We start from the raw sequence: 72,089 nt of genomic DNA, 5'->3' as shown, positions 1-72,089 counted from the left end.
AGTTTTAGAAAGACGCGTGTCGGCGCGACGTCGGTTTCAAGAAAGCGTGCGCTGACGTTTCACTTTTCGAAAAGACGTGCACCAATCACATCTCGACCTTATGGGACGTGCGGTTAGCACAAACGTGGGCCGTTGGATCGTCTTTGATCTGCACGGTCGGTTCTTGGTTACTGTAGCTATAAATAGTGGGGGACCCAGTCGACTTGTCACTTCTGTGGTTTGTCTACTGAGCTCCCACAATTACATGGATGGTTCACCGAATTGGCCTCTCTTCCGGAGGCTGTTGCTGCAACGGCTCGGCAGGTCTGCTGCTAGACTCGGGGGCATCCTTTTCGTGCTCCCCTTGCCGACCTGCCTTACTGTTATTATTGTTGTGCTGTACAAAGTTTCTCAAGTATCCGCGACGGATGAGCCCCTCTATCTCGTCCTGGAGATTATTACACTGCTCGGTACTATGACCATGGTCTCTATGGAAACTTCAATACAAATTCTTATTTCTCTCGTTCGGATTTCCCTTTAGGCGAGGTGGCCACTTCACGTATGGGGTGTCCTTGATCGTCATTAAGATCTCGGTCCGCCTTGTGTTTAACGGTGTGTAATCCGTCCGAACTGCTAGGGGAGCTCGGAATGACTGGTTCAGCTTCGGCTCCCGGGCCGAGTTTTTCCTGTCGACTGGGTTGGAGAGCTCGCCTTCCCTCTTTCTTTTCTCGTTCCCGCCTTCGGTTCGTTGGTTGATTTTTTCCTCTATCCTCATGAACTTGTCCGCGAGCTTGAGGAATTCGGCCACGGTTGCGGGCTGGTTAGCCACCATGTGCCATTTGAATTCTTTGTGCGTTACCCCTCTTTTGGCCGCCGCGAGCTGCACTGCGGGGTCCAACCGCGGTATCTGCAAGCATGCTTCGTTCAATCGCTTGATGTAGCCCCGGATGGATTCTCCTTTCCTTTGGACTACTCCGAAGATACTTTCCTCTGTTCTGGGGCACCGTTGGCTGGTGACAAAGTGTGCAGTGAAGACCTGCACAAGGTGTATCCTGAATTGTTACAAGGCGAAGCCTTGAGTTCGGAGGTATCTATAGGGCAGGTTAGTTCGGCGAGGTGTATCCTGAATTGTTACAAAGCAGGCCAGTTTGGCGAGGTATACCCCGAGCTGTTACAAGGTTGGCCAATTCGGCGAGGTATACCCCGAGCTGTTACAAGGTCGGATAGTTCGGCGAGGTATATCCCGAGCTGTTACGAGGTTGGCTAGTTCGGCGAGGTATATCCCGAGCTGTTACAAGGTTGGCTAGTTCGGCGAGGTGTATCTCGAACTGAAGGTAGGCCAGTTCGGATTACTCTGGTTTTGGGCCAAGGGTGAGTTCGGGCCCCCCGTAGGGAGTTCGGTCCGCTGGTGTCCCCTTGTTCACACCTTAGGCTTGGCCTTTTTGCTGAGCTGTTGCTTTTGCCACGTGTCACATAACTGTGAGGTCAGGCCAAATCTTCCTTCATCAGCTTCAGCTCTGATTGGACTTTGTTGACTGAGCCACATTAAAGAAGCTAGTGAAATTTGGTTTCACCAGAAAGTCGATTTATTAGCCCAATTATTGCATACTATGGCCTTTTGGGGGTTTTCACCAAAGTTGTAAATCTTTAGTTTGAGGGCTACCTTATAAAGCTAGAAGCCGCTGCATGAAAGCCCTACAAACAGGCGCTAATTACCCGTTTGGGAGGGTTCTTTTGTGTTGACTGAATTACTTCGGAGAAGCTACTTGAGATAGCTTCACTGAAAAGTCAATTTTGTGTCTCGTATAAGCTTATTTCCGCTTTCCAGTCTTTTACCAACCATGACTTCAAAACGTAACAGGTTCTCAGCTCATGTAATGCCAGAAGCAACTACATGAAAGCCCTTCCAAACAAGCATTAAATGATCCTAAGCTTTTAGCCAGAACAAGAATCTCTAGAGATGAGAGACTTTGGGCTGGGCTTAAGCTTGAAGCAGCAGGCAGGTCTCCTCTAACAAGCTTATGGCGAGGAGTTCAGGCTAGCCACCAAGGTCACATGTACTGTTCACTTTAGTTCCTATTTTAATGCATCTATGGACACTCTCACGCAGACTCTTTCTTCTACTAGTGTAGCTGTCGTTTTTTAAGGAAATCCATTCAAATTAAAAAAGGGATATTATCTAAAACACGTCATAACTTTTTCACATTTCTTTTAAATTCATAATAACTTTTCCACATTACTCTTAAATTCACCATAATTTTTCAAAATTTCCAAATAACCCGTTGTTAGTGAGTTTTATTGTCTAAAACTCAACATAGATTTTTATTAGATCACCGTTAGTGATTATTAACAAAAATTGTCCACATAAGTATTTTAAATGAGTAAGTTATACCTGAATGGTCACTCATACTTATTTACTTATATTTTTTAGAAGAAGAAAGGGGGGTTATTAATAGAACAAAAAGGAGGGGCATGACACCTTACCCTCTAAACAAAGTGGGAGTTGAAGCTCGAAACAAAGAGAAATAACAAACTAGAGCCAATCATAATAAAGTGTAACACGAATATTCAGGTCATTGGTATGTTAGACAGTGTATGCCCTTAGCTCCAATCAGATTGATGTACATACCTGATGATGTACAATTGGCTCACTCCCTTGTGCCTGATGAGGTGGCTTGAACTGAGTCCAGACCTGTCAATGGTGAGCTATGATGTCAAGATGAGAGATTCTGTAAAGAGAGATAGGTTAGAGTGCCTGGGTATGTTTTACCTAGGAAAACACTCCGATGCTTAAGTCAGAGAAGAGATTTAATGGTAATTTTTGAGAGAGTTCAAGAGCTTTAATACGCATACCTTTCAAAGTGTCCCTGGGTTCTTTTTATAGTTACTAGGTGTTCAAGTGTCACTATCCAACGTCTTTGATTTTTCAGCGGAGTTGTTTCCGCAGTATGGAGGAGTGCTAGGCCATTACTTGCTAAATTCGCGCGGCGATTACAGGTCGCCTGTGGGTCTCGTGGCGCATGGTTTGGCAAGCTGTTCTTGTAGCTTCGGTAATGGTGCTAGATCGGACATGGCGCATGGGATGGTTTTGGGCGAGCTATTGTTGTTGGTGGGCCGAGCTCGCCTCAGCTCAGCTGCATACCTGTTATAAACTGCCACGTGTTGAACTAGCAAGTTGTCTTGCTGAGTTGGACGCTGTGTTGCTGACAGCATCCACGTGTTCACGGCCAAGTGGGTTGACCAAAATGCCCCTCATCGATTGCCCCCCACTCTCGAGCCACTACCTAGTAGGCAAAGAGAGTAGAAGTTTATGGGGCATTTTGGTTCAACTTGCTCTATTCTTAGGTTTAGTTTGCCTTTTTAGCTAGCTTGGTTCAGCTCACCGTTATCGGTTCGGCATGGTTGGTTTTGCTAATCCAGCTTAGCATGGTTGGTGAAATTTGTTGTAATGAAACGACGAGCTTTTCAAAATTCGAAAATGCGCACCCCCTCCTCTTTAAAAATTTTCGAGTTTGGCGCATTGATAGGTTCGGCGCGCGCCTGTCTACAACAGTCAATAGCCTATTATGTGCAGGCGCCACTCGATTGTGGGAGGTGTGCTCTTGTCACATCGTTTCCAAATCTGGGCCGTTGACTTCCTTCCTGCAAGCTTTAAATATGGGGGCCCTCGAGGTCCCCACTTTGTCACTACTCTTTGGACTTTTCTGAGGATGGGTGTGTGACAAGAGTTTTTAGTTTTTTCGGTTGAACTGCTGAGGCAAGCTCTATTCTCCGTGGGCGAGCTATGTTTTCTTCCTTTGCCAAGTTCGGCAGCTGTTGTTTCGAATCCCTCCTAGTGTTTTCTGGTGAGTACTTCATTCTCGACATGTCTCATAGTTCTACTAAGAATAGAGTTCGTTGTAGTGGGTCAGAGAAGGAGTCTAGCTCCTCTGATGAAGAGTCTTTCGAGACCTTCTATGATGGGGCTTTGATAGGCAAGAGGGAAGAAGTTGAGGCTACAACGGGTTTGTTTTGGGGGACCCAGTTGTTAGGGGAAGAGATAGTAGAGCTGTGTCAGAGGTATGAGTGTTAGACAGTTTGTATGCCCTTAGCTTCAATCAAAATTGATGTACTTTATGAGTTTATTGTAAATGAATAAAAGTGCATATTTGATTCATGTTCCCTTGGTATGTTTCTGTGTAATACCCTTAAACTGGACACTTATTGAGACTCGTGTTAGTTTAGAATGTTCACAGCCAGTGGGTCGATCTGGGGAGACCTATCATGACAAGGCTGACACTGTGGTGCCACCAAGTTGGTTGGGGTGGCTTGTCTCAGTTACCGGGGTGAGACCCTAGGCACATACAGTGTGGGATTAATTGAATCTTTGAACTGGACCAGATTTCCAGTATTGCCCTAGACCTTGGAGATTGATGGGCAAAACTGAAAAGTTACACCCGACCCCTAGACTCGATTATGATACTGCACTAGGTGTCGGATCGGGCTGTCTTTGATGTACCAATCAGTGAGATCCTTAGCGGGGGTCAAAACCTGGGTATGTTGGGACAATCCGAGAATTCATCTGAGTAGGTGATCATAGTGACAGGATCAGCCCCTTTGTCAGACAAAGGTAATGATCGGGGATGCACTTTCACTGTTGGAAACCAAGACTGCCGGCAGCCGATTTCAACCGTTGAGATTTGTTTTGCAAAGTATATTTTATATGAGATATAAAAGTATATATATTATGGTTTCTAAAATGTTTGCAAAAGGGTTTTAATTCCCGGGATCCATATAAGTGGAGAGTGCAACACTGTTCCTTGCAGCCGAGGGAGAGGTCCTCTCTTGTCGGGCAGTGTATGATCATTAAGGGCTGAGAGGTTAAGTGTAAGACCATTGAGGATAATACCTGATGGGATAATCTTGCATCTACCCACAGTCCCTGTGTGTTACAAGGTGGCTTGACCCAGGGACCACTCAGGGTAAGTGTTGGGCCCATAGAACCCATTCGATGGGTTTCAGGGGGTGCACTGTCTTTAACAGTGTATTCGACCAGGCTTTGTAACAAAGGCTGGGCCGAACCCATGTGGTTGATGTGTAGATCAATGCTTGGGTCCCACGCCATACAAGGAAGCCCAACTGGACAACAGTTAGGAAGGTTAAGTGAGCACATAAGCTTAATGGGCCTAAAGCCCATTTCGAACTGGGATATTTATTTAATTAATTAAAGGGGCGAATTCTGAGATGGATTAGCAGATAGGATAGGGTCTTAATCCTATCCACTCAGAGAGTCCAGATCTGAATGTGATTCAGATCTAGAAACCTCTTAATGGGATTAGGAGAAAGCTAATCTAATCTACAGATAAGATAAGGGTTTATCCTTATCACTAGAAGAGAATGCTGATCCAAATATGATTTGGATAAGCACCTCCTAATGGGATTAGGAGCTGGTCTTTTAAGTTAACAAAAAGAAGGAGGGGGTGGCAGCCTTTATCAGAGATACATCAGATCCTCTTTAGTGCTGAAATCAAGAAGAGAGAATTCTGCACCCTACGAATACTCTCTTGCCGCCTCCCTGTTCTTGTCGCCCTGTTTGCCAGTTCGATCTCCAGTTGTGAGAGAAGTCAAGGTTGGATCTTGACATCAGTTCTTTGAGAAAGGATTGAGAAGGAAGCTGTGCTCACGTACCATTCTACTGATTCTTGCGAAGGACAGAATTCTTGGGGAAGAACACTACTGATTCTGCTCCATCCTGCACTGCGCCATCTTCAGTGGGAGTAGTCTTTGGATCCTTCCTTGGGCGTGAACACCTTCGTTGGGAGATATTACTTCTCCGTATCAGGTATAATTCTCTCCTATTTCTTTTGGTTCAGATCTAGTTCAGTTTAAGGTTCAAGAATGATCCTTGAAAATATGATTTTCTAAATAGGGAATGTGATTCCCAGTTGAAGGGAGAGAAAAATTTTTGAAATTCGCCCCCTTATTCCACAATCTTTGGCCATCCATGGGATGGATCTCTCATCCCTTCAGTGGTATTAGAGCTATGGTTCAAATCTTGAACCATTCTGTTTCAGATCTGAACCTACACAATTAGGGAGAAGGCGTTCTACCCAATTTGCGTAGATTTGGTTTTGGGGAAATTTGTTCCCAAAACAGATGGGAAAATAATCTGAAATTAATTTTAAATAAATCTGATTATTATTTAGAATTGTTCTTTATAATTTTCCTAATTTATGGGTTGTTCGTACAAGAGGAGATCGAATTCTTGGTTTGCGCAGGGAACCTGCGATTTTGCAGTTCTTGAATTAATTTTGGGTCTGTAAATAATTTTTTTTTATTTTCTAGACTCAATGTATAGGTATTCGATCTGATGTAATTATTAATAGAAATAGGATTTCTATTTATTTTTTATTTTGGATCGAAGTTGGCAGCGCAGAAAAGGAGATGTCGCAGATGAGAGAAATGCTATCTGCGATTTGCAGTTTGTGAAACTGCATTTCTAACCTCTGTTTTGTAGGAAGGATTGTGCGAACAGTCCTGATTGACTGATTCTTGTTTTTCCTTTTATCAGTATTTAATTTCAATTTATTTTCTTGAATTAAGGATTTAATTAAAAATCAAACCCCAGACCCATTTGAACCGAGATTGGTTCAAAACTGTTTGGACCAATTCTAGGGTTTAATCAAGGCTGAAAGTCAGCCCTAATTTCCCACTAATGGGCCTAAGGATTGATATTTAATTAAATGGTTAATTCGGCCCAGCCTATAAAGGCCCAGTTTTAAATAGTTAAAACTACAAAAGCCCATTTTAAAGGATAAAGCTATATGGGCCAAACTGGGTAACCCTAATTCAGCCCATATACCTAGATAATATTAATGGTTAATATTATGGAATTTTAACGGGCTTCCAATGGGCCTTACAGATAATTAATTGATTGGATCAATTTATCCCTGCATGAGATGTATGGATGTGTGATGTGCTGTGTACATGGGCCATAAGTACTTGGCCCATGCTCATTCGACAGTGGCTCTTGCGCACACCATGGTTGAATACACATCATTGCCATGGTGTCCCTTTTGGTCATTGGATGACTTCCTTCAGTGGTGGGCCCCACACCTCATCAAGAGGTTACGTGCGGAACCCTAGCCGATTCAAGGCCCACCGAAATCTGGCTTTATGAAAGTCAGTGGGAGCCACTTTGGTTTGACCTAAATCAAACTAGGGCGTAATTTTGTTCCCTCCAGCTAATATGAGTGCATGTAATAGGGAGATTCATATGATGAACTCTCTAAAGGCCTTCCATCATTAGCATGAGGATGGGTCCTTCAGTAATGAGGAAACACACCAGAAAATGGGCTATCCATTTGCTGTTGGACTTGTCTGAGTGTTTCATGAGATGATAGGGGCGTCATAGACCGATGTGGGAGGGGCTTCACTAGAAAATGGAAACTCTCTCATGGTATCTTGGCATTCACGAATATGATGGGAAAGCACTCACTGGACAGAAAGGTTTACTTGAAAATGGTTCTGAACCTTGTCTGACAGAGGCCAAAGGGAAAACTCATATGATGAGTGGATATGATCCTTCACAGAAAGGTGGTGGGGTTATGCAGCTGAAACAGTTGGCTCCATGCACCCTATGTGATTTCCCACATTTCTAGAGACAACCCGTAGTCTCCGTCACTGAGAAAGGAGGGAAATCTCAGAGACGAATAAATGGAAATGGATCGTAGATTAAAATCCATATCTATGAAATGAACATGAATCAAATTAGGTTGTGGACTGATGTTTGCTCTTTTATCAGAAAATGGCAAACGGATCTTTTGCAAAACTGCTTGATGACAACAAGTTGAAGGGCCCAAACTATGTTGACTGGTACAGGAAACTTATGCTGGTCCTAGCTTCTGAAAAGCTAGACAAAGTGGCAAAGAATCCTGCCCCGGAGCGTCCGGGTGATAGGGCTTCTGAGGCCCGAAGGAGAGACTATCAAGAATGGGAGGAGAAAAACTCCCTTGCCCGGTGTTACATCATTGCCTCCTTGGACAACCCGATACAGAGGCAGTTCAATCAAATCAAACTTTCCAAAGACATATTGGACAGTCTCAGGACAATGTATGAAGAGCAGAATCGTTCTACTCGACAAAAGGTCTTGAAACAGTTCATGACCGCACAAATGTCCAAGGGTCAACAAGTTCACGATCATTGTCTTCGGATGATGGGATACATCAATGAACTGGAGGCTCTTGGATCCGGGCTGGACCTTGCAACCCAGATAGATGCTATCCTTAACTCTTTGCCTCATTCCTTTAATCCGTTCATCATGAACTATAACATGAACAAGCTGAATGTCAACTTACAAGAGCTCAGTAATATGTTGCAAAGAGATGAAGAACTGATTAGAAAGGATGAGCCTGTAGCCATGCTTGTTGAATCTGGCAAGACAGGCAAGAGAAAGAGGAAGGCAAAGAAGCCTCAGAAGAAAGCCACTAAGAGCAAGAAGCAGAAGAAAGACAAAGCATCGGATGCCTGTCACTTCTACAAGAAGACCGACCACTGGAAAAGGAATTGTCTTGCCTACCTGGAATCCAAGAAAGGTAACTTCGAAACTTGTGTTATAGAAACAAATTTGTTGGTAGCTTCTGCGTCCTGGTGTATTGACTCTGGGGCTTCAACTCATGCGTGTAACTCACTGCAGGGGTTCAAGGTAAACAGAAGGCTGAGTGAAGGAGAAGTCACACTCTACTTGGGGACTATTGCAACTGTTGCAGCCGCGGCCATAGGAACCGTGGAGTTAATTTTTAGAGAAGGAACAATTGTACTGAAAGACAGTCTTTATGTGCAAAATTTAAGGAGAAATTTGATTTCTGTCTCAAAACTGTGTGCAGATGGTTATTCTGTCTTCTTTAGTAATACGATTACTATTAAAAGAAACAATAGATTCATCGCATACAGGGAACTGGAGAATGGTCTCTATGTTTTACATCCTTCTCTAGAAACTAACATAACCGAAACTACGTCGGCTGAAATCCCTAAGAAAAGAGCTCGTGATACAGTTAATCCCACATGTCTGTGGCACTATCGACTTGGCCACATCGGTGTTGACCGAATCACAAGGTTGGTAAAGGATGGTCCTTTGGATTTTCTAACTATAGAAGATCTTCCCACTTGTGAGCCTTGCCTGCAAGGCAAGATGACAAAACGGCCATTTAACAGTAAGCCTGAAGGATGTACAAGCACACTTGACCTTGTACATAGTGATGTGTGTGTTCCCCTGAGTGTTAGGCACGAAATCAACACGTGTATTTCATCACCTTCACTGATGATTGTTCACGATATGGTTACGTGTACCTAATGAGACACAAGTCTGAATCCTTTGAAAAGTTCAAAGAGTTCAAACAAGAGGTTGAGAAACAGTTAGGGAGAGAATCTAAAGCCCTTCGATCAGATCGTGGTGGTGAGTATCTCTCTGACGAATTCAAGGACTACTTACAGGGCAATGGGATAGTATCACAATTTGCTCCTCCTGCTACACCACAACTTAACGGTGTTTCGGAGAAGAGGAATAGGACCTTATTGGATATGGTCCGGTCGCTTCTCATACACTCAGAGTTACCCACATCCTTTTGGGGTTACGCATTAGAGACTGCGATTTATGTGCTGAATCGGGTTCCAACCAAATCGGTTCTGAATACTCCATATGAACTTTGGACCGGAAAGAAACCAAGTGTCAGACACTTGAAGATTTGGGGTTGTCCAGCACACGTTAAAAGAACGAGTGCAGACAAGTTGGAATCCAAGACCAGTCGTTGCCTATTTGTAGGCTACCCAAAAGGCTCTGTAGGTTACCTATTCTATGACCCAAGTGAGCAGAAAGTGTTCTGCAGTCGTAATGCGCAATTCTTGGAAACCGACTATATCCTTGACACCCATCGTCAGGAAATTATTCTTGATGAGGAGAGCTCAGGAGCAGTGGGAGATGTCCCACAAGTTCCAGGTAGTGACCAACCTAGAAGATCCACTCGGGTATCCGGGCCACCAGTCCGTTATGGTTATGACTAGGATAGTTACCTGGTGGAAACCTTGACTAGTGAGGAGGATCCCGTGACTTACACGGAAGCTATGTTGGACATAGATTCCCAGAAGTGGGTGGAGGCCATGAGAGCAGAGATGGACTCAATTGAGACCAATGGAGTCTGGACTCTAGTAGATCCGCCCTCCGGGGTAAAAGCAATCGGTTGCAAATGGATTTACAAGAGGAAGAAGGGCCCCTATGGTAAGGTTGAGACCTTCAAGGCTCGTCTAGTGGCAAAAGGGTACACTCAGAAAGAGGGCATCGATTATGAGGAAACCTTTTCGCCTGTGGCCATGCTTAAATCCATTAGAATCCTACTAGCTGTAGCAGCATACCATGATTATGAGATTTGGCAAATGGATGTCAAAACTGCATTCCTGAATGGAGATCTTACTGAAGATATCTATATGCACCTGCCGCAAGGCTTCATTGCTGTAGGTCAAGAAAACATGGTATGTAAACTTAATAGATCCATTTATGGACTTAAGCAAGCTTTTAGAAGTTGGAACATCCATTTTGACTCTGCCATCAAATCGTTTGACTTCGAGCAGAATCCGGATGAACCCTGTGTTTACAGGAAGTACAATGGAGATAAGGTTACCTTCTTGGTTCTGTATGTAGATGACATTCTACTCATTGGGAATGATGTAGGTATGTTAACTACGGTGAAAGTATGGCTATCACAGCAATTCTCCATGAAAGATCTTGGAGAAGCCTCCTATATACTAGGTCTTCGACTCTATAGAGATAGATCGAAGCAGATAATAGGATTACCCCAATCTGCCTACATTGACAAAATAGTCAAAAGATACAGCATTGAAAACTCCAAGAAAGGAAATGTTCCTTTCAGGCACGGAGTCACTTTCTCCAAGAAGATGTCTCCCAAGACTTCTGAGGAGATTGATGGCATGAAAGACGTTCCCTATGCCTCTGCCGTAGGGAGCATCATGTATGCCATGCTGTGCACTCGTCCTGACATAGCTCAGGCAATGAGTGTAGTAAGCAGATTTCAGGCCAAACCAGGGCAGGAGCATTGGACTGTTGGGAAAAACATACTTAAGTACCTTCGAAGGACAAAAGAGTTTTGTCTAGTATTCGACGATAACTCACTACAGATCCAAGGGTATACAGATGTCGATATCTAGTCAGACCCAGATGATAGAAAGTCTACATATGGATATGTTTTCACGATAGGATCATGTGCTGTTTGTTGGAAAAACAGCAAACAGGGGTCCACTACAGACTCCACGACCGAGGCCAAGTACATTGCCGCAAGTGAGGCTGCCAAAGAAGCTGTATGGCTGAAGAAGTTCATTCATGAGTTGGGAGTAGTTTCGTCCGACACATCACCCATCCCATTGTTGTGTGACAACAAAGGAGCCATTGCTCAAGCTAAGGAGCCACGAGCCCACTCGAAGTCGAAGCACATCGAGAGGAAGTACCACGTACTGCGGGAGATTGTTGGTAGAGGGGACGTCCTGATTCAGAAGGTAGCGTCAGCGGAAAATGTAGCAGACCCATTGACAAAGCCACTATCACAGAAAGTGTTTGAGAAACACGTGGAAAGCATGGGACTCCGGCTAGTACCTGATTGGACCTAAGTGCAAGTGGGAGCTATTATACATTTTTGTATACCCTTAGCTTCAATCAAAATTGATGTACTTTATGAGTTTATTGTAAATGAATAAAAGTGCATATTTGATTCATGTTCCCTTGGTATGTTTCTGTGTAATACCCTTAAACTGGACACTTATTGAGACTCGTGTTAGTTTAGAATGTTCACAGCCAGTGGGTCGATCTGGGGAGACCTATCCTAACAAAGCTGACACTATGGTGCCACCAAGTCGGTTGGGGTGGCTTGTCTCAACTATCGGGGTGAGACCCTAGGCACATACAGTGTGGGATTAATTGAATCTTTGAAGTGGACCAGATTTCCAGTATTGCCTTGGACCTTGGAGATTGATGGGCAAAACTGGAAAGTTACACCCGACCCCTAGACTCGATTATGATACTGCACTAGGTGTCGGATCGGGCTGTCTTTGATGTACCAATCAGTGAGATCCTTAGCGGGGGTTAAAACCTGGGTATGTTGGGACAATCCGAGAATTCATCTGAGTGGGTGATCATAGTGACAGGATCAGCCCCTTTGTCGGACAAAGGTAATGATCGGGGATGCACTTTCACTGTTGAAAACCAAGACTGCCGGCAGCCGATTTCAACCATTGAGATTTGTTTTCCAAAGTATATTTTATATGAGATATAAAAGTATATATTATGGTTTCCAAAATGTTTGCAAAAGGGTTTTAATTCCTGGGATCCATATAAGTGGAGAGTGCAACACTGTTTCTTGCAGCCGAGGGAGAGGTCCTCTCTTATCGGGCAGTGTATGATCATTAAGGGCTGAGAGGTTAAGTGTAAGTGTAAGACCATTGAGGATAATACCTGATGGCATAATCTTGCATCTACCCACAGTCCCTGGGTGTTACAAGGTGGCTTGGCCCAGGGACCACTTAGGGTAAATGTTGGGCCCATAGAGCCCATTCGATGGGTTTCAGGGGGTGCACCGTCTTTAACAGTGTATTCGACCAGGCTTTGTAACAAAGGCTGGGCCGAACCCATGTGGCTGATGTGTAGATCAATGCTTGGGTCCCACGCCATACAAGGAAGTCCAACTGGGCAGCAGTTAGGAAGGTTAAGTGAGCACATAAGCTTAATGGGCCTAAATCCCATTTCGAAATGGGATATTTATTTAATTAATTAAAGGGGCGAATTCTGAGATGGATTAGCAGATAGGATAGGGTCTTAATCCTATCCACTCAGAGAGTCCAGATCTGAATGTGATTCAGATCTAGAAACCTCCTAATGGGATTAGGAGAAAGCTAATCTAATCTGCAGATAAGATAAGGGTTTATCCTTATCACTAGAAGAGAAGGCTGATCCAAATATGATTTGGATAAGCACCTCCTAATGGGATTAGGAGCTGATCTTTTAAGTTAACAAAAAGAAGGAGGGGGCGACAGCCTTTATCAGAGATACATCAGATCCTCTTTAGTGCTGAAATCAAGAAGAGAGAATTTTGCACCCTGCGAATACTCTCTTGCCGCCTCCCTGTTCTTGTTGCCCTGTTTGCCAGTTCGATCTCCAGTTGTGAAAGAAGTCAAGATTGGATCTTGACATCAGTTCTTTGAGAAAGGATTGAGAATGAAGCTGTGCTCACGTACCATTTTACTGATTCTTGCGAAGGACAGAGTTCTTGGGGAAGAACACTGCTGATTCTGCTCCATCCTGCACTGCGCCATCTTCAGTGGGAGCAGTCTTTGGATCCTTCCTTGGGCGTGAACACCTTCGTTGGGAGATATTACTTCTCCATATCAGGTATAATTCTCTCCTATTCCTTTTGGTTCAGACCTGGTTCAGTTTAAGGTTCAAGAATGATCCTTGAAAATATGATTTTCTAAATAGGGAATGTGATTCCCAGTTGAAGGGAGAGAAAAATTTTTGAAATTCGCCCCCTTATTCCGCAATCTTTGGGCGTCCATGGGATGGATCTCTCATCCTTTCAATGAGGTCTCAGATGAGTACCAATGGATTGTGCCTAGTCCTAGTAGCTATCCTTGGGAGTATGGCTGCAAGGGGCTATGTGTTTACGAGGAGTACTTTGCGGCTGGTCTTCACTTTCCCCTTCATCCTTTCATTGTTGCAGTCCTAAGGCATTGTCAGGTGTCTTTGGGCTAACTCACCCTTAATGGGGTTAGGACACTGATTAGGTTGATCGGTTTATTCCATCATCGCAACTTTCCTCTAAGCATCAAGGCTTTCTTGACTTTGGTGCACATGAAATGGGTTTCGGGTCCCTTCTGTTTCTATCTTCCCTTTCGTAGTGGGAATTTTTTTTAACTTCCCGAACAAGGTTAGGAATTGGAGGCAGCGATTCTTCTTTCTTGAGAAGGCAGGTGGCTGGGGCAGTGGTACTGCCTGGTATAGCAGTCCTCAAAAGGTTCCTGAGTGCAAGGATGACAAGCTGTGGGCTGCTGTTCAGTAGCTCGTCCGAGAACGTGTTAGAGTTGAGGATTTCCTGGCCAAGCTGATGCTCATGTAGGCGAGCCTGAGCCGGATAGGTGGGTCGGATGTCTGGCCATTTATTGCACATTCAGTTCAGGTCGTCTATCTATTTATTTCTTCCTTTTGATTTAGTTATTGATTCTCTTTGCATCCTATAGGTATGGCAAGATCGGCTTCCATGATGTCTATTGATGCTGAGCGGAGGTCTGCCCGCAAGAAGCATCGAGCTGAGCACAGGATGTCGAGGTTTATAGCTCTCTCTCTTTTTTTTTTTGTTGGTGCCTTACTCCTGTTTTACTTTTTGTAGGCGAACTCTTATGGCCAGGTCTTCCTGGATCACGCTTACTCTAACCAGAAGGAGCGAGCTAGCCTGTAGACCAATATTGGTTTGCTTAATGCCGAGGTGCAGAAACTCGGGTTGAACTCAGAGGGGGAGCGTGTGGAGCATCAGCGTTTGCAGCACGAGCTCTCAGAGGCAAGGTTGAAGTGTTCCTAGAAGGAGTGCCCAGGGGCTGAGCAGGCTAGGGCGGAGGTGGTTGCTTCTTACTTGAAGTCTCCCGCATATGAGAATTAGCGGGCATTGGACGGTATCCCTTTAATTAAGAGGGGTTTCAAGTTGTGTCGCCATTACCTTAAGTCGCTTTTCCCTAACCTCGACGTCAGCTCCGTTACTTCATGAAAGGTGCCGCTCGAGCTTATCGCACAGGTGGACAATGAGCCATTGACCCTGAAAGAGGAGGAGGAAGATGACAAACAGAGGTTTGAAGGGGAAGATAGTGAGGAGGCTCAGGATGATGCTGGCGGTGACAAATAGCCTACTTCTTAGCTCAGCCAAGGAATTTGTGGTGGTCTTTGGTGATTCGTTTAGTTGTTCTGGAGTCTTTATGCTCCTGTTAAGATCTTGGGGCCTGCGTACCCCATATTGTTTGAACTTATGAAACCTTTTTTTTTAGGCGGGCACTTGGCCTGCCTCTTGTAGTGGGGGGGGGGGTCTTCTCTCCGAGTTCGGATCTGCTAATCACAACATATTGTTGCATGTTCATCCAGCTGCACATCTGATGCATCAGTAATATTTTACATCAAGATATTCTCAAAGTGCGGCCCGAATGAGTGTGACCAGCAATATATTGTAATAAGCAGATCCAGAGTTGTTCTCTCCACCCTTGTGGCGAATTATGTGACCCAGGAAAAGTTATACTAAGGAACAAGGATCTGATGCAAATACAAGTTTGTAAATCTGACTACATAATCAATGACAGGCATGCGAGTTAAGCTAAGTAACCAATCACGAAAGTGTAGAACCTGGTGATGTTTGGCATTGATGATGATTATTCCTTACCGATTTTTTAAAAAATTGGTGATTTTTTTTTTTAAATTAGTGTTTTTTAAAAAATCTATAAATTTTGTTATTCGGTATCATTTCTGTCATGTAAGCCAACTTTTAAATCGGCATTGAATCAGTTTAGTACTAAATTCTTAAGGGTCAATTATTTTTGTATTAGAGTGGATGCCATGCCATCTTAAAAAAATCATCGGAATCAGCTAGAAATAAGGAAATCACAAAAAAAGGGTAATCCCTGAAAAATGATGATTTCAAGAATTGATTTTTGGCCAATTTCCTGAAAATCATCAGAATTGGTAAATCAAACAGAAATTTCAACGCTGATATGGCTCCGACATGGCAGTGGTTTTCACATCACCCCCAATATATGTATTTTTCTTTGATTCTAGTATGTTTACATGCGATGAACCTAACAATTGCATAAATTTTCTGTTTACAAAAAGTATTTCTCCATTCCATCATTGAGTGTGACCACATTGTCCCTAAAAATCATATTCCATCCGAATAAGATTGTAAATGGATCGAATTCAACTATATTGCATCCATGTCCAATTATGAAACCTCTAAATCTATACCAATCTTATTGTATATAAAATGATCAAAAAACTAAAAGAAAGTTTTAGAAAAGAAAAATTAGATCCTGTGTGATGTGACGGATTCTGGCCATGTATCATTTTTTTTGGCTAAGTACCTCGTTATCTCGTCTGCTCCTAAGTGGCCAATGACTCAGGGGCTGAACTGGAGATCCCTGCATAGTGCAACCCAGTTGCTCCCGAGCTGAAGGTGATCTGACTACTAGCAACGATGGGAACTAAACCGGCTACTCCCTGCTGGTGATGATCTGCTCATCTTTGTAGGCAGCGGGAGCTGAGGGACCTACATGAAGTGAATCAGAGAACCAGGGGGTGTTTACCCGGTGAGGTCACTCCGATGGCTAAGTCAGTACTTAGTAGTGAGCTAAAAATGATATTAGAGAATGGGAAAGCTAGAGAGCAGGGGTTACCATCCTTCCTCTTGCCCCTGGGGGGTGAGGCCTTTATATACTAGAGTCCTCGTGGGTTTGGTGGAGCAGTTCCTGGATTCCCGTTGTGATGGGACCTGCTTTCATGTTAGGTGGGGATAAAGCCACCAACCGGTAAGGTGGCCCATTTCTGCCTAAATTGGGGAGTGGGTGAGGTAATATAGCCGTTACAAATCATAATCCCGTAAAAAGTGGGGTACGGTGGTGAGCTCCCTGGGGTTGTCACACGGTGGTCGGTCTGACTAGGAGGCGAGCTGCCTAGTGGCGAGCTGCTTGGTGGCGAGCTGCCTGTGGATGTTGCATGGTGGTGAACTGCCTAGTGGCGAGCTGCATGTGCAGTGCCGAGTTGTCTAAGTTGATAGGCTATAAGAGGGTGAGCTACCTATGGTGAGCTGCCTGTGGTGAACTGCTTGTGGCGTGTTGCACGATGGTGAGCTGCCTGTGGGTGTTGCATGGTGGCGAACTGCCTAGTGGCGAGCTGCCTAATGGCGAGCTGCCTTGTGGTAGGCTGCCCGTGGCAAGTTGCTTGTGGTGAACTGCCTAAGGCGAGCTCGAGCGGTCTAGTTGTCAAGAGGTTGCACTTAGTTGGCATGAGGTGTCAGGTGTCATAATGTCATTGGAGGGCCAAATCCGCCCTCATCATTTGCCCCCCACTCCTGAGCTGAAAGTAACTCGGCAAAGGGAGTAGATTTCTCCTTTTGGCCCGTAATTTAATGAGCTCGTAGGCGCTGATTCAGTTTCTTAGGCTCTGGGAGCTGCTTGGAATCGAATTTCCCATGAGGCGCCGAGGTCTCTGCCAGTTTAGTACTTTAGCCCTTAGGCTCTAGGAACGACTTGTAGTCCACTCTCCTGAGCGTTGCCCATGCCGAAGAGGCAACTTGGTCTTATGCAGTATTGTGGCCCTTAGGTTTCAAGGAGCAACTCGTAGTCCACTCCTGAACTTTGTCCATGCCGAAGAGGCGAATGGGTATTATGCAGTAGTGTGGCCCTTAGGCTTCGGGGAGCGACTTGTAGTCCACTCCTGAACTTTGACCATGCCGAAGATGCGAATGGGTCTTATGTAGTAGTGTGGCCCTTAGGCTTCGGGGAGCGACTTGTAGTCCACTCCTAAACTTTGGCAATGTTGAAGAGGCGAATGGGTCTTATGCAAGTGCCGAGGTCAATTGTTAGCTTGGCCTTTGGTCTTTTGGGGGTGAGAAAGTCTTTTATCAGTTCATCAGTTCACGCCTGGGCCAGACCGTCAGGTTGGCGCCCGTGCTAGGTCGCACCAGGTCGGCACGTGTGCCAGGCTACCAGGCCGCCAGGCCGCGTGCAGGCCGTGCTAGGCTGCCGGGTGGGCGCCTTAGAGCTGCTTAGTCTGTTAGCTCCATGCATAGTCTTTGAGTTCATAAAAAAATGGAAACTATAAAGCGAGAACTTCAGTTTCTAAAGAGTGAGGACTTAGCTTTCTGGGAGAAGAGGACTTAGCTTTTTGTAGGATGAGAACTCAGCTCTTTGTAGGATGAGAACTTAGCTTTTTGTAGCGTGTTCCCACAGACGGCGCCAATTGATGTGACGCAATCTGGCTGCTCCTAGCTGGAGGTGATTTGGCTTCCAATAGATGACGGAGTTGTCTGATCTGCACAGAGAGAATCAGAGAACCCAGGGGTACTTACCTGGCGAGGTCTCTCGATAATTAAGTCAACAATTAGTAGCGAGCTAAAAATGATATTAGAGAATGGGAGAGCTAGAGAGCAGAGATTACATGTACCTTTGCCCCTGGAGGGTTGGAGTCTTTATATATTGGAGTCCTCGCGGGTTTTTCGGAGTGGTTCCGGGATTACAGCTATGATGAGGCCCATTTTTGTATTAACAGGAGATAACACTGCTAGCTGATAAGGCTTATCACTGCCGCTCGAATAAGTCGGGGGAGATAAGGCTAGCTGTTACGAGGCATAATCCTGTAAATCATGGAATCTGGGGGCAAGATCTTCGGGGTTGTCGTGGAGAGGTCGCTCAATATTACCCAAGCTAGTGCCCTTAGGATCCGACCTGGTATGAATGTCAAAGTGCCTTGTAACTTAGGTGACCCTGATGTAACTGTGTTCCGAAGTAAACTTGCTTCGAGGTGGACTTGCCCCGAGGTGATTCGATTATTCGAGCTCGGTCCATCGCAGACTTGGTACATTGGGATGAGCTATCGTCCTGTCAGTTAGGTCGTGTCCACGTGTTCCCATATTACTATGTCGGGCCAAATCACCCTACATCAATTGCCCCCCACTCCCTGGGCCAGCGGTCTTGACTTGGTGCGGGGAGTTTATGATGAGCCAAGTGGATTTGGTCCGAGGACCGGGCAGCTAGTCAGATGAATTGTGGGTCAGACTTTGTTCGGTCACTCGGCTCAACCAGGAAAAATCAGGTCGCATTTGGTTTATGTTCGGATGTTACGCGATTTATAAACTCTGCGGACGTCAAAAAATGCACTAAACCGATTTTATCCTCGGGGATTGTGCAACCGGTTTTCCTAGGAGCCGTTGGATTGGTTCGATCTCGACCGTTGGTTCTCGGGCATAGTGGCTATAAATAGGGGGGCCTGTGACTTATTCTTCTAGCAACAAATTCAGTGATTGAGCTCTCCCGAAGTCGCGTTGGAGTCTGCTAACTTGGTCTTCTTTCTATTTTCCACTTCGTTCTTTCTCTTTGGTGAGTCCCCATTCCTTAGCTTTTTATTGCTTTCCGATTATGTCAAGTTCTAGCGTAGGGTGCCTCCCCTCTTCGGTCTTTAGAGGGAACCTCTAACCCTGAAGTCGAGCCATCTCGGCTCGAGGAGACCGAAGCTCAGGAAGAGGGTCCATCCTCCAGATCAGGGGCCCCAACTTCTTCCCGAGGTTGGGATCCCGATGACTTCGGGCCTTCCAAACTGTCTTAAGACAGACTGTTGTACTTAGTGTCCCGCTATCGTCTCCCTGATAGCTTAGTCTTGAGGAGCAGCTCGCGGCAGGGCTGCGCTTTCCAGTTCATCATTTTCTGATAGAAGTAATTAAGTTTTACAACATCACCAATGACCAGCTTCATCCAAACTCTATTCGGAATATTATTGGCACTATTTATCTATTCCACTTCTACGACCGACCTCTAACTCTTGATGTCTTCAGCTCGATCTATCAGATCAAGCGAAACTCAGCCTGTCTACGTGAGGATGTTAGATAGAGCTACTATACCTCTCCCAGGTCCAGATTCAAAATCTTGCACGGTTTTCCAAACAAGGTTCCGACCTGGAAAGGCGATACTTCATCGCTTGTAACCTGGAAGGGTGATCTTTCCCAACCCACTGGAGGGTGGTTACTCAGGACCCCAGGGTGAGCTTGGATGGAAAGACCAGGGCGGTGATCAACTCATGGAGGGACCTTGAGCTTGAAATGAAAAACTTCTTCACCGAGGTCGATGCAAAGGTCGACCTTTGCTTAAAATACCCTTTTTTTTTTTACTAACTGATTGTTTTTATAGTTACAATGCCAGAGGTCGATGCGGAGAGCCTTTTGAGGAGCTCCCAGAATGGGAAAGAAGCGGAAGCCCAGGAAGCCGAGCCTTCAAACTCTGGACCAACCGAGGTCCTGACAGTGGAGCCGATCTCCACCAAGCTCCCTAGGGAGGAGGCCTGAGCTGCACACCCCGAGGTGGCCGTAGAGGAGGGCCGCGAGGAGGAAGCTCGTCCTTAGGAACTAGAGGATGTATCACCACGTGCTCGTGGTGCACAAGAGCCGAGATGTCGTCTTTCCGAGCGAGGACACGCGATGGGCTGACATGCCTCCGAACCTGCATGGTGGTAAGTATTCAGCCTTTAGCTTCACTCTTCTCTCCTTTTTTTTTTACTTACCTCAATTTTCTTTTGATAGGTCAACTCTGCCCTTCATGCATGGGCCAGACAGTCCACGATCCGCACAAAGGAGGCTTAGGACGCCAAGGTGGAGGTACGAAAGCTCCATCGCGAGCTAGACCTAGCTCGGGGCAAGGTAATTCGGGCTAAAAAGGGGACCGAGTGCTAGAAGGAGCTGATCTCAACAATGATCGAGGAGAAGGAATGGCTTCAATGAGAGGTCGAATACCTTGAAGCAATGGTCCAGGAATGAACTCAGATCTTCGAGACCGCCATCCAGGAGGCACGGGAAGAAGAGGGGAACCAGGTCGTGGAGCGCTTCAAGGAGTCCTCGAAGTTCCATGCTCTCCAAGTCAAATATGGCTCAAGCTCCTACTGCTCCGGGTTCAAGTTGTGCATGTATCTGGTCCAAAAAAATTTCCTCGATCTCGACCTCGGTGCCATCACGATGTCAGGCTTAGCCCCTGGAGTGGCCAAGGCAGTGAAGAGGAGCCCGACTCGTCAGAGGAGGAGAGCGATGACGAGATCGAAGTGGTGGACCCCTTGGATAAGGTTGGCAATCCTTCTACGTGATTCTGGCTCTTTCTTCTTTTTTCCCTCTTTTTGAATTATAGATGTACACCCTGAAGCTATTGAATTCGGGCGATAATGAGATCTTTGTACTCAATCTTTTCATCAATGGAATACGAACTTTTTGACTAATCCTTGCGTAAAAATATTCTAAGTGTGAGTGACTCCCGATCTGGGCAGCGAATGTATAGGTTTCCCGAATTGTCGAGCTATCGAGTTGGATCTGGGCTACTCGTTTAGATGTTGGTTGTCGGTTGTCCCTAACGGGCACTCATTTAGATGTCGGTTGTCCCTAACAGGCACAACCTATTGTTATATGCCGAAGTGGGCTAGACATCATAAGGCTTATACCCGAGCTATCTTTTGCCTTAGGCATTGGAGGTACTTTGCCTATGCCGAAGAGGCGATTAGGACTTATATGCCCATGCCGAAGAAGTGACTGGGACTTATAGGGTGACGAGTCTGTCAATTCAATACTTCAGCCCTTAGGCATTGGGGGTGACTTATTGTCCACCCTTCTTGATCCTGCCCATGCCGAGGAGGTGACTGGGGCTTATATAATGCCGATGTCCTTTATTAGCTCGGTACTTTTAGTCCTTAGATTTCTGAGAGTGACTTACAGTCCACTCTCCAGTTAGATGATCACAGGTAGTATCACCTTAGATTATTGACGTTCCACGCTCGAGGCACCAGTTTTCCTTCTAAGGTTTCAAGCTCGTATGTGCCTTCCCCGAGCACCCGCTTTACTCGGTAGGATCCTTCCCAATTTGGTCTGAGCTTACCAACATTGGGCTCAAGCACCATGGCTTTATGAAGAATCAGGTCTCCAACGCGGAAGTTTTGCTTCTTGACTCTGGTGTTATAGTACCGAGCCACTCTCTACTGGCAAGCCGCGGTTCGGATGTATGCGAGGTCCCGTACCTCTTCAACTAGGTCGAGGTTGGTGCGTAACTCATCATTGTTTGCCTCTTCGTTGTATGCCTCCAAGTGTAGCGTAGGCACATCAATCTTGGCTGAGATCACTACCTCCGTGCTGAAGGTGAGTTTAAAGGGGGTCTCACCCATGGCGGTCTTCATGGTGGTTCGATAAGCCCACAGTACACTAGGCAGCTCCTCTACCCATAGTCCTTTAGCTCGGGCTAAGCGTGCTTTCAGTCCATGGAGGATGGCCCTGTTCGTGACTTCCACTTGACCATTTTACTGGGGGTGTGCCACCGAGGTGAAATTCTGTTGTATCCCCATCTGGCTGCACTAGTTCTGAAACTTAATGTTATCAAATTTCTTGTCATTGTTAGAGATAAGCACTCGAGGTAGTCCAAAGTGGCACACTATGCTCCTCCAAAAGAAGTTTTGCATGCTTCATGCTGTGATTGTCGCAAGAGGTTCGGCCTCCACCCACTTTGTGAAGTAGTCCACTACTACCATTAATAATCTCCTATGTCCTGTTGCTGGCGTGAATGGTCCAAGGATGTCGATTCCCCACTACACGAAGGGCCTTGGGCTAGTGAGATACTTCAGGTCAGCAGCGTGCTAGTGGTGGACGTTGGCGTGCCTTTGACACTTGTCGCATCTTTTGACAAGATCAAGTGCATTTTCCTTCATCGTTGGCCAGTAGTGACCTTGTCATAGCGCTTTCTGAGTGAGAGCCCTGCCCCCCAAGTGTCTGCCACACAGACCTTCATGAGTGTCGCGGAGAACGAGCTCGACTTCTGAGGGTCGCAAGCAGCGCAAGTAGGAGAACGTGTAAGATCTTCGGTACAACCGTCTGTCTATCATGACATACTTCGCTGCCTATCGCTCCACCCTTCTAACCGCGTTGCGATCTGCAAGGAGGGTCTCGTGAAGTAGGTAGCTCATGAGTGGATCGATCCAGCTGGACTATGCTTGTACAATAGGAGCAACCTCTTCTGCCCCCCTGAGAATGCTAGGTCGAGGTAGGTTCTCTATGTACACAGTCATCATGGTGTTGTCGCTTGTGCTAGATAACCGGGATAAGGCATTGGCCTCAGTGTTCTTGGATCTCAGGCTCTGCTTGATGAAGTAAGATTGGAAATCATGCAGAGCCTCTCTGACTTTGGCTAAGTAGGTGACTATAGTTGGCTCGCGAGCTTCATATTCACTGGTGACCTGGTTGACCACGAGCTGGGAGTCACTACAGATAACGAGGTACTTGGCTCTTATTTCATTTGCTAGAGCAAGCCTGGCTATCAATGCTTCGTACTCTGCCTTGTTATTGGACGCGATGAAATCAAACTGAAGTGCATACTCCAACTTCACCCTGCTTGGCCCGTACTGAATGATACCAGCTTCGCTACTTTGCTGATTTGATGAGCCACCCTCATGGAGGACCCATGGCTCCTCATCCCAGGTTGGCGTTGCTCTGACTGGGGGAGGTGCCGCACTGGTTGAAGTTTCTCCTTTGTGCTCGGGCTCAATTGATTCAATGATTGTTGTGCTGAAGGTACATTCCGTGATAAGTTAGCTAAGGCTTGGGCCTTGATAGTTGTTCGAGGCACGTACTGGATGTCGTACTCACTGTTCAATGGCCCACTTCGTCAATCTACTGAAGACCTCAGGCTTGAGCAAGACTTGCCTCAGAGATCTATTGGTGAGGACGATGATAGTATGGGCTTCGAAGTACGGTCGAAGCGTCTAAGTTGCGGTGAATAGTGCATACGCCAGCTTTTTGATCTCTGGATACCTTGTTTCTGCATCCTGCAAAACTTTACTAACATAGTAGATGGGTCATTGAACCCGATCTACTTCTTTTATCAGTACCGAGCTGACTATTCGTCACTTGCGGAGAGGTACAAATTCAAAATATCTCCCTCCTCGGGTCGGGTCAGAATCAGGATACTAGTTAGGTACTTTTTGAGCTCATCGAAAGCAAGATAGCACTCTTTGGTCCACTCAAAGTCCTTACTCTTTTTAACTGCCTTAAAAAAAGGTAGACAATGATCTACCAACTTGGACAGGAAGCGGCTCTGCGACCCTTCAACCTCTGAACCTCCTTCAATTTATAGGCGGTCTCATATCTAGGATGGCCTTAATTTTGTCAGGGTTGGCTTCGATGCCATGTCGGTATGTAACCCAAGAATTTACCCGAGGTGACACCGAAGACACATTTATTAGGGCTTAACTTCATGTTGTATTTGCGCAAAATTTCAAAAACACAATGCAAATCTTTTATTAAATTTTTTGAAAATCGAGTCTTGACGACCATTTCGTCTACATAGCATTCTACTTTTTTGCCAACCAGTGGCTCAAAGATTCGGTTTACATGTCTTTGGAATGTTGCTCCGGCATTTTTTGGTCCAAAGGACATGATTTTGTAACATGCCCTGTGGTCGCATCCACCAGACGGTTGATCTTGGGAAGTGGAAAGCAGTCCTTCGGGCAAGCCTGATTTAGGTCAAGTAGTGGACCTCCCTGATGAAATTGGCTGCAAGAAGCTTCCTGACTTCCTCGTCGACTACTCTCCAATGCTTCAGGGCTAAGTTGTGTTTCTTTTGTCTAACGGGCCTAACTACAAGAATAGTGTTCAACTTGTGAGTTATTATTTTAGGATCTATGCCGGGCATCTCTGCCGCGGACACTGCAAACACATTTAAGTTTTCAAGTAAGAAGCTTACCAGTTGAGAATGCAAATGCTCCTCAATCGGTGTGCTGATTTGGAGAGTCCTGGCTGGATCTTCTGTCAAAACGGGTATAAGGACCATCTCTTCTATCGATGAAGCTTGCTCCTCAGTGTACTCCGTAGGTCTCTCTAGCTTGAGGTCATTTGCTACCTTGGTTTTTCCTTTGAGGGCGGCGACATAGCATTTGCGAGACTCGAGTTGGTCGCCTCGTGTTACCCCTACTCTGAAGTCCGTAGGGAACTTCATGGCCAAGTAATAGGAGGACACCACTGCGTGAAGAGCGTGGGTAATGGACTGACCTATAATGACGTTGTACAGAAGGGAGTCCCAATCACTAGAAAAGTGTGGTCGAACCTTGAAATGCTAGGCCACGTACCGACCTCTACAGGTACTAAAATTTGCCCTAGGGGCCTGACTTCCTCTCTGCAGAAGCCTACCAGAGGAGGGTTCGTGGGCTTGATCTCGCTTTCTGGAAGCTGCAACTTGTTGAACGCGTCCTTGAATAGTATGTCTGTTGAGCTTCCTTAATCGACCAGGCGCGCTTCACTTCGAAGTCGTTGATTCTTATTTTTATGATGAGCGTGTTATCATGGGGGTACTGGATCCCGCATGCATCATCTTTGATGAAGAAGAGGGGCTCTTCTAACCTTGGCCGCTTCAGAGGATTCAACTCTTCTCTCTCTAACTCAAGAGTCAATGTCTTCGCCGCGGCTGATGTGCAGGCTGCATCAATTGATCTGCTAGTGATCATATGGATTATTTGTTGAACCGTCCTTTCTTCGGGCAGCTGCCTCTACGGCTGCTCGCTCTGCTTGTTGCTGGATTCGGGAGCATCTCTCCCTTGCTCCCCCTATCAATTTGTTTGAATTTTTTTTTCTTTTAATACAAAATTTTTGAGGTATTACAATTCTCGGTGCTATGATCACGGTCCCTGTGAAAGTGACAATATATATTTCCATTTCTAGTATTTGGATCCCCTCTCATCCGAGGTGGCCACTTCACATAGGAGGCGTCCTTGATCTTCATAAGAATTTCATTTCGCTTTGCATTCAAGGGTGTGAAGTTCGTCCTTTCAACTGGAGGAGTTCGGAAAGGCTGATATGGTTTATTTCCTCCTCTAACTGGTTCATCCTTCTTCCGCTTATTATCCCTGTTGGTTGAGGTTTCACCTTCTCTTTTCCTCTTTTCTGGTGGATTCTCGCTTTTTTGATTCATCTCTTCTTCTGTTCCGATGAACTGGTCAGCGATCTTGGTAAACTCTATGACAGCTTTAGGCTTGTTGGCAACCATGTGCCACTTGAATTCTTTGTGGGTGATGCCTCTTTGTGTGGTTGTGAGTCTCACAACAGGATTTAGGTCGACGATCTGCAAGCACGCGCCATTGAAACACTTGATATAACTCCAGATTGACTCTCCCTCCCTCTGGACTATGCTGAGGAGGCTTTCTTGGGACCTCGGGCACCTCTTGCTAGTGATGAAGTGTGATGTGAAGACCTATACAAACTGCGCCCAACTTTTAATTGTCCCAGGCGCGAGGTTTTTGTACCATGTACGAGCCACTCCCTTAAAAGTTGTGGAGAAGGCAATGCACATGCAGGGTTCATCAGCCCCAACTAGGTGCATGTAGGATTGGAAGGAATCCACATGATCGTTCGGGTCGAATGACCCATCGTACTTGTCCAGGGGAGGCACCTTGAAGTCTTTGGACATTGAGACGGCTAGGAGCTCGAGGGATAAGGGAGATGGCACAGAAAGGAGTGGAGTGGTCTTCACAGTTCCCGAGCTCACCTCTTCTTTGCCTTTAGGCTGTTCAGGCTGACTTTGAACTGCAGCTCGGTGAACCTTATGACACCACTTTTGTTGCTTCTTTACTGGCTCCGCATTATTGTTGTTGGCTTCTGTGTTGTCAGGCACTGTTCTTGTAGGGAGCTGCTCGAAGTGCTGGCGATGGCTACTGTGGACTGAGGGACCTTGCCTAGAGTCCGTGGCTAGAATCCCAAACCTGTTTTCTGCAAGCGGAACTCTGAACTGCGAAGGCCGAGGTGAAGCGGCTCTGGTGGGCTGGGTGTCTCCCCACCTATTCACTTGTTGTGAGACGGGAGGAGTAACCTGTCTCTCCCTCCTGCCACGGGACGAGACCTGGCTCCCAAAAGGGTTCTAGATCTAGGAGGTCTCTCCCCGACGAGGAGGGTGTTCGCTTTGGCAGCGAGGCTTGACTTGCTGTGTCGCTAGATGCCGAGGTGGAACCGACTACTGATTCTGTGGTAGTGGAGGGAACAGCCGCAAGTATTGTTACTAGTAAACATGATGTAGAACTTGCTGCTGGTACAGTTGAAACTACTGGACCTGCTGCATTTGGGCTTGCATAACCCGCTTGCATTGCACCTGGTCGTTAAGTTGATTTTGTCCGACTGTCGGGAGAATAACAAACCCGGCTAACTCCGTGCCAGAAGCCGCGGTAAGATGGGGGGGCAAGTGTTCTTCGGAATGACTGGGCATAGAGGGCACGTAGGCGGTGAATCGGGTTGAAAGTGAAAGTTTCCAATAAATGGCAGAATGCTCTCGAAACAAATTCACTTGAGTGAGACAGGGGAGAGTGGAATTTCGTGTTTAGTGGTGAAATCCGGAGATCTACGAAGAAACGCCAAAAGCGAAGGCAGCTCTCTAGGTCCCTACCGAAGTTGAGGTGCGAAAGCATGGGGAGCGAACAGGATTAGATCAGAAGGTTCGGCGAAGGTTGCACCCATCGTAAGAGGGAGTGGGGCATTCACCGGTGCAATGACCTGAGGCACGTTTAGTGTGGGGACCCCGCCCGCAGAAAGAGGTACGATGAACTATCCAATGCACACTGTTGGGACCTGAAGTTGCCCCCTGGAGACCTTCATGTCAGCGTTCTGTCCGGCGTTACTGGAAGATGCCATAGAAGCTGAATCTAGAATGCTTAGTGGAAAAGGCTTTTTGAAGCGTTTCCCACAGACGGTGCTAAATGATGTGGCAGATTCTGGTCACGTTTCATTTTTTTTAGCTAAGTACCTCGTCATCTTGTCTGCTCCCAAGTGGCCAATGACTCAGGGGCTGAAGTGGAGCTCCCTACATAGTACAACCCAACTGCTCCCGAGCTGAAGGTGATCTAACTACCAGCAACGACGAGAACTGAACCGACTACTCCCTTCTGGTGTTGATCTGCTCATCTTTGTAGGCAGCGGGAGCTGAGGGACCTGCACGAAGTGAATCAGAGAACCCTGGGGTGTTCACCCGACGAGGTCACTCCGATGGCTAAGTCAACACTTAGTAGCGAGCTGAAATTGATATTAGAGAATGGGAGAGCTAGAGAGCAGGGGTTACCATCCTTCCTCTCGCCCCTAGGGGGTGAGGCCTTTATATACTGGAGTCCTCGTGGGTTTGGTGGAGCAGTTCCTGGATTCCCACTGTGATGGGACATGCTTTCGTGTTAGGTGGGGATAAAGCCACCAACCGGTAAGGTGGCCCATTTCCACCTAAATCGGGGAGTGGGTGACCTAATATATCCGTTACAAATCACAATCCCGTAAAAAGTGGGGTATGGTGGTGAGCTCCCCGGGGTTGTCACACGGTGGTCGATCTGACTAGGAGGCTAGTTGCCTAGTGGCGAGCTGCCTAATGGCGAGCTGCCTAGCAGTGCTGAGTTGTCTAAGTTGCCAGGCTATAAGAGGGCGAGCTACCCACGACGAGCTACCCGTGGCAAGCTACCCGTGGCGAATTGCCTGTGGCGAGTTGCTTGTGGCGTATTGCACGATGGCGAGCTGTCTGTGGGTGTTGCATGGTGGTGAACTGCATAGTGGTGAGCAACCTAATGGCGAGCTGCTTGTGGCGAGTTGCTTATGGCATGTTGCACGATGGAGAGCTGCCTAGTGGCGAGCTGCCCTGTGGCGGGCTGCCCATGGCGAGCTACCTGTGGCAAGCTGCCTAAGACGAGCTCGAACTATCTATCTGTCAAGAAGTTGCACTTAATTGGCATGAGGTGCCAGGTGTCATAATGTAATTGGAGGGCCAAATCCGCCGCGATGGGGTTAAATCCGCACGGGAATTCTATTATCCAGATCCGGGCAATCGGATTCGAAGTGGAATAGGATATCGGACTTTAGGAAAACATTAACGGCCTTACATCCGGTCATCCAGCCACGCATGCGCGAACATGTGCACTAACCATTCTCCACGTTGGCTTCAAACACGTGAGTGCCACATGTCATCCAAATTGTGAAGTATCAAAATTAGCCCACCATTCCAAAGTTATTTATTCACGTTTTGAAACTGGGAAAGTTCTCTTCCCCCGCCTACCATCTCTCATCCATGCGGCTCCACGCGGTATTAGGTATCAGTTGTTAATGTTATACAACAAGCCAATCACCCAAACCCAACTCGACGAAGGGAACGAGCTGCTGCAACTCGTCCCACAGATAGTGGTGTGTCAGAAAATCTCTCCCGCTTCAATTATTCTCTCCGTCAATAATGAGATAGATGTATGTGCCTCAGTGACTCATCAGTGAGTCATTCAGTCACCTCAGGACTGTACGCCTTCCCCGTGCTTGATGGAACTCGGTGTTATCACAAACAGGGAAACACTACTTTACATCCCATCCTTTCAAAATAAAAACCACTGGATTGGAATCTTTTCTCTCCAGTGATGCACCGACATTCCACATTCCAATCCAAAGACGCATTCCACTTCTCAGGCTTTCCGCTCAAGAATCTGGATGCGTATAAAGAAAGGGAGGAGGAGAGAAGGAACTAGGAAGAATTCCAGATGAAAAAAGGGTGACAGCTGGCTACGTGAATCGAAAAGCGACAAAGCAGCTCTCGAAGACTGGCTAACTACCCAAACTGCTTCCGTTTATGGGATTAATACGCGATAAACAAGTAAAGGGCCACGAGGGCGGCCAAACCAAAATAGAATATTATGGATAACTTCCATTTTGTTGTTTTCTCGATCAACGTCAAACCCCGTTCAAAATATTCTGAACAAACCGGTAAATGTTTCGTCTCACGTGAGGTTTTCCAGCCTGTCTCTGGGCCCACCAGACGTGGACTGACTCCTATTCTCAGCTCTTTACTCGGGGCGGTTGATTCAACTTTTGAGCCGTTTGTTTCCAGCAGTGAAAACAAAGCTATAGATAGATTTTAAAGCTTAAGCACTATGCACTAACCCCCCTCCCCCCACCAGCTGTAAGCCTGTAACGTCTCCAACGTACGCCCTTTTGAATTAATTAAATTAAATCGCCGTGCTCCCCCTATGCTAATCATATTAGGGTCTAGTCTAGTCTATTTATTAATCTACCTTCAACTGATCTGGTGTTGCGCTTACTACTTCTACTTTACCATTATCCATCTTCAGTCTTCACATCTGACGGCCAACATCAACTTACTCATGGACTAGCGTTTTATTTTATCCATCCAAACGCTAGAAACCGATGGATTAATGGATTAGGGCATAAACATTTAATGGGTTGCGAGTCAAAGTCAATCTTGGCTGATTTGTTGTACTTGTGTGTAACAAACTAAACTAACAAAACATTGAGATTGAGTGTCGATCACGTGGTCGAGATCATCCGAATCGGTTTGAGTTTATCTCTTCGGATGGGACCCGCCGAGTAGTACTCCTTACAGTACTGTTGTAGACCACAGGTTGGGGTTGGAACAACTTTTTCAAAGCCCCACGGTCATAGACCATAGATCAAAGATCAAACCCAACCCCCAGTGAGTCGCGACAACTACGCTCATAGGAATGGAAAGCGTATAAAATAATCGAAAAGAAATTCGGAGAACAGGGTGCGCATTTAACACACCCCGCAGTACTCATAAGAGAGAGGGAGCTCTACACCTACACGAACTCCTCAGTCGGAGTCAGTCCTCACGAAGGGGGGGACCTTCCAGGAAGGGACGATGGAATGAAAAGCCTCTTCCCTTCCTTCCCTGCCCGCCTGCCCGCCTGCCCGCCTGCCCTATATATATACATCAATACTTTACTCAGTCGACTCATTCTATCGAGCGCCGCCTGGTTCGGAGTTCACTCAACCCACACCAACTAACGAAGAGTACTCGAAGAGTCGAAAAGTGTTGGGTTTTTCTCTCTGAAGCCAAGATATGGAAGCATTCAATACTTGCTCATCTTCATCGACGTCGTCGTCGTCCGACTCGTCCTCGTCCGAGTCTTCGCTGCCTGGAAAGAAAGTGAGAGCGATAAGTAAGTCGGAGAGGATCAAAGGACCTTGGAGCACCGAAGAAGACAAAATTCTGACCCGACTCGTCGACCGATACGGCGCCCGAAACTGGTCCCTCATAAGCCGTTACATACCGGGGCGATCCGGTAAATCGTGTCGGCTGCGGTGGTGCAACCAGCTCAGCCCAAATGTCGAGCACCGTCCCTTTTCTCCCGCCGAGGACGAGACCATCTTGGCGGCCCACGCTAGGTATGGCAACAGGTGGGCCACCATCGCTCGCCTCCTTCCTGGTCGAACCGATAATGCCGTGAAGAACCACTGGAACTCTACGCTTAAGAGGAGGCAAAGAGAACATCGACAACCCGTCGGAGATAATAATAAGAAGAATAATGGGGGTCGGAACTTGGAGCTGGGGTCCCCGTCCGAAATGGAATCAGATCCGCAGACCACTCTGACCCTTGCGCCACCTGGGGTCAGTTGTTCCTTGCCGGAGCGGCGAATGGAGAGCTTTCCGGCCGAGTTCTGGGACATGATGAGAGAAGTGATTGCTAGAGAGGTGAAGAATTATGTGTCGTCGTCGGTGGCTGAAACAGTAGGGTTATCAACCATAGAAGGAATTCAGGACGTGTCTCTAATTAATTAGTTGTGAATATTAATTACGAGAAGCAAAACAAGCGTTTCCTTTGAACCCATGATGACGAGGAAGCAATACAATTTCAGGCCTTGGTTTTCTTCTGTAATCTTTTTTATTTTAACATTATGTATAAATCAAGTTTCTTCAATTTCGATTTTTCAAATCAATATTTCTGTTTTATATTACCTGAGCATCAGAGATTTTAGCTTAGATGTGGGGTTTGTTGATCACGGCTAATGTTAGATTAATCTTCTGAATCCTAGTGATATAAAGTTAAGACTGTAGTTTGTTAAATGTTAATCAATTTATTTAGAATTTATGTAGATGTAATTAACTATTGAGATGCAGTTCAACTGGTCTGAACTGGTGAAGGATTAGACCGACCGTAGGTGGGGGTGGGATCGCAGTTTCCTTGGCTAGGTGTAGGGGGGTAGGAGCATGTTTGGCCAGGTTTCCTCGTAGGTAGCCAGCAGGTGTAGTTGGGAAATATAAATTGAATTGTTACAGCTGGGTTGGGCTTGGACTGGCCCACGAGGGGGGGACACTCATTTATTGCTGAGATCCGTCTAAGATCCTCTACATTATTCAGAATCCAGATATATATACTTGGCAAGGTATGAGGCCATGGGCTATGTGACCCACAAGCCAACCTGTCTGGCCTAGTATGTGGTCCCCCCTGGTGACTTCTCAAGCCGCTGGGAATTTGGGATCCACATCCCCCACTAGGGAATCAGGAATCAGGAGATGTCAAAGGGGTTAGCCAAATATTTTCTAATTGCCTCCTCGTTTGCCAAGTATTTGTCCTTTCTGGGCCTTTAGTTTCATCACCCTCTTTCTAAGGAACTCACCAGTCAGTTTCCTTGTGCAGAATCAAATTTACTTCAATTGACTTTTTTTCGTTTATGATTGATTGGTTGCACGCAATGTGAACGAAAATAAATGAGATATGCAAAATGATACTCAGATGTAGGAGATCTTAGGTCTGTTTGGTTTGCATTCAAAATTAGAATTGGAATCGAAACAAAAATTCATTGGAATTTGAATCAAAATGATTTATTTTTTTTATAATAATCAAAATCAGAATCATCTGGAATGAATTCTCATTCATAAGGGAGGGGGAGGGAATGGGCATTCTCTCAAATAGAGGAGGAATGTCATTCTATTAGGAATAGAAATGAGATTCCAGACCGCTATTCTCTTAGAGTTCACATCTGTGCCCCACAAGAGGGCACCCCACAATGTCTCACAGCACATTACTGCCATGTATTGGAAACACCTCCCAATGATACTACCAGACCCGATGATGTTATCATTGGGAGATATTCCCAATACAAAACGGGGATGAATTGTGGGACGTTGTGGGACACCCCCTCATGGGGTGAGATCTGAACTCGTTCCCTTGAACCAAATGAACCCTTTATACTCTTAAGCCAATAATTCTCTACTTCTATTCCTTTTCTTTTTTACTTAGGACAGCGGACATTGGGGTCTGGACTAAGAACTGGAATAATTCAACCATTTGGTTGGGTGGAATTAGAATCTGATTTCTATTCTTGGTGGAATGGAATTCCTCCATTTAAGAGAATGGCTGTTTCCATCTTCCTTGAAAATGAGGACCCCAATCCAACCAATCCAAATTCTTGTCTAAATCAACACAGGCAGGTGAAGGGATCATTCAAAATTCTGATTATAAGATATTTAGGTTCTGATTCAATTCCAATAAGACACCCTTAATTTGTATTTTTACTTTGTGAAAAATAAATAAATAAAAGTGGGGGAAAAGGTTAGGTTCATATCCTATCTACCCCTCCATCATAGACCCCACATTAACTATTGCTGGGGCAAACACAAGATTGCAGCTCCACTCTTTGATATTGCTTGGGTGTTTGGAGAATATAGAAAGTAATTATTGTACCATATTAAAAATCCATGTCACTAATGAATGGATGTGTTCATATCTATCAATATCATTCACGTCATTCATGGGATGGGAATATCATTTTGACCAACATGAAAATAAGCGCAATAAAAGCCCATAGCGTCCAGATACATTCCTCTATTGGGCCATAGAATCCACAAAATCCAATTAAAAGGTCAACAATGGCTAAGCTCCAAAAGAAGCAATAGGACTAACACTCACACTAAAAACAATGAATGGATTGAAGGTTAAGTGATTCATTTTGATTTGACATCTTTGGACATTACATAATTAATGTTTAATATTTATGCAAATACAAGATGAAAATTTCCATAACAACTTCATTTGTGCAACAGTGAAAATCAATAATTAATTCTCACTCTCTCTCTTTCAATTAGATAATGTTTGCGGGTCAAGCCCACTGTGTATGACCAATCAAATGCCAATTTCTAGAACTTTTCTAGGAAAACTTCAGAACTTCTCTCTCTAAAATCAAACTTTAACTTATCAAAATTGTGGGTTTTGCTTGATTTGTCTTACTGGCAATATAGATTTTCTCCCCTTTTAAGTATTGATAACGAAGTAAGAAAAGTAGCAAGACAAAATTGAAGATTATTACCTGAATTTTCGGTTAGTTTCACATTAGTCTTTCAACTTTTAAAAAGTGTCAATTTAATACTTGCCGTTATCAGTCATCACTTATGTGTATCACGTGACATTACATTCTCAACTTAAATATTTACAAAATGAGAAAGCTATCCTTTATAATATTCTGTTGAACCATTATCATTTAAATGTTATAAGTTAGGGTTTGGTATACTTTTGAGGCCATTGTACCTATCATTAATTTCTCTCTCTTATTGAAATTTAAAGGGTATTTATATCTTTTTCATGAAATCTAATTTCAATTAACAGTTTTGTATTAAATTAGCACGTTCAGACATGTTTTAAAGTTTGAGGATCAAAGACAGACTAGATTTAAAGTAAATGATACCAATATGATAATTTCCCAAATAATAAATAATAATTAAATATAAATATGCACACAATAAAAGAAAATGTTATAATGAGATTGCCCTCACAGTGAGATGTATGAGGTGTCCTCCATTCAATCACCATGTTTCTCGTACATTGAGGAATAAAATGAGTCATGCATTTAAGAGAGAGAGAGAGAGATTAAATAAATTCACATAGAATAAAAATGATGCAAGTACAATTTTAATGAAACAACAGAAATTTCTGAATGTTTCTATTTCATCGAGAGGGAGCGACAAAACAACGAAGTTTTGTCCAACTAAAACCTATCATTCTTGATTCCTGTCTAAGGAGATAGAGAGCATACCATCAACCCCACCATATCATATTTAACAAAAATCATGGGAATATCCTTTGGATACATGCATGGAGAGATTGGGTTTGATAAGAATTGGAACTTGGTTCAAACTTCAAACCTAAGCTGGCTTGACCAACCCCCAGCCCGAACTTTACCCATCCCTTTTGAATTGAGTGAGAGTGGCCGTGTCAAGGCACCATATGGGGCATGCCTTATCAGAAGATGAGATCATTTCTGGAAAGTCTTGATCTGTTATTAATTTCTTTAGCTGTATTCTGTACAGTTGTATCTTGTATTTAAAATTCAAATTTTGTATAATATTTGTAATTTAAATACAGATGAATGAAAGTGATTTTTTGAGTTTTTCGATAAAAATAAGAGATGGAAAAAAATATCAAAGGAAAGAAAAATAACAAAAATAATTAAAAAATATTAAAACACTAAATACATATGAAATAGCAAAAAAATAGGGAAAATATTAGAATATTATTATACAAGCATATTAAATGGCACAAAGAGATATTTTCAAATTTTAAAATTGGCTATTCAGCCTTTCAGTTATTTGCAACTTTTTTAGCAGTGAAACGAGAATGGTATATGCCATTGATATCCATCATAACTAAGGTTGTCTTTGGCATCATTATTGTTGTTTCAAAAGTTTGGGCTGCGTTTTGAAACAATGCAAATTGAATGTAAACACCGGTTGAGGGTAAATTTGCACTCTCATTCACTTTTACCAGTGTTTGGCAACATTACATTTATGTATTGACAAATGACAAACCAATGCATATTTACATTGATAATAAGATGTAAGCGTATATCAATAAAAAAGAAGTAAATTTGCATTCAAGTGGGTTTTCGATAAAAAAAAAAAGAACAAATGCTTTATTGGAATTCATTTTTGCATCCATTACAACTAAAAGTCTGTTTGGTAAGAATGTAAATTTGTCGGTGCAAAACTAACCCAATTTTGCATTTTATATAAACCGTTTTACACTCTACATATTTGCATTCCCGAAGTACCCTCTACCTTGAGCCTAGTGCCACTTTGGTCCCCGAACTTTAAAATGCGACAATTTGGTACCCAAAATTTTAAACTATGTCAATCCAGTACTTGTTGTTAACTAGCTATTAAATAGAATGCAGAAAGACACAAATGCCCTTTGGGCATCATCTAATTTTCTTTGTCAGCCATCCAAATGCCCTTCTCAAAACTAAAACACCGCTCACCATCTTCTTCTTCAAAAAGATGAAATAGAGGTATAAATTTTTTATACAATTTTGCAAGGGAATGGTATTGATCCGACTCCTACAAAAGCCGAACGACTCCCCTTAAATCCCCAGGTAACAAATGTGACAAGTGTTGAATCCTCGGTGGGTTTGGGCTTGTTCACCATTGCTTTGGTTCAATCTTGATTCCTGAAGAAGAAGATGATGAACAATGTTTCAAGAGGTAATTTTGACATTTCCAAAAATTTTAAATTGCACATGTCATCATGTGATGCACATAATTGACGAATGATAAATGGTAGGTATTAGATTGGCATATTTTGAAAGTTTGCATGCTGAATTGTCACATTTTAAAGCTCAGGGATCAAGGTAGAAATTTCTAAAAGTTTAGGATACTAATCGAAAATTTTCCCAAAAATTAAGAAGAGAAGGATGATTGTTGCTCTTTAGAGTTAAAATGTGAAATTATGTAAAAATAGCAATTTATATTGATCAACCAAAAATATTTCTGATTATGTGACGCGACAAGTGATAAAGGCAATGGTACCAACCACCAACTAAAACCCTTCATGGGTCAGAATCAAGGTGATGTGCTCTTTTTCCCTCATTAACTCACTTCATTAACATCCAGGGGAGGTATGGTAATGGAGGTTAACCATGGTGGCATCCATCATCTGCACTGTAATTCCAAAATCGAGATAACGGAAATCCCGACCAATGCCATGTGAGGCATGAATTAATACCTATAGCCAAGGCTGTGTTTGGTTGTAAATATCTACATTGCATATTTATTCTCTTTTTAGTTCATGAATGCAAATACAGTTCAGATTTTAAACTGTTTTTGCATTCATCTCGTTTGTTTGAAATGGGTGCTAAGTGTGGGTCCCATCATTAAATCCTCAAATGCCTTAATTTTGGTTAAAAAATGACTATCATAAGAATATAAAATTGTATCCAAAAAATAGGTACATTAATGCTTTTTTTGAGGGTGCAAAAATATCAGAAAATATATTTTTAATCTAATAATCACTATTTTTTTACATATCAAATAAACACTTATATGCAGTATATAAATACCCTAATTCAGCATTTGTATTACAAACAAAGAAAGCCCGAGATTCAAAATATCAATTCAAGCTGATGCATCAGTTGGAACGTATTGAGCCTGTATTTTTGCTTGCTAACCAGGTCACACCCCGAAATACCCTTATAAAGACGTATACTATCGCCCGGCCCGATACGAAATTTTGAAGCTTGCCTATAACGAAATTATAGGAACAAAAATATTCTGTATCACCAACTCTGAGATTTTGAGGGAAACCTTTATTTCGTGCGTCCACACATGCCATGTTCCCCACTGCTCGGTTCAAATACTCAACGCCGAACCCTACTGCTCCGGTCTCCTACGGACCAACCACCCCTAAAATTCAAAAAAGAAGATAAAGCTGTCTGTTGAAAAAAAATATATATATATATATTGCGAGGATGGAGAAAACGACAGCCAACATCTGTCATTGGACCTACCTCCTTCGCTTCAACAAACAGGGAATCCGGAATCCTGTAATGAAATGAAAAGTCAATGAGATAATCTGATTGCACAGTGCATGATCGGAGGTAGGCTTCCCACGAGGCCTACACTCATAATTCCATTCAAATTGATGACTCACAATGTAACCACGTGTTTGGTTTTTCTTTTATTTTTTTTTTTATTTTTCCCAGAATAGCTTCAACCATACAATTACTACAATGGAATGAAGGGAGTCAGAGAGAACAGGGAGTTAACTATAAAAGACGTCCATCGACATACTTTCTCCTGCACCTGAAGGTACGTGGAGGCCCATTACCTGCGCTTCACAGTTGGTGCATTTTCTGATAATCCCTTCTGATCTTTTTCCACTTTTCTTTCTTCCTAGACCTCCCTTCTTTCTTCTGCTTCTGGGCCCTTGGAAGAAAAAAGAAAAAAAAAAAAAAAACCAGGGAGGGAGAGGCAGAGAAAACAAAGAGATAGAAAGAAAAGAGATGGGCAAATACGGTGAGATGTTAGATACAGGAGTGAGGATCGTGGCTCGATTTCACTCGCACTGTCCTCAAACGGCTCGAATGTATTACAAGCCACCAGAGCCGGAGGAGGGGAAGGGGCCTAATGACGGCCACCTTGGCAGGATTTCCACCGCACTCGGAGTTAGTGCCACCGCTCCTCTTACACCTCGTACTAAAGGTTATTCTCTACTCTGTCGTATGAGGAAACACCCATCCTGATTCCTGAGGCTGAGGGCTATTTTTTTTTTTTTTTTCGGAGTAGAGGGAATCAGGGAATTTTATCTAACGTTCAATTTTGACATTCTTTTTATAATTTTCCTGTTTGACATTTATTATATCATACTTGTACCATTGACACATTGTAATAACACCCACGATCTAAGAGAAATACCAATTTCCTTCGGAAATTTCTGTTCAGTTCTCACTACATATTTCGACTTCGACCACCCAAAACAAAATAAGCTCCAAGGACTAGTAGGAAACCAATAAGTTTTGAAGATGGAATCGCTTTGGGTTGAGGTGCACCTTAAGGGAATGTTTGGTTTGAAAAACAAGGTAGGGAAGGGCAGAGAAACGTAGGGAAATTTGTACCAGGTTTCCCTGCCTTTCCCTTTTGTTTCAAACCAAACACAGCTCAAAGATGATGACTTGATTCAGGCTTAAAATGTATTTGGGTTGCACAAACGTCATGAAATTGAAACCTGGTGAGATTAGATAGATTTGGCATGCTAACAAGATAAGCTCAACCCAACCCATGACACCTCTAAGCTTCGAAAACAATTCTGCCTACCAATACTAAAAGAAAAATTGGGAAAAGGAAAAAATAAGAGCATTTTAAAGATGAATAGAGAAAAGAGAACATGAGAAAAAATAAACCTAAAATCTCCATAAACAAACAAGAAAAAAGTAAACTACATAAATGGCCAACCTATGAGTCTGCCTACTTCCAGCACTCGCTAACCGTCAATCTGGTGCCAGAGTAAATGATGCCAGCATTGTGTGGGGTAAGGTGTTAAATGGATTTCAACACAACCTTGTCAAATCTGGGCAAGAAAACACAGAAAGAAAGAAAACCTACAGGAACAGCATCTGCCGAAACAAAAAATTTCTTTTATGTCGTTGGTGGGGTGGGGGCCCCAGCATTCTGGGGACTGGGGACAAAATGACAAATGCAAGAAAGAGTTGTGCAACAACAACAACAGCAAATAGGACAATATCATTCTTCAAATTACGCCCACAGTTTTAATAATGACAATTAAATAGCTGTCAGGGCGTGGGCATCAGCATGGAAGGTTCAAGGGTGTCGCCAGATTGATTTTGAGAAATGACCAGTGAAAACGGCAACCAACCTGTTCAGAAGACAAACAAACCAACAAGCTTATTTGAGAAAATAGAAAATACAGCCAAGCAGTCTTATCTGAATTCTAACATTTTGCTAAGCATGTTATCCTTAATTTGTGAAATTATCAGGTTATGCTTTCATAAAATTAGCTTGCTGTGAATCTTAAAGTAGCTCTGTGTGTGAGAGAGAGAGAGATGACAAGACAAGAAAAGAAAAGATACTATATTAACAAAAAATTATGCATGGACATCATCCTTTGGATTGCCACCCCAATGTTTCACACAATCTATTTCAGCTATCCCCACGCCGAGAGGACCAACCCAAATTCATCTTTGCCCATGTTAGCTTCTTTAGCAAGCTACATTTCATAAACTATTCCATTAATTCTACATAATGACAGTCATTTCTAATTCCCATGACATTAGCAAGGGGGTTGCAAAATGTATAACCAAAAGTGTCATGTTATGTAACTCATTATCAAAGTATCAACAACCTAATTTTCCATCAAGCTGCAAGTGTAAGACCTTCACAGACAGTAAGTAATTGAACTCAAGCATTCAACCCCATCGCAGTTTGAGCATGAAATGCTGGGACAGCTCACCCTTCATGGTCCCAAAAGGCACCTGCTGCTGTTAATTAATTAATTTATTATTTTGATAAATGCTGCTATTAATTCATTAATCCAATAGTTAATACTTTAGCATGAAATGCTGTGACAACTCACTATTCATGGTCTTAAAAGGCACCTGCTGCTGTTAATTTATTAATTCGATAGCTCACTTCTGTACTTTTAGCCATCCAGGTGATGGTGGTTGCCACCCAACTAGGATCTCAGTCCATTTTACACCTACCACTGTATATCCATTATTAAGGGCTGGACACAAATCAAGCTATTTGTGAGCCATTCAAGCTCGAGCCCAATATATAGGCTATTTGGGAGCCATTCAAGCTCAAATAGTACGAAGCTCAGCTTGTGAAGCTCACAAACCTAATTGAGCTTATATAATATTTTTATTTTTTTATATGTATAATAAGGAATGATTTTTTGTGTATAATTTTTAATTTTTTATATGAATCTTGGGTCACTATTAAGCTTGAGCTGTGCTGAGCTTTTGCGTTGAGCCAGTATTTCTAGCTCGAATTGACCTTGAGCACCAACTCAAGCCTCATGTTTTTCTGCCGATCCGAGCTCAAATAGTTTAATATTCAGCTCGGCTCTACTCGTATCTGCCCCTATTATTATTGCTCAAAAATTTCCAAGCATTACTCAGAGCTCCTTGAGTAGATTTATTTTCAGTTTTTCATAAAACATGTTATAAAAGCACTTCCCAATAAAACACCGCCAAACTAGCAATCCAATGAAAATCAGTTTTTCTAATTTAAAACAAATGGGATTGTGTTGGCATTTTATTGAGCACAAAATTTCTGGAACCATTATCACAGCAGATGTGAGCTCAGATAATGCATATATAGATGATGACATGCAACGCAAAATTACCAATAAGAAAAAAGAACAGGAAGAAAGAAAAACACACGTTACCTATTAAATTTGCTTATTGGCCATCATTTTCCACTTGCCCAGCTTCAATAGAATTTGGCTCTAATATGGAAATTCATAATTAGTTCAAGCTAGATGTAACACAATTCTTACGTGAGGCAGACATTTGGATCTTCCTCATCAGAGTCAAATTCAACCTGCAAACCAGGAATAAGACTAAGATGGTTGCTTACATCTTGGAGACCATTTTAAAGGCATAAAGAGGAGAAATTATAGCTTTGCAATAAATGAGTTAATAGCCTGGAAATTACGAAAAAAATGTAAACAAATAAGCAAAAGCTCACATTTTCATCTTTAAACCACTTTCCATGGCAACCACGTTTCCAACCTGCGGCTGTAAACTTGAGTTCCTTCTCTCGACGCTCACGGAGTTCCAATTTCTGATGTATGGGCATCATAGAGGATGATTCAGTTTCGCATCCACTCTTGTTAGAACTGGAGGATTCAGATTTTACTGTCAATGATGATTCGACTCTTTGTGTAGGTACAGTTGGGAACTTAGTTGCAAAGAATGAAGTACTGCCTTTACTGAATTTCGTATTATAGTCTTCATTTGTTACATATTGATCAAGGGTTTGGTTATAAATCATCTCAGAGGTAGCCTTCCTTGTCCGTTCAATCAATGGTTTGTTGTTTATCTTTAACTGTTGGCTGGAAGTAGCAGAGCATGCCCTTAAAGAATCAGATGACAAGGCAATTCTCTTATTTATCTCTTCTTGTCTTGCTAATTCTCTTTCCTTGAACCTGGATTCTGCAGCAATGTGGCGTGCTCCCTTGCTATGCATCTGCAGAATTTTTTCAGACAATTACAAACCAAAAGTTGATGACAAAACCTTTGCACCACGGAATAAATAAGTAGATAAACAAAATTAGCAAATTAAAATTAACAAGTTAGAACAAACCAGTGCATGAATATTTTAGTGTCTATTTTATTTTGCTAGCACAAAATATGGAACCTCAGGCCTTACTGAAATTATATTGCCCCATCTGCAGGAGCACTAAATAGATCTTTTATATGTTCTGTCCACTATTAAAACCACATGCAGTTCACATGCTTTCCTGCTTGTGATAGAAACAAGGTTCAGTTGGTTGTTGATTGATAGGAGCACATCATTCAAGTTTCTCAAATACCTATATTGGCTTCTTTATGCAGTAAAAATAGTTGGGAAGTGTACAAAACTTCAGAGCTTTTCTCCTTCAGCAATTACCTATTTATTTGTTATTTCTGGCCAACGATCAGTACTTGGTTTAGCAAATGGAAAGGGGATTGGGTCCCAAGTTTAGTGTTGGATGCATGTAGACTTCTCCAGCCAGGCAAGCCGGCATCTTCCTTTTGTCAATATTTCTTCCATCCTGCTACACGCTCTAGCTCATCCAAAGTGGATTACACTTATAATGCAAATGAAGTTTCTACATCTACTTGTGCATTTTGACACAAGGAGGCTTGGACTCATGACATGGTTAGTTAAAACATGAACCGTTATCTTTGGGAGCTAAAGGTTTATAGTTTAATCTGATCAACGTGAAAAAAACCCCATCTTCTTGAAAGACTTGTAGAGGTAGTTGCATTAGGTCATGATTGAGGCAGCGAGTAACGATCTGAGGACTCCAGAACGGAGGAAGGATTTTTGTAGGCAACACCAAACACTTGAGTTACAAAGGTAATGTGCATTGCAGCTGCTAGGGCATTGGCTAGAAGCAATTCACTGCATTGTCAGCCGAGTAAACTTAAAAATGAGCATTTCTTAGCTACAGTACCCACTAAATGTGACAACACTGCAACACTTCTAAATCAATAGTGTTTGAGTAAATGATCGAGTTATCAGAAACCTACTGGGAGACTAATCTAATGTGTCCCTAGTTGTTGTATTCATCTCTAACAATACTAGTTAATCTAGAAACGATTCACTAATTCCTGATCTTGACTGATTCCTGGCAGAAACAAATTGGCCAATAGTTTAGTTAGTAAACCCAAACAACATGGGGATTCGAGGGTAATTTCAGAGGCGTGAAGTGAATCCCTCAGTATTTGTAATGTAAAAAACGGTTTATTTTCTTTCCCAAGTTGAACATTCAGAAAGAAAGAACAAATCTATGATTTCTGGTTCTATTAAATCCCAGAAAACAAGAAGATTACAATCAATAATAATGGATGAGAAGGAAGAACAAGGAAAAGAAAAGGCAGGGGGGTTACGCTTACGCACGGAGAGCATGAGAGGGGAATCGAGGATGGGAATGTTGGGGCACACGAGGCATGCGAATTTTCCGTTAGAGAGCTTCTTGTAGGAAGACGAAACGTCAGAGCCATCATGATTAAATTTGTTATGCTTGACTCCCTGCAACAACAGATCATCCACTCTCCTCTTTCTGTGTTGCGCCTCCCTTGCCCAGCTATCCCCACCGAACACGCTCATCCTTAGATCTTTCGAGCTTCGACTGTGCTCTCTCAAGTCTGAAACGGTTCTCTCCAGAGTTTACGCTGCAATTTGTTTGCAAACACCCAATTCACCGAACACATCCCCACCGTGTATTGTAAATATCTCCCGATGATGACATCATCACTTCTCGTATCAACATCACGAGATGTTTCCAACGGCTTAAATGTGCCGTAAAACGTTGTGGGGGGCAGATTTGCTCTCCAATTCACCCATGGTTCCATCCTGTGCGGCACCCAACCAAAAAAATCCCACCCCTTATGCTGCATTTGGTTGCATTGTAAATTTACACTTATACAAAATTATGTTGGTTCAATTTAGAAGGAATACAAATAGAAAAATATGGAGTGCAAAACCTTATATTTTATATTATTTTTTATTTATTTGCAGGGTTTGTATTTGTATTCTTTCCAAATTGAACCGATAGTGCAAATGACTTATGTGCAAACTTCGATTTATTTTTGTTTCAGATTTTAACTTGTTTTGTTTGATTGTAGTACAAATGATGTAAATTTAGTCGTAAAGCAAGATACAAGGTTAAAATAAAGTTTGCGTTTTTTTTTCATTTTATACTAATATAAATCAAAGTTACACTACAACCAAATATAGCCTTAAGCTTTTTTTTATAGAAAAAAAAAAGGATCTCACTGGAATCAGAACTGTTTGATTGGGTGGAGTCGAAATTCCATTCCCATTTTCGGTGGAATGGCATTCCCCCATTTAAAGGAATGGCCATTATCTCCCCCTCTCTTGGGAATGGAATCTCATTCCAACTGATTCTAATTTCCATTTCCATTCTTGTCTAAACCAAAAAGACTATGGGAATAGATCTTAATTTCCATTTCCATTCCAATTCTAATTCCAAAGGATTTCAATTCGGATTCTGACTGCAAATCAATGGACCTTAAATGCATGACACCTATGCAATAAGATACATTTCCCATCCCATCTTTTTCCATCCTATCCCTTCCTACCCTACTTTTCTTGAAAATCAATAAACATGCTATCTCATCTCCTTTTCTAGACAAACCATTTAGGCTCTGTTTAGAAAGGGTGCAAATATTGGATCAATGTATATATGTGCTTTGGTAATTTTGCTAGTATTTGGGAAGAATGCATTTGTGTCTTGATAATGATAGAAGACAAAGTTTATATCAAAATGAGAACAAAGTTTATATCCAAAAATGGATGCAAACTTTTATGTTCAAAATTGATCAATGTTAAAAGGTATATTCTAATCTCAGGATTCATGTTTGCACCTATTACACCCAAGGTTCTAAATATCGATACGTCGATAGGGTGTATCGGGCAATATCGACCCTTTTTTACTTTTTATTTTTTTTAAACTAGTTCAAGGGGCTAGTGTAAGGCTCCTCCACCCCCTGAACCTGTCAAAACCCTGATACACCCTTTATAGAGGCATATCGTGATACTCCCGATACGATACGTATCGACCAATACGGATCGATACATGCCGATACTTTGAACCTTGGTTACACCTAAAAATTATTTGGCAAGAAAATAAATTTATCATGCAAAGCTAAACCAACTTTACATTTACGTGGACTAGAATGCATTCTACATATTTGTATTTGCATTCTTCCCAAACAAACCTTTATTCTATTCCCATTTTCCCATCCATCTATTACTTAAACATGCCCATCTCTATATTGTTTTCTTTCTTCTTTTTTATACAACTTGTAAGGAATTGTCTCTCTCAAAGGTCCGAGACCAATCTAATTGGATGGCAATATTTCATTCTCTTTATCAAATATGTGCAATCATTAAGAAACCGTCTCTTCTTGCCACATGGTAAGTAGTTAGAGTGCGAGAAGTTGCCAATTGGACCGAGGAAAGCTGCGATACCTTTTTTTTTTCATCGCTTTTCATTGACAAATATATTTAGTATATCATGTGGTTGGGTCTAGCATATCTAGAGACATCATATGGTCTATCTTTTCTCATTTGAATGTATTGGAAAGGATTTTTTTTTTTTTTTTAAACTAGAAGGAGATCCCAACTTATCATAAGATAAATTTGTCATTAAAGACTTTAAAATGTAAGTGGCGGAATCTAAGACCTTTGACCAGTGGGGACAAGTGTAATATCAACTTAATCATGTTCGGGGCAGGGACCATACTCCCCATCCTCCACTTTTATCTTCGTCCAGGAAAAAGGTTATCCATTGGGGACCCAAATCCTAGACTTTTTTAATAAAAAGTTTTTGGAAAAAATAAAATTGGCATTGGGGCAAGGCAGGGATTTCACTCCCCATTCCCGTCCCCATCCTCAACTGGGTATCCCTATCAATTTCCTTCCATACCAATGTAATCTCTATCTCTTAGGTTGGGTACCCAGTATAGATGGGAGATATTGCCATTTCTAGGTTTGAGGAGATGAGGTAGAGAGATAAGATTGAGTTCTTGAGGGCATGGTTTAAAGTATCAAGCGTATCGTATCGTATCTTTTCGTTCTGAAACGCCTGTTTTTAGCTTCCTAAAAAACAAAAATTTGAAAAAAAAACCTACAAAAAATAGAGTTCTGGCTGTTTCTAAGTACCGATACGATGCATATCGTATCGATATTTTTAACCTTACTTGAGAGATGCAAAATGAGGAAAAAACAAATGAAAGAAAAGGAAAATAAAAAACTGTAAAATTAAAACCCTAAATCCCAAATTTCATAATTTGATTTACATGGAACATGGAGATAGGTGTTATTGTCGTATACTTTTTCTTTATTTCTTAGTTATTCATTTATGAAAAAGGATTGAAAGGGGGCAATTGCAAACAAAATTTAAATTTATTAATAAATTTCATAACTATTTTTTTTTTCAAATGTTAGTGTAGGCAACTGGCTTGAACATAGATCCGCCAACACTATGGTGTGTTCCTTTACAACTAGTTTATTCACATATGAGTTATATTGCAGCAATTTTCATAGAATATGTACACTACAGATTTTGCTGTCTTTCATATAAATTTTCACTAAAAACGGCTTTGTAAGGACCAAATATTGTATCCAATCCACTCTATTGCCTATACATATGGAAAAAATTTTTATGCCGGAAAGACTTTGACCAATCTTTCGGGTATCATGTCTTTGGGTATCATGGTAGAACCCATAAATTTAAATTGTTCTTAATCATCACTCATCAATTAAGCTAATTAGAATTTCAGCAGCAAGCTAGAGATGTATCGATCATGCTGGAATAGTTTTGTTCGTAGTCAATAAAGAAAATCAAATGTTAAATGCATGGGACTTGCATACAAGATTTGTATGCATCTTTAACCCAAAAAGTTTAATCCATCTAAATGTAAGACATTTACATCTCTCTCTTAGGGTTCATTTGGTTTGCAGGAATAAAAGTTTAGAATCGAAATTGGGATGATCCATTTCAATTTCAACTGTTTGGTTTGATGAAATCAGAATTTAATTCTGTTAGAGAAAGATTCAAAATTTCAAGAATCTCCTCTCTTATTATTATTTTTTTAGTTTTGTTTTTTCTTTCTTTCCCTCTTCTTACATATAGGTGGAAAACTCTTGTTCCACATTACTTGATAAAAGAGTTGGTTTGGAATATATTACTATTGATTTTAATTCTCATTTCAATTCCTATTTGAATCAAATAAACTATGAAAATAGATCATTCCTATTCCAATTCCAATTGTAAACCAAGCGGATCTTACATCTTTTCAATATGTGGAACTTCTAACATGGCAACATAAATTGCATGACTATAGACATAGTCAATCCCATTTTGCAATGGATGTCCTATGCTGTTGTACTCTCCGCAAGTAGTAAAGCTGCCACCCTTCAGCCCAAATTAAAAGCTGTTACCACTGCTAGCTGAAACGTTCCCCACTAGATTGTCTCTCAGAAAATTCCCACTGTAATACAGCTTTCTATGTACATTTTTTTCTACCCCATTCTCCATCTCAATGATTGGCCCCCTATGGGCCCATTCATACTCCTTGTAACAATTTCCTGGCTCTGCCCCTGATCTCACAAAAGCTCCGATTAAAGCTTGGTAGCAAGTGAATGCTACAAGGGAAGGTGGTGCTGTTGAGAGGATGGTATTGTACTTTAACACTGAAATAATGAGTTCACATCTGCGCCCCACATGGGGGCACCCCACAATGTCCCACAGGACATCCCAACCTTGTATTGGGAACTTCTCCTGTACTTATCATTGGGAGATGTTCCCAATACAAGGTCGATCAGGATGTGTTGTCGCAGATGTGAGCTCTGAAATAACCACAACAAACATTAACCAAACAATGAGTTAGTCCAATCAAGTTTGATATCCATGCAGCACATGAAGCAACAAAAACCTACAGTACCGTATTCCACTGCAAAACTATAGACATTCAAAATGTCAAAAAACCCCTTTCTATACACTAATGTCTGCAGTGAATTGGCATCAATTCCAAACTAACATCTATCCCAACTATACTTTGGGCCTAAAAATTCTGACATTGGGCTGAATCGCCATTCTCCCTCATTCGTACAAAGGGCCCATTTTGAAAAGTCCAATCAGTCTAGTCGTTGGTTGCTACTAGGAGGATGAATCCTGCTTTAACTAATCTCTCATTTGAAAGCCATCTCTAGCAACATTTAATGAATTCTGATCTTCCCTGTTTCCTTTCCCTTAGCAGTAGTAAATCTCATGGTCTTCCATACAGAAGTGGAATCTCATCACAGCCTACTTCTACATACGCTCCAATACAATAAAATTTGTGGAGAAATGCTTAAACATGCCCGGGGTTTTTTGAAAAAGACCAAGAATCATTCGCTTTTTAGGCTCAATTTAGAAAGAGTATAAATAGAAATATGTACACTACAAAATAAATACATAAAAATAATACAAAATAAAAGGGTTTGTATTGTATATATTTGCATTCATACTGTGGAAGGAGTACAAATGTAAATATGTACAATGCAAGTACATACAAAATATAAGGTTTTGCACTCTATATATTTGGATTTGTATTCCTTCAAACTGAAACTTGGGCTCCATTTGGAAGGAGTACAAATACAAATATGTAGAGCACAAAATCTTTTATTTTATATTACTTTGTATGTATTTATACAGTATATATTTGTATTTATGCTCATTCCAAATTGAGCCTAGGAAAATATTTGCCTAGGTAAATGTACTTATTCAGGTAAGTGTTTTTTGCAAAATAATTACCTGGGTAACTACATTGTCCCATCCAAGTTTTGACAATTTTCTTTATCCACCTCAGAGATGGGGTATCAAGATACCCAAGAAAATAAATTTTTTATAGACTCCACATAAATCTAAAATAAGAATATGGGTATCTTATCCTGCATGGGCCGTTTGATAAATCTTTTTGGGAAGACCTTCTGATAGTTCTGACGGTCAAAAGACATTGAAATTTTGCATTAAGATATGAGCAGCTTGGATAAGGTGTACCTTTTTCGTACGAAAACGAATAGAAAAAAACGCAAAAACTTCATTTGAAGCTTTCCGAAAATCACCCATTTTAGATTTCTCACATTTTTTCACTGCGTCAACTTTTGATGACTAAATCTACCATGAGCCAAATAAGAAAATAATGAATTATAGTCTGCCAAACTTGTAAATAACCGATAAACAGCACAGAAAGACACGCTAAACGGAGCCATGATTAATGAAGAAGATACCCTGTCATTTGAAAAAATAGGTTGAATAGTTTTATGGAAAATCGCTGAAAACACCCAGTCTAGCCGCCGCTTCATTGTTGGCAGGTGGTGGACGAGGCGAGTTGGTAGCTTCACAACCTTTTGAGATTTCAGAAATTTCTCGAGGCAAAACAATTGAATCGCTGCTTGAAACTTCCGTCCGCCAAGGATGAAAATATCATTATGATATGCCTGTATGACTGTATCAATAGTCCTGGAGACGCATGAATACATTAAATACACATAGGGTTGGGGTTTTTCAAAGTTTGGGACGATAGAAATTTAGAAGACATCCTTATAAAATAAAAAAAAAAACAAGAATATATAATTGTTGGCATCAGGTGTATGGATATTTTGATCCTTGTCCACAGTTTCCATATTTAGTTCATAAAAATAAGGTTTTTAAAACTGACTCATAGACCGAACCGTTCAGGGTTCGGTTCCTGGGTCAAACATTTGTACAATTGGACCGTTTTAATAAAAAATTAAAAAGAAATTAAAAACACGGTCAAAACTGTTGAACGGTTTGAACGATTTAACCGCACAAATCAACAGTTTGATGATCAAATCAACAAGTTTTTGCAAAAATCTGATTTTGGGGACCAGTTCCGTTTTTCTGACTGACCGTCCGGTTCGGTCTGGTTTGAAAACCATGCATAAAATTATAAGAAGGTTCTCCACAAGCGCCCAGATGAACCTTCCGTTCCTCCAAGAATGAATTAGTGCTCCTTGCCTATTTCATATGAGTCATCTTGGTCATAGAACACCATTGCAAGGTTAGAAAAACAATGAAGCATTTGGCATTTGCATATTTCAGGTTTGCTAGATACCAATCCAAGAGCATTCATACTTGTGGATCCTCAGCGACCTTGTAGACCACATGCCTGAAAACTTCAAGTAAAATCCCTAAGGCTGTATTTGCTTTCCCTACCTTTTCCTTAAACCAAACGTAGCCTAAAGAAATATCAAATCTGAGTTCCCATCTGTCTGTTTTGAAATCTGTTTCACTATTTGTAGGGTTTGCCCTATGTGGTTGGGGTAGCTTTTTGATACTTGGCCTGGAATTTGTTGAACTTTTGAAGGAGTTTGTTTGAACCCTGTTAGAATCTGATAGTAAAGAGCTTTGTTTCTATCTAAATTTGGCAATGGTCATGCCTTTTGTTACTAGTGTTTTAAGAATTAGTAGAGAAAACACCCGCTCTGTAACATTTATTTAATTCTTTTCTATAGCTGCTGAATGTCATCCCTCTGCTGTATAGGAGCAAGGTTTAGTTTAATGCTTTAGCTGTTTAGCGGGTTGTTGATTCAATGATAACGTACCATGCCAGTATTTAAATATATGGGTCCACATTTTTATAATGGAGCCCATAAATTTATTTTTGGCATGGAAGTCATCATTGGTTCCACAGTCGGCTGAACAGTTAAAGTGTTCATCTAATCCGAATTCCTGTTGTAGCTATTATCTGATCTGGCCCCGTTTGGTGTGTCTTTTCATAGTCTGTTGTCTATTCATAAGCTTGGCAGATTGTGATTCGGTCTTTTTCCGTTTGGTTCACACAGTAAATCTAACCGTCAAAAGCCAATACACCGAAAGGACGTGAGAAGCTCAAAAAGGGCGATTTTCAAGATACTCCAAATGAAACTTTTGCATTTTTTTTCTATTCATTTTCATGCAAAAAGACATGCCTTAATGAAACGAGCTTCAGGCTGCTCAGAACATTTTACTGTCAGAACTACAGGAGATCTTCTTAAAAAGATTTGCCAACCAGCTAGTGTGAGTGCACGGACCATCACTTGTTTTAGTACTGCTTTTTGATCATATACATATACATATGATCCTAACAATACACACATACAATGTGCATGAATTCATGCAACTTCTGGTCTTTCTCAACTTCTCAAAATGAAAGTAAGCCCAGAAAAATCAAGGTGATGCTTCACTTTCTGGTACGAGTCAACCAAATAAAAGCTCTGCTCTTAGCATCGTTGTTAATTCATCTCAAATTCAGAATTTTTTTTATCATAATGCTCTTGTTTATCTTGATTTGATAATCTCATGCTTTGTGAAAAAATAAACCACAGCCACCACTTTGATTCCTTTCCTATAAAACTCAATTGATGTCTAACAAACTGGTACTAATCTTTGTGCTCTAAGCGAAAAGTTTTCATCATGGACTTGAATCTATCCCTATTTGTAGTCCATTATACCTATTTCTCACTGAATAAGAAATTTGAATCTCACCGAAAATCCCTATTTGTGACTTGTTCTGCATCTACTTTCACTTCATGTTTCTGGGCGTTTAGACAGATAGTCAGCTTCGGGCCCATGATCAGAGCCCAGAGGTCTGATTCAATTGCTCGTCCATCCCAAATTGAACAATTCTCCATCTTTAAGGTAAACAGATTTAGCATTAATCCAGGATTATAGTCAAGTGCCCTTTGTAGTTGCTCCTTGGAAGCAATTCTATAGAATATGTCTGATTCAATTGCTCGTCCATCCCAAATTGAACAATTCTCCATCTTTAAGGTAAACAGATTTAGCATTAATCCAGGATTATAGTCAAGTGCCCTTTGTAGTTGCTCCTTGGAAGCAATTCTATAGAATATGTATAACCATTGTTCTGTCTCTTTGGAAGTAAAAAAGCCATAAAAAAGTCCTTCCAGCTTTCAACTTTAATGAAATAAGAAAAAGCTATGGGTACTCTTTGAAATGAGTAAAGGTACCACCACTACTGGCACCTTTGATGAATTGGGTTAGCTACCTTTGCTAAGGGTATGGTGGTATTATGATATAGACTTGGAAAATTCTCATCCAGAGTGGTGGATAGGTTCTACATAAAGGCATTGCATACCTGAGCACGCCCAGCTACCCAGAGTGTGTAATGTGTACAACACAAGTCTATTCATTCAGGCTGCCGCTTGGATGGTCCCTTTTCCAAATTTAAATTGCATCTTCAACTATGTGACCATAAACTAAATACTCGACATATTGGTTTAGCATTAAGTATTAAACATAAACCTGACTCTAGCCTCTAAGCATCTGCTAAGCCTGTTCAACGTACACAGAACAATGTCCCCTTAGAGTACACATGATCCAATAATTTTATCCTGCTCTAACCGCTCTCAATTCAAAAAAGTATTTAGGGTTCGTTTAGTTCGCAATCGGATTCGAAATCTTTTAGTTTTATTCCCAAAAAAGGGGCAGGGAATGGTCATTCATTCAAATGGAGGAATGCTATTCCAACAGAAATGAGAATGGGATTCTGATTCCGTCTAACTAAATAGTTGAAATCAGAATAGCCCATTCCAATTCCGATTCCAAACCCCTATTCCTGCAAACTAAACTGGGTCTTATTTGAATATATCTTAAATTTCTATTTTGTATTGATCCATCTTTGACTATTAAACAGTTAGATATATAGGAACTGTAATATGGGTCTGTTTGATTCACAGGAATAGAGATCTGAAATTGAAATCTAAATGGATCATTCCAATTCTAACGATTTGATTAGATAGAATTGAAATCACATTCCTGTTTATGGTAGAATGGCATTTCCCCATTTGGAAATCAAATATAATCAATTTTGTAAATACAGGATCAGATTTCCAATTCCCAACAGCCATGTATTTGGCATCATTAATCTACTCCACAGTGCCACCCTAATTTTGTGATTGTGGATGCTTTCTGCAAAAGTTGCATCGGCATGCACTGTCTGCTATTTTTCAGGGGAGAAAGGGGTCCACCTAAAATCCCCCGAGTTGTCTGTCAGTATTCCATCTGGTCCATTTAACCAATGGCCCAGAGCGGCAGCCTGATCCTGATGAGGGAAATGGTTTGGACTTTGGATACGCGGCGCATCACAATAAAATTGCAGTTTGTGTCCTTTTGGGATTATTCTTCTTGACACTTATTCAAGCTGCCAGACTCCTGATTTAAGTTGGGCCTTGCGAGTTTTTTCTGAGTTCAGTCAATGACTCAGAAATTGGATCAAATCTCAACTTAAGTGACAACGAAAACGGTAAGGTGCTAAGTATTACCCAAATAACAGATCCAGAGCTCTGGCATTGAAAAATATTAGCCCAAAATCTTCTTCTTTTTTTTTCTATTTTTTGAGATCAATCCATCGTATAGTAGAACAAGAAGATTTGTTAAATATGTAATGCACATTTTCGGAAACATATGCAATGCGTTTAGCATCTTAGTAATGCGCTTTAGGTGCTGTCACCTACACAGGAGTCAGCAATCAAATAAGTGGTGGGCGACTGGCGTCATATGATTTTTACTTGCATTTTCTTCTGCCATCCGAAATGATTTCTTAGGGTGCGTTTAGATCGCGTTCGCAGTTGGAATTGGAATTGATATTGAGAAAGAAAATTTTTGAAATCTAAATTAGAATCTGTTTGGTTCAGACAGGAACGGGAATAAGAATTAAAATAAGCAGGAAGGAGATTTCATCCCCAAGGTAGGAGTAGAAAATGGTTATTTCCTCAAATAGAAGAATGTCATTCCAACAGGAATGAGAATGGAATTTCGATTCCCCCAACCAAATAGTTAGAATCAAAATAACCCTATTCCCGTAAACCAAACGGGGCCTAAATTCATTTTTAGTTTTCATTACCTGGTTGTCAAGAAAATGAATGTGATAAAAATACAAATGCTATAATGGACAAGTAGAAAAACTAAAAAGGATAGATCAGGAATGAAATTACCGGAGGAATATAAGATTTTCTCCTATAGATGATAAAATGAGAAAAAATAGGCTAAGATGGTTTACACACTACATAAACATTTATGAACTCTGTTTGTTAGAAGTGATTTGTTTGTTATACATTGAAGAAGCAAGAAGAGCTAATGATAGACGAAAAAATGACATAAATAAAATGGTAAGAAATGATTTAAATACTAATAATTTAACAGTGAATATAGCTTTAAATAGAACGGATTGATGAAAGAGGATTCAAATATGCAACGAGATGGCATGGATGACGATGATAATGAATTTTCATTATCAGGTTCTGAGGTTGATGTATATACTAATGCTTGTTCATGGAATAAAATATCAGTTATTTTTCAAAAAAAAAAAACGGCTTTGAATTTATTTGGTCTTGATTCTAAGGGTGATTAGTTTTCAAACCACCCAATACTCAAGAATATTCCGGCATCTGGATCCGGGGAAGTGCACAGGCTGAAAGCGAGATCAGCCTCTATCAGGGCAAAGCCCATTAGAACAGCTTTTACGACCTTGCATGGAGAACATCTCCATATTTATGTGCTTAATTTCATGGGGTCCTAATGCAAGGTTACAAATGTTGATTGAAACGGTGGGAAGATATTACTAATGCAAGATTACAAATGTTGATTGAAACTGTGTGGGCACGGGCTAGCCCTGAGGGAAGCTGATCTCGCTGAAAGCTGGGTGGTGGTGGACGGAGGGAGCAGCTTCGGCTAGTGTCGGGGTTGGGATGGGGAGGGCTGCTTCAAATACCCGACAAAAGCTGCATATATCACATGTAGTTTTCAATGAAGATGGAATGGTGCCTTGAACCACGTGACCAGGCCCTCATCCCTTCCTTACTCCTTAGCCCTTACAACAAATCTACATTTCCAGCTCCTTTTAATCCAAAATTTCAGCTCTATTTCAATCTTAAATCAATTAATAGAATATAATTTATCAAAATATAGTACATTTTATTTTTAAAATAAAAACATTTTAAACACATTCATTTATTTTAGTTGATATATATGTTTGTTTTATTTTTTTATGCTAAAATATCTATCAACTTTTATGATTCATGTATGTATTTACCATGCTTCAAAATTTGAGGAGGATTTACCATTTACATTAAATTTGATAGGTAAATTAGATTTCTTTTTGGTAAATACCAATTTAATTACTAACACAAGAGGGTAAACCTTAAAAAAAAAACAAAGGATTGAAATTAAACCTTAAAAAATATTGTTTTTTTACATTATATAAAAGTTGATTAACCTTTAGTGGAATTAGATCTGAAAGGTTGTCCTAAACTATACTTTCCTCTGTATTAAATAACAGAAAAAAACAGTAATAGGAGAAATAGTATAAACATCAAGCGCTCAGTGAAAAAAAACAAAAAACAGAAAAAGGAAAAGGAAAACCGACACAAGCCAAGCTGATGTTGGGAACCCTTGCCTTGTGTTGTCACTACTGCCAACTGCTGGCTGCTGCTAACCCCACACCTTGAGTTGCGAGTGATGCCTGCAGCGTATGTTAGACAAAGGGAGGCTCACAGATCACAACAACTGTTCTGGTTGGTGTTCAATATTTATTTAATACTGATTGCAGAAGTAACAACTATTTCGATTTTTACAATTTCAAAACTCGGAAAAAAAGGGAGGACTTCATCCACCCTCAAACGCTCAAACTCTGATTGTTTTTCCTACCCTAACCATGGAATTTCTTCTGAGAGAGAGAAAGAGAAAGAGAGAATTACAGAAAACCTCACTCAACACAAGAAATGCCTCAACCTCTCAAAATGAGCAGGCACTGATGCAATTTGTTTCTTCCAATTTTTATCAAGACATAGCAGGAAAACTAATAAGATAATAATTTCTAATTTCTAGGATTAGTTAAATTTAAGGTGATGGATGGATGGAGGCAATGATCTGATAATGGGAACGAATCCAGAAAAAAATTACAGCCCAAGTAGCCATGATAGGTCTATTGGTAATGGTGATTGGGTATCTAGAAAGTAGACAAACCGTAAAAGAAATTAGAAAAAAAAAAAGAAAGAAAGATAGAAACTCGACTTGTGTAATTCTCTTCCATCCATGAAAGAAAGAAAAAAAAATTATAAAAAAAAAAAACCCAACTTCATCATCTCACCATCTGCTCATTCTCCTGACATGTATGTATAAGGCAAGAAAATGATGGTGAAAATCCCAGGTAGAGGAGAGACCAGCGGCCCTAGTGGAACACAAGAAATGAACAAAATAAAGCAAAAATACTAATAGAAAAGAAGTAAGAAAGAATCCACTTCATATATAGCAAGTAAAGACGGAAAAAACAACGAACCCCATGTCAGGAATCAACGGCTGTAGGTGGGTTCTGAGGAGGCTGTTCTGTCTGCTTAGGAGTTCCGACTGGAATTGCTATCGGGATGGAGTCGCCGGCGACGTTCGTACTAGGAGGTGGTGGTGGTGGGGGATCGATCCTCCCGTCGATGCAAGATGAGCACTTTCTCTCCACCCATCCTTCGAAATCGTATTGCCCATGGCCCATGATACTCCTTCCTGAGCAGAGTCGTCCAATCATCCCGGCCACAACTCCCAAGATTGTTATCACGGCAAGAACGGCAATCAGTGGCCCGACTGATCCGTGACTCGAGTGACTGCTGAAAGCCTGCTGATTAACAACCATGGATGGCGGTTTCTGCTGCTCTAATGGCATTGACATTTCACTACAACTCACAAGACCGATTCTTCCTTTTTTACCTTCCTACAAATCGAGGTCTAAAAGCTGAAACTTTTTTGTTGTTCAAGTGTTGTGCTACTTGCGGAGACTGAGACTGAGACTGAGAGCACTAAAGGCAGATGAGAAACTTGCGGAGACTGAGAGCACTAAAAGCGGAAAGAAACTTAGAGAAAAGAAAGGTTGGAGAAAGAGATTTATTTTGATGTTCCAAGGCATAGGAGAGTGAAAGATGAGATTTTTATTAAGTTTATTTGTTCAAAACACAACAGTTATTCTGGGTTTCGTGGTTCTGCAACTTAGAACAGTAAAAGTTGCAGAGCTACCAACACAAACCTTGTATAAAAAAAATGATTTTTCAGTTTCACCAAAACCGGGGAGAGTGATAAACGGGATCTAGGGAGGCTTAAACAAAAAAGGAAAATGGGAAAATAAAAGAAGGAAAAATGTTCTTTGGTGGTTCTGGGTTTGGTGGAGCAGAATTGAACTATGTCTGAAGTGAAGCTGAGAGCAAGCTACGATTAACTAAAAGTGACTGTTAAAACCAAAACTAAAAGCGTAATAGTTCAACGCTGAACCCATAAAAAGAAATAGTAAATACAGATAGAGAAGAAAAGGTGGGGATATTTAGTGGGCAAAACCCTAGAAAGAACCCCTTTCAAATCGAAGACCCTTTTCAGGACTTTTTCTGGTACTGCAAGAAATCATGGAAAACAACATTTAACATGCTTAAATAATGAAAAAGAAAATTGAAAAACTCCACCATTTTTTCTTCACTCTCTATAGCCATAGCCCCATTTAAAAAATACCTTAAAAAAACTCCACCATTTTTTCTGGGCAGTCTGAAATTAAAAAAAAAAAATTCAGGGAGGATTTCATTCTCATCTCATGTCTCCATGCAAGAATTTTGGGGTCTTAATGGCGGTTTGCTTTACCTATTTTGATTTTTCAGTAATGACAAATAAACAAAGAAATGAAAAATGTATTAATAAATAAATAAAGCATTGGTAACCAACGCCAACAGTAATTACACGCGCTGCTGGAGTGCTGGGCTCGTTTAGGAATTTGGAATGGTTGGGTGCTTGGTTGGCCCTGCTCCCACCTGAGAAAGACAAAGTGAGAAACTGCTTTAGCTTTTGCCTAGTTGCTGGGGGAATCAGGATTCAGGAATGGGAAATGCCAGCAATTTAATCCATTGTGAGTCGCATGCGACCATGGTCGCAGCAGATTTCTTCTCTCGCAAGTTTAGCGATTAGCAAATAGCAATTCCTTCAAGACCGGATCTGCTCCTCACAAGCATAAGGCGCTTTACACGCACATTCTACCATAAATTGGGAACATCCGCACATTCTACCATGTATTGGGAACATATCCCATATAATTTTTACGGGAGATATTCCCAATGCACGTAGATGTGCTTGTGAGGCGCCCAAGTGTGAAGAGTGAGTAAGTTCTTATTTCTTAACAAAGATGAAACTCAGACAGAGAAAGAGACCTGTAACACATGACACGTGGCAAAATTGGCCATGTGCGTGGGCATCCGGTATCGGGAGTCTACGGTATATACCGTAGATACATTGCTTGCAGCTACCCTTTAAGAGTCGAGGAGGAGAAATGTCCTGTCTGTGGACTGTGGAGTGGAATCTCTGTACCAGATCCATACACCCTCCCTCTGTCCCTCAGAGAGTCAGCAGTAGCACCGGTCCACCGAGCACCGACGGAAGAGTTCGGACGGCGCGCTCTGTGAGAATTCCCGACGGAAGGGGGAATACCCGTATCTCGAGAATCCTTTGTACGAAAAGATTGCCCCGACCATCCGATCTACGGACTTGTCGTACTGGAACAAGAGTGGATCCAAAAGAGAAGAGTGAGCAGTCCGACTTTGGACCGGTGTTTCACTTGGATTCCAGTCTGACGGTTGGACAGGCCGATGGTACGATATTCTCATGCGTTATGAAACATTTTCTACAATGAAAAGACACGTGGGGTGGAATGGTTGGTGTCGCAGTTAGCAAGCAGCACATATAGCTGTGCTACGTGTACGGTAGATTCTTGAAGGACGATGCCTTCTTACAATCATGACTCATCAGGTTTTGTTTTGACGTCTATCATATTATATGTGTTTCTCTCCGCCTCCGGTACAACTTTTACAGAGACTATTTTGATGGGTATCTTTCATGTTAGGGACTGTTATAGTAGGCTGAGTTTTATATATCAGTTATTGTAGATCACAGGTGTTTACTGTTTGATTAGAATACAGCTGCGCAAATACAAGGGATCACGGTGCCTTTAATAGATAGACGGGTTACACATCATCATCACCCCTAGCATTTGGGTTGAAAGGTGAATGGCTTAGCTTTGAATAGCTTTCCACTTAAAGGTGTTACCGGAGAAAAGAAAAGTTTCCATATAAAGAGTAGGCTTTTAAGGAAACAAGATTAGAATGAAATGAAACAGTGAGATTGGAATCGGTGGTGGGGCCCGGGGTTATGGGTTCTGATTGAACGGTCTGTAAGAATCAGACTGTCACGTGACATCTGCAAAGGAGATGAGCCGCAAGGAAAGAAAGAAACAAAGTCCAAGTTGGAAATAATAAGATAGGAACAGTGAATAACAGTAGGAGCCTGGAGGCAGTGGCTGGTAGTGGTACCACCACCACGATTAATGTTCAGACTTCAGACCAGAGCCACTGTATCGATTCATCATCCAATGGGGCCTCTGATTTCTATGTTGGTGCAGGTGCAGAGAAATTTTGATTTCGTAGATTTGACATAATTGAAACCAATTTGGATTTAGTAATCAGTCAAAATTTCGATTATCAAACTTGTAGCGTTTAATTTATTTAGTTTATTGGATCCAATTCAGTATGGCCTGATTTAATAGGATCAATGCATTTTCTTAAACTAACCTTATCGGTTTAGCTAATTGAATAAATATACCCACTGTTTAAACTACCCTTATTGCTTGTATTCGTTGTTAATATTCTGTTAAATTCGTATATAAGGGATGTATATATTTTTTTTAAACCCAATTCTACCCCTATTGTCTTCTTCCTTTCAACAACAAATCTAACTGATTCAGTTCTTAACCTGCCGTTGCATTAGCCTCTTCCACCTCCAGCTCCTCTCTCACACACTCTCTCCTTCGCCTTTGTTCTCTCTCCCTCTTTTGTTTCGTTTCCTTTGCAGCTTGGGTTCCCAATGTCAGAAAATGATTGCGGCCAAAAGAGGGTTGTTGAACTTGGTTTAGACACCTACTTTCTTAAATAAAAGATGATCGTGAGATCAGTAGATCTAGAGGGTTTGGGTTTGTCATTTTCTGTGATGAGCAGTGCATGAGGATTCTACAAATCCAAAGGGTTTGGGTTCATCATTTTCTAGATAGGTAGATCTAGAGGGCAGATTCTCTATGGTAGAAGCATCATCGTCAACTGTTTGACTACCGACAGAAGCACAGGGAGGTCCAAGCGGCCTTCGCCTTTTCTCGTTGTTGCAACCTTCACCATGTTCTCTGGCACCAAATCAGCCAAATGATTTGAATCTGAAGGAACTGAAATCAGCCTTTTCTAGTTGTTGCAATCTTCCACCATGTTCTCTAGCACCAAATCAGCCAAATGATTTGAATATGAAGGAATCGAAATCATCCTTTTCCCGTTGATGCAACCTTCCACCATGTTCTCTAGCACCGAATCAGTCAAATGATTTGAATCGGTAGATCTAGAGGGAAGATTCTTGACGGTAGAAGCATCACCGTCAACTGTTTGACAACCGGCAGAAGCATAGGGAGGTCCAAGTAGCCTTCGGCTTTCCAACAAAAGCACTCATCGGAAATCTTCTTCTCCCGTTCCTCACCCTTGTCTTCCTCTTCCGACGAGCACAAGGAGGTCCAAGCGGCCTCAGTGGTCTAATGAAGTTTAGTAGGTTATTTCAGGAAGCTCCAGAGACAAGTGACTTTTGTTGATGTCATCGGTGTTGTCCTTGAAGTGGAGTTTAGGAGTAGTGTCAATATGTCAATGGGACTTATCTCGCCGATGTTTACTATGAAAAATCAGAAGAGGATAAATCCAAGTAAGGAACTCAGATCTGAGTATCTCTCAGATTCTCTGCAAGGAATCTAGATCTCTCAAGGAACCCAGATCTAAGAGATACTCAAATCTGAGATCCGATCATCATCTGCCATTCCAGCATTTCCAGCGGTTTCGATAGTTCTAGTGAAGAAAATGAGAAAGAGAGGGAGAGATCCGAGTAATTATAGTGGAGGGTAAAATAGTCTTTTTCGCATTTCCGCTGATGCACATTAATGACTAAGAAGTATTACTCAGTTGTCAGAAACAATAAGGATAGCATCAATCAATTTTCAAATAGTAGGGATGCACTTAGTCAATTAACTAAACCATAAGGGTAGTTTAAGAAATTTACCCTTAATTTTATAAAGGGTATCATCATAAAAAAAACACCCAAATTAAGAATTTAACTATAGTGCATTCATTAATATGGCTGATGAAAAAAATTGGATATTAATCAATTGCGTTAAATTTTATATAATTTTCATTTGCAAGTAAATTCATACAACGCATGGGTTGAATAAAAGTTTAGTTAGGTTTGGAATTTCTTATAGCTTTTAGCCGATGCTTATCCTAATAAGCGCTGATGAGTATTTGGTGAAAAAGAAATTATTTCAAATAGGGGTAGTATAAATATTTTAAAAAAATGATTGATACACCAAGAGGAGCCAAAAAGAAATAAAGCACTTAAAAATAAAGTCAAATTTCAGCTTCTTGAATAAATGCTTATTTTTATGAATAAGCACTTATTGGGGTTTATTTCTCAAATACAAATAAGTGCTTATTGTCACGGTCCTAACCTAAAAGTAAGTGTTTATTCAAATAAGCACTTTTAAAAATAAATAACCATATGTGTGAGAAATAAGAGGAAAAAGAGGTCCATCGTGTAAGGCCTATGGTGAAAGGGCTCTTTTAACTCCACAAACTCCTCTTTCCTTTATAATACTAATGTGACACATGTGATGCATGGGTTTCTGTTCAAAAATATACTCTTTAAGGGGAAAAAATGAAGTAATAGTGATTCACCAAAGTTTTTATATATTTCTAGTTTTTTCATATAAAATAATAGAAAAATAAGCTTTATTTCTTTCTTAGTTATTGAGTTTCAAACTTATTACTTTTATATAGTTTATACTACTTAGAAAAGTGTGAATGAGGAGGTATTGGCTTCTGAAATTTTTCTTTAATGAAATACCCCTCCTCTTGAATTTAGTTATCCTTATTGAAAGGCAGAAAATGTAATTAAAAGAATACCATTAAGTACATTCAATTACCTCTCATTAAGTCTCACATTTAAGTCATTAAATAAATAACATTCTCTCTCATTGAATCCAACATTTATACTTTTGTTTATCATCATTAAATTCCACTAATAAATTTATACACAATAATTATTAATAGAATAAAATTTTATATTTTAAAATAAACATAGAAATAAAATCATATTTTTCATCTAGGTGGTGGGTAAGTAGTTCAACCATTTGGGTCAAATGGATAATTTCATGATGTCATAAATAAATAACAAAAATTTAGAAATATAAAATATACTTTTGTTTATCATCATTAAATTCCACTAATAAATCCATGCACAATAATTATTAATAGAATGAAATTTTATATTTTTAAAATAAACCTAGAAATGAAATCATATTTTCATTAAATGTGTTAACCTTTAATTTCATAAGTAAATAATAAAAATACAAAAAAATATATAAATTTTGCAAAAAAATATGCATTCAGGCACATGTATAATATCATGTATTTATCATATTAAACAAAAAGTAAGTGTGATATATTAGAATTTCATTACACACAAAAATATAGAAAAAATTGAACACATCTATAATTCAATATTTACACATTATTAAAAATATGAATAGTATTGTGAAACTTTCTTTTGACTAAAATCAAGGTTTTAACAACCAATCCAGAAATGGAACTGCTTTGGCTTTTGGTTTCTAGGTCAATGGTTCAACTATCTAGTTTGAACATATATACATTATTATAATGTAAAATATAATGCAACTTTTATTTTGACTGTTAGATTAGGATTAGTTTAAAAGTCCACCACATATATACGTTATTATGAGAGGGGAGTGTGAGAGTTTGAGAAAGAGGTGATTGGTTAAATTTGAAAAGTGAGAAAAAAGAAGAAGAAGAAGAAGAAGAAGAAAAGGGAGCGTCTCTGAAGGTGGTTGTCACCATATTCACTAATCGTTGTTGTATAATTGTTTTTCCCTAAGAAGAAGAAGAAGAAAGAAACAAAGAAACAAATAAAGAATTGCCACTGGCAGCTATCTTTATGTTCATCATTAGCATTGTTACGATATCATTTGCCCTCTTCTTACATCTCTTTCATCATTCTCAATCTCTCTCAGCTCCTATATCATTTGCTTCATTAGTGTATGTTAGATTTTAATATAAGATTGGTGTTTATTCTCCCATCTCTTGCATCGATTTTTTGAATTTTTTTATTGGAGTTACAATTTTTTTTTGCTATTATAACTAAAAAAGAATCATAGAAATGAGAAAACTCAAAATCAAAATGGAAAAACTAAAAAACCTAACTAATTTTGGCTATCGAAAATAATCAAACAACTTTATGAGATATGGAAATTTCATTTTTCATTTTTATTTTCCATTTTTTATTTCAAAATAAATAAAAATTTTGGAAATAGTTTGAAAGAAACCCAATAACATTAATCGGGTCAAACATTTTAGTGGTTAACCATTCAAGTCAATAGTTCTTTGATCATTTCATTTTTTTTTTGTAAAATAGCATTTTAGGGCCAAAATGGAATTGGTGACTTGATCGGTTCCCAGTCCAAACTGTTTGATCGTCCGGTCTGGTCTAATTTTTTAAAATGTGACTAATATACTCATTTTTTAATTTAGTCCCTATTTAATTGTAAGGTTTAAATTGTAAATTGAACTACTACTTTTCACCTTATTCAATTCCCTTTATTTAAATCTTACATTTTTTATAAATGAACAAAAGAAAAAAGATATACCAAAAAGATAAAAACACTACAAAAAGAAGAGCTTAGCCAAGTAGGTAGGCCTGTCAATGATACTTGAAACTTAACAATTTGATCTAATTATCACATATTTGGATCAGTTTATGTAATCAGATTTGAATTTCGCAATCTACATCTTATAAATAATAAAAAACAAAAAAAGTAATAACAAAAATAAAAAATACATAAAGTTTATAGAAAATTTTGTATATATTATTACTATAATTATCATCATCTAAATTTGCCATGTGCAAATCCTTTACTTCTTTGTTTGAGAAAGGGTATAAAAGTTATTTTATTATAGTTTTAATGCCAATTTTAATGTCTAATAAAATGCCTATTCTTTTGTATTTAATCAATTTCTAATTGTAAGGGTTGAAAATGTAATTTTAACTATTACTTAAGGTATTAAATCCCATTTTCTTTTATTAAATCCTATATTTTTAAGTTATTTTTCACTAATAAATGCTACTAATTAGATTTATGTCAATATTTTTAACAATATAAACCCATATATTTTAAAATTGACTCAAAAACAAAACTATTTTTCATCCAAGTGGTGGCTAAGCAATTCAACAATCTAAATCAAATAGATCAACTTACAAAGTCATAGTTAGGTAGTAATTTTTTTTAAATATAACTAAATATAGAAAATCACAAAAAATTAGACACTTTTATGATATTTTTATTAACTAAATTAAAAAATAAGTATAATAAACAAGAATTATTTTTATTGATAATGAAAATGAAATATATAATTTAGAACTATCCAAAAATGAAATATAAAAATTAACAATAAATAGTTCAACTTTTGGGTTAAACGTGTTAACATTTAATCTCATAAATAAATAATACAAATTAATAAAATATAAAAATATAAAAATACATAAATTTTGCAAAAAAAATATTCAAGTACTTGAAACTTCAAAACTCGACCTAATTATCACATATTTGGATGAAGTGTTTATGTAATTAAATTTGGATTTTGCAATTTGCATTTGATTAATAATAAATATATAAAAATAAAAAATATAGAAAATTTTGAATATATTATTACTATCATCATCATCTAAAATTGTAATATGCAAAGCACATGCATGCTTACTAGTTATGAGAAATACATAAATCAACTGCTTACATGAGAATCAATTGATGGTGGCTCAATAGGTTCTTTGGTTAGTTGTAGAGATAAATGGCCCATGTTAAGTGCTTTTTTATTGCATTTTATTATTGAACTAAAACAATCCATGAAACAAATCTACATTGAATTAAAAAAGAAGAGAGCAAAACCTCATAACCTATGAAAAGGAGCAATATAATGGTTTATTTACACTTTAATTGAAGAAGATTGGTTCACCACATCTACTAGGTGGGCAAATTTGGATTTTTACATTAGTATGGGTCCAAACTAGGATTAGCCCTTAACCTAGCTAAATCCATCTAATTTACACCCCTACGCTATTAGAAAGAGACAAAAGTGATTAAGAGAGATTTAATGGGGAAGGAAGATCTTACAAACATTGATTATTAATGTGTGTATGTGTGTTTGTGTGTGTGTGTGTGTGTGTGAGAGAGAGAGAGAGAGAGAGGGAGAGAGAGAGAGAGAGAGAGAGAGAGAGAGAGAGAGAGGGAGATTTAAGACTGATCTTATTAGAGATTAAATATGGATTTTATGAGAGACAATGAAGACCAATGAGGTTTTTAATTTTGACTTGTTATGTTTTTAATGATTTAATTTAAAAATAAATAAATGAAGAGAAGGAGATAGGCATAAACTCTATGGTGAGAGGACCCCATGGCATCCAAATCAAAAGAAAATAAAGATAAAGAGAAGTAAAGAGAGAACACATAAATTTATGTGATTCTCCTTATAGCCTACACCCATGGGCGAAAGAAGAGTAAAAATCCACTTTGAAATCAAGGGTGAAGAATAACAGAGCTCTGCACACAACCTCACTAACAGGTAAAAGCCAAAACTCTAAATGCACCCAAAAAACACTTGATTTGTTTCTCAATCCAAAGACAAGTATACCTAAGAAAACCCCAAATACATAAATTTCGGGTTTTTTTTCTCAAACTTAATTTAGAGTGGGGTCATGAAGCATGTCACAACAAAGAATTCAGGGTGCAAACATAACATATATATTGGTTCACATTTCACAGTGTATTCCACTTATCATTACATTCAACCAATTACATCTTTTGCTGAATGGTGCAGTAGAGATGTTGCATACTATTACATTCAACAAAGTCTATTCCCATTCAGACATTTTCTTGAAGAATTGATATCTCCCTATTAAAGTGCTTTTATCCCGAATAGACAAATTAATGATAATATTCTGATTGCGCATGAGATGTTGCACACTATGAAAAAGAAGAAAGGAAAAAAAAGGAATGATGGCTTGTAAAATAGATATGGAAAAAGGTTACAATAGATTTGTTAGATAGTGTATGCCCTTTAGCTCCAATCAGATTGATGTACATTATGACATTTATTGTAAATGAATAAAGTACATATTTGATTCATGTTATTGTGGTGTGTTTCTCTGTAATACCCTTAAACATGACACTTTTGAGACTCGTGTTAATTTAGAATGTTCATAGCCGTTGGATAAATTTGGGGAGATTTATCTTGCTAAGGCTGACACTGATGTGCCGCCAAGTGTTGGGGTGGCCTGTCTCAGTTGCCAGGGTAACACCCGAGGTACATGTAGTGTAGGTTTACTTGAAACCCTGAACCAGACCAGATTTCTAGTATTGCCCTGGACCTTGGCGATTAGTCGGCAAAACTGGAAAGTTACACCTGACCCCTAGACTCGATTATGATACTACACTAGGTGTCAGATCAGACTGTCTTTGATATGCCAACCAGTGAGATCCTTAGCAGCGGTCAAAACCTAGGTATGTTGGGACAGTCTGAGAATTCATCTGAGTGGGTGAACATAGTGACAGGATCAGCCCATTTGTCGGACAAAGGTAATGAACAGGGATGCACTCTCTCTGATGGAAACCAAGACTGCCAGCAACCGATTTCAATCGTTGAAATTTGTTTTGCAAAATATATTTTATATACGGATATAAATATATATATATATATATATATATATATATATATATATATATATATATATATATATATATATATATATATATATATATATTATGGTTTTAAAATGTTTGTAAAAGGTTTTAATTCCCGGGATCCATGCGAGCAGAGAGTGTGACACTGTTCCTTGCAGCCGAGGGAGAGGTCCTCTCTTGTCGGGCAGTGTATGATCATTATGGGCTGAGAGGTTAAGTGTAAGACCATTGTGAGTAATATCTGATGGGCTAATCTTGCATTTTTCCCCAGTCCCTGGGTTTTTATAAGGTGGCTTGGCCTAGGGACCACTTAGTGTAAGTGTTGGGCTCATTAGGAGTCCATGTGATGGGTTTTAGGGGGTTCACTACCTTTTCAGTGAATTTGGCCAGGCCTTGTAACAGAGGCTGGGCTGAACCCATGTGGCTGATGTGTAGATCAATGTTTGGGTCCCACGCCATACAAAGAAGCCCAACTGGGCAGCAGTTTGGGATCAGTTCGAGCACTTAGACTTCATGGGCCTAAAGCCTATTTCGAACTGGCCTAGTTTGACTAGTTAAATAAAGGGGTGGATCTGGGATTAAATATGTAGATAGGATAGGGTATAGGGTCTTACCCTATCCACTCAAAGAGTCCAGATCCAAATCTAGAAATCTCCTAATAAGATTAGGAGAGGGCTGATCTAATCTGCAGATAAGATAAGGACTTATCCTTATCTCTTAAAGAGAACTTCTAATCCAAAAATAGATTTGGATTAGGAAACTCCTAATGAGATTAGGAGCTATCTTTAAGCCTATAAAAGGAGGAAGGGAGCGAATCATTCAAATCATCCCAATACTCCAACCTTCAAGAGACACAAGATCTCAGAGCACAGAGAGAAGTCGAATATAGTGTGACTGCGCCTTCTCCCTACGTTCTCTTCCTATCACCGCCATACTGCCAGTCCATTCTCTAGTTTTATAGGAGTTATCAAGATCTGTTCTTGATATCAGTCTTTGGAGAAAGACTGATTTGAAGTTGTGCTCACTGCCTCCATCGTATTCTTGTGAAGGGTTCGGTTATTGGGAAGAACACTGCTGATTTTGCTCCACCCTACACTGTGTCATCTTCAGTGGGAGTGGTCTTTGGAGATTTTCTTTGGGCGTGAACACCTTCATTAGGAGATACTATTTCTTCGTATCGGGTATTTCCCTCTCCTGTTTTTGGTTTAGATCTGGTTTGGTTCTTGGTTCAAGATTGATCATTGAAAAATGCAGTTTTTCTAAAATAGGGAATGTGATTCTCAGATGGGAGAGAGAAATTTTTGAAAATTTTCCCTACCTACATACAAGGTTCAGCTATCCATATGATGGATCTCTCATCCCCTTCAGTGGTATCAGAGCCATGGTTCAAATCTTGAACCAAATTAAATCAGATCTAAACCTGTACAAATAGGCAGAAGGCGTTCTACCCGATTTGCGCAGATTAGGATTTTTCTGGAAAACCGGTTCCTAGTTAAAGGGCGAATGATCTGAAATTAATTTTTATAAATCTAAATTATATTTAGAACTGTTCTTTATTATTTTCTTGATTTTTGGGCTGTTCGTACAACTGGAGATCGAAATCTTGATTGGCGCAGTGAAGCTGCGATTTGCTGTCTTTCTTTTTAATTCTGGTTTGTAAATAATTTTTTTTTTCTGGACTGAATGTATAGGATTCGATCAGATGTAATATTAATAGAAATTAAGTTTTCTATTTATTTTATTTTCTTGATCGAAGATGGCAGCGCAGAAGGAGATTTCGCAGATATCAAGATCGCTATCTCCGATTTGTAGTTTGTGAAACTGCAAACTGGGTTCTGACATTTGTTTTGCAGGATGGAGGTGTGCGAACAGCCCTATGACTGATTCTTGCTTGTTCTTTAATTAGTAAATTAATTTCAGATCGAAGATGGCGATGCAGAATTTGGACCGAACCTATGGTTCGATGGAGGCTGATTGTCAGACCTAATTTCCCACTTTTGGGTGAAGGGATTGTTGGTTAATTGAGAGACTTAATTCGGCCCACATCTGTAAGGGCCAGTTTTAAAGAGTTAAAACTACTAAAGCCCACTAATTGTAGGAAAGCTATATGGGCTGAACTGCTAACTGCTATTCAACCTGTATACCTGGATAATATTAATTGGTAATATTATGGATTAAAATGGGCTTTAATAATGGGCTTTACAGATATTAATTGATTGGATCAATTCTATCATTGCATGTGATGTATGGATGTGTGATGTGCTACGTACATGGGCCATAAGTACTTGGCTCATGCAGATACGACAGTGGCTCTTGCGCACACCATGGCTGAATGCACATCATTGCCATGGTGTCCCTAAAGATCATTGGATGATCTCCCTCAGTGGTGAGCCCCACACCCCTGAAAGGATACGTGTGGAACCCTAGCCATTTAGGTCCCACAAAAAATCTGGCTTTATGAAAGTCAGTGGGAGCCACTCTGGTTTGACCTAAATTAAACTAGGGCATAACTTTTGTTCCCTCATGGAATATGAGTGCATGTGATAGGGAGATTCATGATGAACTCTCTAAAGGCCTTCCACCATTAGCATGAAGATGGGTCTTTCAGTAATGAGGAAACGCACCAGAAAATGGGCTATCCATTTGCTGCTAGATCTGTTGGAGTGTTTCATAAGATGATAGGGGCGTCATAGACCGATATGGGAGGGGTTTCACCAGAAAATGGGAACTCTCTCACGGTACATTGGCATTCACGAATATGATGGGTGAACACTCATTGGATAAAAATGTTTAACCCAAAATGGCTTTGAACCTTGTCTGATAGAGGCCAAAGGAAAAACTCATATGATGAGTATATATGATCCTTCACAGAAAGGTGGTGGAGTTTTGCAGCTGAAACAGTTGGCTCCATGCACCCTATGTGGTTTCCCACATTTTCAAAGACAACTTGCAGCCTCCGTCACTAAGATAGGAGGGAAATATCAGAGATGAATAAATGGAAATGGAAAATAGATTAAAAGCCATATCTATGTAGATAACATGAATCAAATTAGGTTGTGAACTGATGTTTGCTCTTTTATCAGAAAATGGCAAACAGACAATTTGCAAATCTTCTTGACAATAACAAGCTTAAGGGCCCAAACTATGCCGACTAGTACTGTAACCTAATGCTGGTCTTGACCTCTGAAAAATTGGATAAGGTGGCCAAGAATCTTGCCTCGGAACATCCGGGAGATAGGGCTTCTGAGGCATAGAGAAGGGACTATTAGGAATGGGAGGAGAAATCTCCCTTACTCGGTGTTACATCATTGCCTCCCTAGACAATCCGATACAGAGCTAGTTCGATCAGATCGAATTAGCCAAGGACATATTGGATAGTTTAAAGACAATGTATGAAAAGTAGAACCGTTCTACTCGACAGAAGGTCTTGAAACAGTTCATGACCGTGCAAATGTCCAAGGGGCAACAAGTTCAAGACCATTGTCTTTGGATGATGGGTTACATCAATGAGCTTGAAGCTCTTGGATCTGGGCTGGATCACACAACCTAGATAGACGCCATTCTCAACTCTTTGCCTCCATCCTTCAATCCGTTCATAATGAACTACAATATGAATAAGCTGAATGTCAGCGTTCAGGAACTCAACAATATGTTGCAGAGGGCCAAAGAACTGATTAAGAAGGATGAGACCCTAGCCATGCTTGTTAAAGCTAGCAAGAAGGGCAAGAAGAGGAGGGCAAAGAAAAAGCCCCAGAAGAAGGCCACCAAACCCAAGAAGTAGAGGAAAGACAAGGCATTAGATGCTTGTCATTTCTGCCATCAGGCCAGCCACTGGAAGAGGAACTATCCTTAATACCTGGAATCCAAGAAAGGTAATTTCGAATCCTGTGTCATAGAAACCAATTTGTTGGTAGCTTCTGCGTCCTGGTGTATTGACTCCGGGGCTTGAACTCATGTGTGTAATTCACTATAGGGGTTCAAGGTAATCAAAAGGCTGAGTGAAGGAGAAGTAACGCTTTACTTGGGGACTTCTGAAAGTGTTGCAGCTACGGCCATAGGAACTATAGAATTGATTTTTAGAGAATGATCCATTGTACTTAAAGATTGTATTTTTTTTTATATAGAATTTAAGAAGAAATTTGATTTCTGTCTTAGAACTGTGTGCGGATGGATATTCTGTCTTCTTTAGTAATACAATTACTATCAAAAGAAACAACAAATTGATCGCATACGGGGAACTGGAGAACGGTCTCTATGTTCTACATCATTTTCTAGAAACTAACATAGCCGAAACTACGTTGGTTGATATCACCAAGAAAAGAATCTGTGATACTATTAATCCCACATGCCTGTGGCATTACCGACTTGGCCATATCAGTATTGATCGTATCACAAGGTTGGTAAAGGATGATCCTTTGGATTTTCTAACTATAAAAGATCTTCCCACTTGTGAGCCTTGCCTCCAGAGTAAGATGACAAAACGACCATTTAATAGTAAGCCTGAAAGATGTACATGAATGCTTGACCTAATACATACTGATGTATGTGGTCCCCTGAGTGTTAGGACTCGTAACCAGCACGTGTATTTCATTACATTCACCGATGATTATTCTCGGTATGGTTACATGTACCTAATGAAACACAAGTCCGAATCCTTTGAAAAGTTCAAAGACTTCAAACAAGAGGTCAAGAAACAGTTAGGGAGAGAAATTAAGACCCTTTGATTGGATCGAGGTGGCAAGTATCTCTCTGACGAATTCAGGGACTACTTGAAAGTCAATGGGATAGTATCACTGTTAGATCTTCCTGCTACACCACAACTTAACGGTGTTTTAGAGAGGAAGAATTGGACCTTATTGGATATGGTCCGGTCACTTCTCGTACACTTAGAGTTACCCACATCCTCTTGGGGATACGCATTAGAGACCGTGATATACATGTTGAATCGGCTTCCAACCAAGTTTGAACCGGAAAGAAACCAAGTGTCAAACACTTGAAGATTTGGGGTTGTCTAGCGCACGTTAAAAGAACGAGTGCGGATGAATTTGAATCCAAGACCATCCGTTGCCTATTCATAGGCTACCCCAAAGGCTCTATGGGTTACCTATTCTATGACCCAGAAGAACAAAAGGTGTTCTATAGTCGGAATGCCCATTTCTGGGAGGATGACTATATCCTGAACAATCATCGTCAAGAAGTTGTTCTTGATGAGGAGAGCTTAGGAGCAATGGGAGGTGTCCTATAGGTTCCAGGTATTGACCAACGTAGAAGATCTACCCGGGTATCTAGGCCACCAACCCATTTTGGCTATGACCAGGATAGTTACCTGGTGGAAGCCATGACTAGTGAAGAGGATCCTGTGACTTATGCGGAATCTATGTTGTGTTAGACAGTTTTGTACGCCCTTAGCTTCAATCAGAATGATGTACATTATGAGTTTATTGTAAATGAATAAAAGTACATATTTGATTCATGTTCCCTTGGTATGTTTTTGTATAATACCCTTAAACTAGACACTTAATGAGACTCGTGTTAGTTTAGAATGTTCACAGCCAGTGGGTCGGTTTGGGGTGGCCTATCTCAGCT

At 40.8% G+C, this 72,089-nt stretch overlaps 2 protein-coding genes and 2 long non-coding RNA genes across 6 annotated transcripts; 2 read left to right on the top strand and 2 right to left on the bottom strand.

The window, feature by feature from the left end:
* The first annotated feature begins 30,386 nt into the window (after positions 1-30,386).
* On the top strand, positions 30,387-31,535 carry LOC148876423 (uncharacterized). Its single transcript, XM_088966804.1, has one exon. It carries the CDS (start codon positions 30,640-30,642, stop codon positions 31,357-31,359), a length of 720 nt encoding a protein of 239 aa, XP_088822930.1. The 5' UTR covers positions 30,387-30,639; the 3' UTR covers positions 31,360-31,535.
* Positions 31,536-37,323: 5,788 nt separating this feature from the next.
* LOC148876422 (uncharacterized) lies at positions 37,324-38,278 on the top strand. The gene is made up of 3 exons (XR_016105917.1): positions 37,324-37,445; positions 37,551-37,656; positions 37,745-38,278. It is a non-coding gene; the product is annotated as an uncharacterized LOC148876422 (long non-coding RNA).
* A 683-nt stretch (positions 38,279-38,961) lies between these two features.
* Positions 38,962-43,343, bottom strand: LOC148876421 (uncharacterized). Of its 3 annotated transcripts, none has more exons than XM_088966801.1 (4): positions 42,976-43,343; positions 41,056-41,556; positions 40,754-40,908; positions 38,962-39,220 (listed from the first exon to the last, which is right to left on the bottom strand). In XM_088966801.1, the coding sequence occupies exons 1-3, from the start codon at positions 43,183-43,185 to the stop codon at positions 40,861-40,863; spliced, it is 759 nt and encodes a 252-aa protein (XP_088822927.1). In that variant the 5' UTR covers positions 43,186-43,343; the 3' UTR covers positions 38,962-39,220; positions 40,754-40,860. The 3 variants fall into 3 exon arrangements, with proteins under 3 accessions (XP_088822927.1, XP_088822928.1, XP_088822929.1); XM_088966802.1 differs by having other exon boundaries at positions 42,972-43,286; XM_088966803.1 differs by having other exon boundaries at positions 42,966-43,278.
* Positions 43,344-55,180: 11,837 nt separating this feature from the next.
* Positions 55,181-57,742, bottom strand: LOC148876420 (uncharacterized). Its single transcript, XR_016112071.1, has 2 exons — positions 55,947-57,742; positions 55,181-55,838 (listed from the first exon to the last, which is right to left on the bottom strand). It is a non-coding gene; the product is annotated as an uncharacterized LOC148876420 (long non-coding RNA).
* Positions 57,743-72,089: the final 14,347 nt, after the last annotated feature.

Source organism: Nelumbo lutea, chromosome 1, assembly GCF_056320005.1.
Source record: "Nelumbo lutea isolate HS-2025 chromosome 1, American lotus-T2T, whole genome shotgun sequence".
Lineage (NCBI taxonomy): Eukaryota > Viridiplantae > Streptophyta > Magnoliopsida > Proteales > Nelumbonaceae > Nelumbo > Nelumbo lutea.
The sequence above is the reverse complement of the archived record's forward strand: the minus strand, read 5'-3'. Positions and strand labels throughout refer to the sequence as shown.

What these genes read in the sequence shown, in the direction of transcription:
- LOC148876421 (XM_088966801.1), bottom strand. Translation starts at nt 43,185, where the DNA reads ATGAGCGTGTTCGGTGGGGATAGCTGGGCAAGGGAGGCGCAACACAGA. An exon ending in ATTCCCCTCTCATGCTCTCC is followed by an intron (nt 41,557 to 42,975) that starts GTGCGTAAGCGT and finishes AAAATTCTGCAG; the next exon opens with ATGCATAGCAAGGGAGCACG. An exon ending in AGTGGTTTAAAGATGAAAAT is followed by an intron (nt 40,909 to 41,055) that starts GTGAGCTTTTGC and finishes CCTGGTTTGCAG; the next exon opens with GTTGAATTTGACTCTGATGA.
- LOC148876423 (XM_088966804.1), top strand. Translation starts at nt 30,640, where the DNA reads ATGGAAGCATTCAATACTTGCTCATCTTCATCGACGTCGTCGTCGTCC.